Genomic DNA, 72089 nt, shown 5'->3' on the forward strand with positions numbered 1-72089 from the left:
GATGTGATATCCAACTCCTTCGAATTCCAACCTGTGACCCTTCCTATAGCATGAGATGGGATATCCAACTCCTTCCGAATCCAATCCTGAGACCCTTCCGATAGCATGAGATGTGATATCTTAATGCTTCTACCAAACCTGAGACCTTCCTATGGCATGAGATGTGATATCCAACTCCTTCCCATTCCAATCCTGAGACCTGTCCTATACCATGAGATGTGATATCTCAATACTTCTAATACCAAACCTGAGACTGTCCTATAACATGAGATGTGATATCTCAATGCTTCTAATAACCAACCTGAGACCCTTCCTATAACGAGATGTGATATCCAAATCCTTCCCAATCTAATCCTGAGACCCTTCCGATAGCATGAGATATGATATCTCAATGCTTCTAATACCAAACCACAGACCCGTCCTACAACTTGAGATGTGATATCCAAATCCTTCCCCTTCCAAACCAGAAACCCTTCCTTTAGCATCAGATGTGATATCCAACTCCTTTCCATTCCAATCCTGAGACCCGTCCTATATCATGAGATGTTATATCTCAATGCTTCTAATACCAAACCTGAGACTGTCCTATAACATGAGATGTGATATCTCAATGCTTCTAATAACAAACCTGAGACCCTTCCTATAACTTGAGATGTGATGTCCAAATCCTTCCCATTCCAATCCTGAGACGCTTCCTATAACATGAGATGTGATATCCAACTCCTTCCCAATCCAATCCTGAGACCCTTCCGATAGCATGAGATATGATATCTCAATGCTTCTAATACCAAACCACAGACCCGTCCTATAACTTGAGTTGAGATATCCAAATCCTTCCCCTTCCAAACCTGAGATCTTTCCTTTAGCATGAGATGTGATATCCAACTCCTTCCCATTCCAATCATGAGACCCTTCCTATAGCATGAGATGTGATATCCCAATGCTTCTACCAAACCTGAGACCTTTCCGATAGCATGAAATGTGATATCTAACTCCTTCCCATTCCAATCATTAGGCCCTTCCTATAGCATGAGATGTGATATCTCAATGCTTCTACCAAATCTGAGACCCTTCCTATAGCATGAAATGTGATATCCAACTCCTTCCCATCCAATCCTGAGACCCTTCCTATAGCATGAGATGTGATATCTTAATGCTATTAATACCAAACCTGAGACCCTCCCTATAGCATGAGATGTGATATCCAACTCCTTCGCATTCCAATCCTGAGACCCTTCCTATAGGATGAGATGTGATATCCAACTCCTTGCCATTCCAATCCTGAGACCCTTCCTATAGCATGAGATGATATCCAACTCCTTCCCATTCCAATCCTGAGACCCTTCCTATAGCATGAGATGTGATATCTCAATGCTTCTTCCAAACCTGAGATCCTTCCTATAGCATGAGATGTGATATTCAACTCCTTCCCATTCCAATCCTGACACCCTTCCGATAGGATGAGATTTATTATCTCACTCCTTCAAATACCAAACTTGAGTCCCTTCCTAAAGGATGAGATCTGATATCTCAGTGCTTCTAATACCAAACCTGAGTCCCTTCCTATAACATGAGATGTGATATCCAACTCCTTCCCATTCCAATCATGAGGCCTTCCTTTAGCATGAGATGTGATATCTCAATGCTCTTAATACCAAACCTGCGATCATTCCTATAACATGAGATTTGATATCCAACTCCTTCCCATTCCAATCCTGAGCCCCTTGCATGAGATGTGCTATCTCAATGCTTCTAATACCAAAGTTGGACCGTTCCTATAGCATGAGATGTGATATCCAACTCCTTCCCATTCCAATCCTGGGTCCCTTTATTTAGCATGAAATTTGATATCTCAGTGCTTCTAATACCAAACCTGAGACCCTTCCTATAACATGAGATGTTATATCCAACTCCTTCCGATTCCAATCCTGAGACCCTTCCTATAACATGAGATGAGATATCTCAATGTTTCTAATACCAAACCTGAGTCCCATCCTATAGCATGAGATGTGATATCCAAATTCTTCCCATTCCAATCCTGCATCTCTTCATAGAGCATGAGATTTGATATCTCAGTGCTTCTAATACAAAACCTGACACCCTTCCTATAACATGAGATGTGATATCCAACTCCTTCCGATTCCAATCATGAGACCCTTCATATACCATGAGATGTGATATCTCAATGTTTCTAATACCAGACCTGAGACCCTTCCTATTGCAAGAGATGTGATATCCAAACCCTTCCCATTCCAAACCTGAGAACTTTCCTATTGCATGGGATGTGATATTCAACTCCTTCCCAATCCAATCCTGAGACCCTTCCGATAGCATTAGATGTGATAGCTCAATGCTTCTAATATCAAACCTGAGACCCTCCCTATAGCATGAGATGTGATATCCAACTCCTTCCCATTCCAATCCTGAGACCCTTCCGATAGCATGAGATGTGATATCCAACTCCTTCGAATTCCAACCTGTGACCCTTCCTATAGCATGAGATGGGATATCCAACTCCTTCCCAATCCAAACCTGAGACCTTCCTATGGCATGAGATGGGATATCAAACTCCTTCCCATTCCAATCCTGAGACCCGTCCTATACCATGAGAATTGATATCTCAATGCTTCCAATACCAAACCTGAGACTGTCCTATAACATGATATGTGATATCTCAATCCTTCTAATAACAAACCTGAGACCCTTCCTATAACATGAGATGTGATGTCCAAGTCCTTCCCATTCCAATCCTGAGACCCTCCCTATAGCATGAGATGTGATATCCAACTCCTTCCCATTCCAATCCTGAATCCCTTCCGATAGCCTGAGATGTTATATCCAACTCCTTCCCATTCCAATCATGAGGCCCTTCCTATAGCATGAGATGTGATATCTGGTTCATAGACATAATTTCGAATACAAAATATTCGAAAGTCAAAAAGTCGAAAAAAAAACGTCGAAAAAAAAACGTCGAATTTTTTTTTAATGACGTTTTTTTTTCGAAATGGTGGGTTCCCCCCCCAACCTCCTTTTTTTTATTTTTACCTTTTTTTTCACAGAAACTAGAGCCCAAAAAAAAATATTGAAAAAAAAAACAATTCGACATTTTTTTTTCGACATTTTTGATTCGACTTTTTTGACTTTCGAAATTATGTTTTCGAAATTATGACTGGACACCGTGATATCTCAATGCTTCTACCAAACCTGTGACCCTTCCTATAGCATGAAATGTGATATCTCAATGCTCTTAATACCAAACCTTGGATCATTCCTATTGCAAGAGATGTGATATCCAAATGCTTCCCATTCCAAACCTGAGACCCTTCATATAGCATGAGATGATATCCAACTCATTCCCATTCCAATCCTGAGACCCTTCCGATAGGATGAGATTTATTATCTCACTCCTTCAAATACCAAACTTGAGTCCCTTCCTAACGGATGAGATCTGATATCTCAGTGCTTCTAATACAAAACCTGAGTCCCTTCCTATAACATGAGATGTGATATCCAACTCCTTCCCATTCCAATCATGAGGCCCTTCCTGTAGCATGAGATGTGATATCTCAATGCTTCTACCAAACCTGAGACCCTTCCTATAGCATGAGATGTGATATCTCAATGCTCTTAATACCAAACCTGGGATCATTCCTATAACATGAGATGTGATATCCAACTCCTTCCCATTCCAAACCTGAGCCCCTTCCATGAGATGTGATATCTCAATGCTTCTAATACCAAAGTTGGACCGTTCCAATACCATGAGATGTAATATCCAACTCCTTCCCACTCCAATCCTGTGTCCCTTCATTTAGCATGAGATTTCATATCTCAGTGTTTCTAATACCAAACCTGAGACCCTTCCTATAACATGAGTTGTTATATCCAACTCCTTCCGATTCCAATCCTGAGACCCTTCCTATACCATGAGATGAGATATCCAACTTCTTCCCATTCCAATCCTGCGTCTCTTCATATAGCATGAAATTTGATATCTCAGTGCTTCTAATACAAAACCTGAGACCCTTCCTATAACATGAGTTGTGATATCCAACTCCTTCCGATTCCAATCCTGAGACCCTTCCTATAGCATGAGATGTGATATCCAACTCCTTCCCGTTCCAATCCTGAGACCCTTCCTATAGCATGAGATGTGATATCTCAATGCTCTTAATACCAAACCTTGGATCATTCCTATTGCAAGAGATGTGATATCCAAATGCTTCCCATTCCAAACCTGAGACCCTTCCTATAGGATGAGATGTGATATCCAACACCTTCCCATTCCAATCCTGAGACCCTTCCTATAGCATGAGAGGTGATATCTCAATGCTTCTACCAAACCTGAGATCCTTCCTATAGCTTGAGATGTGATATTCAACTCATTCCCATTCCAATCCTGAGACCCTTCCGATAGGATGAGATTTGATATCTCAATGCTTCTACCAAACCTGAGACCCTTCCTATAGCATGAGATGTGATATCTCAATGCTCTTAATACCAAACCTGGGATCATTCCTATAACATGAGATGTGATATCCAACTCCTTCCCATCCCAATCCTGAGCACCTTCCATGAGATGTGATATCTCAATGCTACTAATACCAAAGTTGGACCGTTCCTATACCATGAGATGTGATAACCAACTCCTTCCCACTCCAGTCCTGTGTCCCTTCATTTAGCATGAGATTTGAAATCTCAATGCTTCTAATACCAAACCTGAGACCCTTCCTATAACATGAGTTGTTATATCCAACTCCTTCCGATTCAAATCCTGAGACCCTCCCTATAGGATGAGATGTGATATCCAACTCCTTGCCATTCCAATCCTGAGACCCTTCCTATAGCATGAGATGATATCCAACTCCTTCCCATTCCAATCCTGAGCCCCTTCCTGTAGCATGAGATGTGATATTTCAATGTTTCTACCAAACCTGAGACCCTTCCTATAGCATGAGATGTGATATCCAACTCCTTCCCGAACCAATCCTGAGACCCTTCCTATAGCATGAGATGTGATATCTCAATGCTTCTAATACCAAAGTTGGACCGTTCCTATAGCATGAGATGTGATATCCAACTCCTTCCCATTCCAATCCTGCATCCCTTCATTTAGCATGAGATTTGATATCTCAGTGCTTCTAATACCAAACCTGAGACCCTTCCTATATCATGAGATGTTATATCCAACTCCTTCCGATTCCAATCCTGAGACCCTTCCTATACCATGAGATGAGATATCTCAATGTTTCTAATACCAAACTTGAGACCCTTCCTATTGCAAGAGATGTGATATCCAAATCCTTCCCATTCCAAACCCGAGACCCTTCCTATAGCATGAGATGTGATATCCAACTTCTTCCCATTCCAATCCTGCGTCTCTTCATATAGCATGAGATTTGATATCTCAGTGCTTCTAATACAAAACCTGAGACCCTTCCTATAACATGAGATGTGATATACAACTCCTTCCGATTCCAATCCTGAGACCCTTCCTATACCATGAGATGTGATATCTCAATGTTTCTAATTCCAGACCTGAGACCCTTCCTATTGCAAGAGATGTGATATCCAAACCCTTCCCATTCCAAACCTGAGACCTTTCCCATTGCATGAGATGTGATATCCAACTCCTTCCCAATCCAATCCTGGGACCCTTCTGATAGCATTAGATGTGATATCTCAATGCTTCTAATATAAAACCTGAGACCCTCCCTATAGCATGAGAAGTGATATCCAACTCCTTCCCATTCCAATCCTGAGACCCTTCCGATAGCATGAGATGTGATATCCAACTCGTTCGAATTCCAACCTGTGACCCTTCCGATAGCATGAGATGGGATATCCAACTCCTTACCAATCCAATCCTGAGACCCTTCCGATAGCATGAGATATGATATCTCAATGCTTCTAATACCAAACCACAGACCCGTCCTATAACTTGAGATGTGATATCCAAATCCTTCCCCTTCCAAACCTGAGACCCTTCCTTTAGCATCAGATGTGATATCCAACTCCTTTCCATTCCAATCCTGAGACCCGTCCTATATCATGAGATGTTATATCTCGCGCCTTGAAACACTTGTGTATAGGCGCGTTACAAATACCATATCATATCATATCATAATGCTTCTAATACCAAACCTGACACTGTCCTATAACATGAGATGTGATATCTCAATGCTTCTAATAACAAACCTGAGACCCTTCCTATAACTTGAGATGTGATGTCCAAATCCTTCCCATTCCAATCCTGAGACGCTTCCTATAACATGAGATGTGATATCCAACTCCTTCCCAATCCAATCCTGAGACCCTTCCGATAGCATGAGATATGATATCTCAATGCTTCTAATACCAAACCACAGACCCGTCCTATAATTTGAGTTGAGATATCCAAATCCTTCCCCTTCCAAACCTGAGATCTTTCCTTTAGCATGAGATGTGATATCCAACTCCTTCCCATTCCAATCATGAGACCCTTCCTATAGCATGAGATGTGATATCCCAATGCTTCTACCAAACCTGAGACCTTTCCGATAGCATGAGATATGATATCTAACTCCTTCCCATTCCAATCATTAGGCCCTTCCTATAGCATGAGATGTGATATCTCAATGCTTCTACCAAATCTGAGACCCTTCCTATAGCATGAAATGTGATATCCAACTCCTTCCCATCCAATCCTGAGACCGTTCCTATAGCATGAGATGCGATATCTTAATGCTATTAATACCAAACCTGAGACCCTCCCTATAGCATGAGATGTGATATCCAACTCCTTCCCATTCCAATCCTGAGAACCTTCCTATAGGATGAGATGTGATATCCAACTCTTTGCCATTCAAATCCTGAGACCCTTCCTATAGCATGAGATGATATCCAACTCCTTCCCATTCCAATCCTGAGACCCTTCCTATAGCATGAGATGTGATATCTCAATGCTTCTTCCACACCTGAGATCCTTCCTATAGCATGAGATGTGATATTCAACTCCTTCCCATTCCAATCCTGACACCCTTCCGACAGGATGAGATTTATTATCTCACTCCTTCAAATACCAAACTTGAGTCCCTTCCTAAAGGATGAGATCTGATATCTCAGTGCTTCTAATACCAAACCTGAGTCCCTTCCTATAACATGAGATGTGATATCCAACTCCTTCCCATTCCAATCATGAGGCCTTCCTTTAGCATGAGATGTGATATCTCAATGCTCTTAATACCAAACCTACGATCATTCCTATAACATGACATGTGATATCCAACTCCTTCCCATTCCAATCCTGAGCCCCTTCCATGAGATGTGCTATCTCAATGCTTCTAATACCAAAGTTGGACCGTTCCTATAGCATGAGATGTGATATCCAACTCCTTCCCATTCCAATCCTGGGTCCCTTCATTTAGCATGAAATTTGATATCTCAGTGCTTCTAATACCAAACCTGAGACCCTTCCTATAACATGAGATGTTATATCCAACTCCTTCCGATTCCAATCCTGAGACCCTTCCGACAGGATGAGATTTATTATCTCACTCCTTCAAATACCAAACTTGAGTCCCTTCCTAAAGGATGAGATCTGATATCTCAGTGCTTCTAATACCAAACCTGAGTCCCTTCCTATAACATGAGATGTGATATCCAACTCCTTCCCATTCCAATCATGAGGCCTTCCTTTAGCATGAGATGTGATATCTCAATGCTCTTAATACCAAACCTGCGATCATTCCTATAACATGAGATTTGATATCCAACTCCTTCCCATTCCAATCCTGAGCCCCTTGCATGAGATGTGCTATCTCAATGCTTCTAATACCAAAGTTGGACCGTTCCTATAGCATGAGATGTGATATCCAACTCCTTCCCATTCCAATCCTGGGTCCCTTTATTTAGCATGAAATTTGATATCTCAGTGCTTCTAATACCAAACCTGAGACCCTTCCTATAACATGAGATGTTATATCCAACTCCTTCCGATTCCAATCCTGAGACCCTTCCTATAACATGAGATGAGATATCTCAATGTTTCTAATACCAAACCTGAGTCCCATCCTATAGCATGAGATGTGATATCCAAATTCTTCCCATTCCAATCCTGCATCTCTTCATAGAGCATGAGATTTGATATCTCAGTGCTTCTAATACAAAACCTGACACCCTTCCTATAACATGAGATGTGATATCCAACTCCTTCCGATTCCAATCATGAGACCCTTCATATACCATGAGATGTGATATCTCAATGTTTCTAATACCAGACCTGAGACCCTTCCTATTGCAAGAGATGTGATATCCAAACCCTTCCCATTCCAAACCTGAGAACTTTCCTATTGCATGGGATGTGATATTCAACTCCTTCCCAATCCAATCCTGAGACCCTTCCGATAGCATTAGATGTGATAGCTCAATGCTTCTAATATCAAACCTGAGACCCTCCCTATAGCATGAGATGTGATATCCAACTCCTTCCCATTCCAATCCTGAGACCCTTCCGATAGCATGAGATGTGATATCCAACTCCTTCGAATTCCAACCTGTGACCCTTCCTATAGCATGAGATGGGATATCCAACTCCTTCCCAATCCAAACCTGAGACCTTCCTATGGCATGAGATGGGATATCAAACTCCTTCCCATTCCAATCCTGAGACCCGTCCTATACCATGAGAATTGATATCTCAATGCTTCCAATACCAAACCTGAGACTGTCCTATAACATGATATGTGATATCTCAATCCTTCTAATAACAAACCTGAGACCCTTCCTATAACATGAGATGTGATGTCCAAGTCCTTCCCATTCCAATCCTGAGACCCTCCCTATAGCATGAGATGTGATATCCAACTCCTTCCCATTCCAATCCTGAATCCCTTCCGATAGCCTGAGATGTTATATCCAACTCCTTCCCATTCCAATCATGAGGCCCTTCCTATAGCATGAGATGTGATATCTGGTTCATAGACATAATTTCGAATACAAAATATTCGAAAGTCAAAAAGTCGAAAAAAAAACGTCGAAAAAAAAACGTCGAATTTTTTTTTAATGACGTTTTTTTTTCGAAATGGTGGGTTCCCCCCCCAACCTCCTTTTTTTTATTTTTACCTTTTTTTTCACAGAAACTAGAGCCCAAAAAAAAATATTGAAAAAAAAAACAATTCGACATTTTTTTTTCGACATTTTTGATTCGACTTTTTTGACTTTCGAAATTATGTTTTCGAAATTATGACTGGACACCGTGATATCTCAATGCTTCTACCAAACCTGTGACCCTTCCTATAGCATGAAATGTGATATCTCAATGCTCTTAATACCAAACCTTGGATCATTCCTATTGCAAGAGATGTGATATCCAAATGCTTCCCATTCCAAACCTGAGACCCTTCATATAGCATGAGATGATATCCAACTCATTCCCATTCCAATCCTGAGACCCTTCCGATAGGATGAGATTTATTATCTCACTCCTTCAAATACCAAACTTGAGTCCCTTCCTAACGGATGAGATCTGATATCTCAGTGCTTCTAATACAAAACCTGAGTCCCTTCCTATAACATGAGATGTGATATCCAACTCCTTCCCATTCCAATCATGAGGCCCTTCCTGTAGCATGAGATGTGATATCTCAATGCTTCTACCAAACCTGAGACCCTTCCTATAGCATGAGATGTGATATCTCAATGCTCTTAATACCAAACCTGGGATCATTCCTATAACATGAGATGTGATATCCAACTCCTTCCCATTCCAAACCTGAGCCCCTTCCATGAGATGTGATATCTCAATGCTTCTAATACCAAAGTTGGACCGTTCCAATACCATGAGATGTAATATCCAACTCCTTCCCACTCCAATCCTGTGTCCCTTCATTTAGCATGAGATTTCATATCTCAGTGTTTCTAATACCAAACCTGAGACCCTTCCTATAACATGAGTTGTTATATCCAACTCCTTCCGATTCCAATCCTGAGACCCTTCCTATACCATGAGATGAGATATCCAACTTCTTCCCATTCCAATCCTGCGTCTCTTCATATAGCATGAAATTTGATATCTCAGTGCTTCTAATACAAAACCTGAGACCCTTCCTATAACATGAGTTGTGATATCCAACTCCTTCCGATTCCAATCCTGAGACCCTTCCTATAGCATGAGATGTGATATCCAACTCCTTCCCGTTCCAATCCTGAGACCCTTCCTATAGCATGAGATGTGATATCTCAATGCTCTTAATACCAAACCTTGGATCATTCCTATTGCAAGAGATGTGATATCCAAATGCTTCCCATTCCAAACCTGAGACCCTTCCTATAGGATGAGATGTGATATCCAACACCTTCCCATTCCAATCCTGAGACCCTTCCTATAGCATGAGAGGTGATATCTCAATGCTTCTACCAAACCTGAGATCCTTCCTATAGCTTGAGATGTGATATTCAACTCATTCCCATTCCAATCCTGAGACCCTTCCGATAGGATGAGATTTGATATCTCAATGCTTCTACCAAACCTGAGACCCTTCCTATAGCATGAGATGTGATATCTCAATGCTCTTAATACCAAACCTGGGATCATTCCTATAACATGAGATGTGATATCCAACTCCTTCCCATCCCAATCCTGAGCACCTTCCATGAGATGTGATATCTCAATGCTACTAATACCAAAGTTGGACCGTTCCTATACCATGAGATGTGATAACCAACTCCTTCCCACTCCAGTCCTGTGTCCCTTCATTTAGCATGAGATTTGAAATCTCAATGCTTCTAATACCAAACCTGAGACCCTTCCTATAACATGAGTTGTTATATCCAACTCCTTCCGATTCAAATCCTGAGACCCTCCCTATAGGATGAGATGTGATATCCAACTCCTTGCCATTCCAATCCTGAGACCCTTCCTATAGCATGAGATGATATCCAACTCCTTCCCATTCCAATCCTGAGCCCCTTCCTGTAGCATGAGATGTGATATTTCAATGTTTCTACCAAACCTGAGACCCTTCCTATAGCATGAGATGTGATATCCAACTCCTTCCCGAACCAATCCTGAGACCCTTCCTATAGCATGAGATGTGATATCTCAATGCTTCTAATACCAAAGTTGGACCGTTCCTATAGCATGAGATGTGATATCCAACTCCTTCCCATTCCAATCCTGCATCCCTTCATTTAGCATGAGATTTGATATCTCAGTGCTTCTAATACCAAACCTGAGACCCTTCCTATATCATGAGATGTTATATCCAACTCCTTCCGATTCCAATCCTGAGACCCTTCCTATACCATGAGATGAGATATCTCAATGTTTCTAATACCAAACTTGAGACCCTTCCTATTGCAAGAGATGTGATATCCAAATCCTTCCCATTCCAAACCCGAGACCCTTCCTATAGCATGAGATGTGATATCCAACTTCTTCCCATTCCAATCCTGCGTCTCTTCATATAGCATGAGATTTGATATCTCAGTGCTTCTAATACAAAACCTGAGACCCTTCCTATAACATGAGATGTGATATACAACTCCTTCCGATTCCAATCCTGAGACCCTTCCTATACCATGAGATGTGATATCTCAATGTTTCTAATTCCAGACCTGAGACCCTTCCTATTGCAAGAGATGTGATATCCAAACCCTTCCCATTCCAAACCTGAGACCTTTCCCATTGCATGAGATGTGATATCCAACTCCTTCCCAATCCAATCCTGGGACCCTTCCGATAGCATTAGATGTGATATCTCAATGCTTCTAATATAAAACCTGAGACCCTCCCTATAGCATGAGAAGTGATATCCAACTCCTTCCCATTCCAATCCTGAGACCCTTCCGATAGCATGAGATGTGATATCCAACTCGTTCGAATTCCAACCTGTGACCCTTCCGATAGCATGAGATGGGATATCCAACTCCTTACCAATCCAATCCTGAGACCCTTCCGATAGCATGAGATATGATATCTCAATGCTTCTAATACCAAACCACAGACCCGTCCTATAACTTGAGATGTGATATCCAAATCCTTCCCCTTCCAAACCTGAGACCCTTCCTTTAGCATCAGATGTGATATCCAACTCCTTTCCATTCCAATCCTGAGACCCGTCCTATATCATGAGATGTTATATCTCGCGCCTTGAAACACTTGTGTATAGGCGCGTTACAAATACCATATCATATCATATCATAATGCTTCTAATACCAAACCTGACACTGTCCTATAACATGAGATGTGATATCTCAATGCTTCTAATAACAAACCTGAGACCCTTCCTATAACTTGAGATGTGATGTCCAAATCCTTCCCATTCCAATCCTGAGACGCTTCCTATAACATGAGATGTGATATCCAACTCCTTCCCAATCCAATCCTGAGACCCTTCCGATAGCATGAGATATGATATCTCAATGCTTCTAATACCAAACCACAGACCCGTCCTATAATTTGAGTTGAGATATCCAAATCCTTCCCCTTCCAAACCTGAGATCTTTCCTTTAGCATGAGATGTGATATCCAACTCCTTCCCATTCCAATCATGAGACCCTTCCTATAGCATGAGATGTGATATCCCAATGCTTCTACCAAACCTGAGACCTTTCCGATAGCATGAGATATGATATCTAACTCCTTCCCATTCCAATCATTAGGCCCTTCCTATAGCATGAGATGTGATATCTCAATGCTTCTACCAAATCTGAGACCCTTCCTATAGCATGAAATGTGATATCCAACTCCTTCCCATCCAATCCTGAGACCGTTCCTATAGCATGAGATGCGATATCTTAATGCTATTAATACCAAACCTGAGACCCTCCCTATAGCATGAGATGTGATATCCAACTCCTTCCCATTCCAATCCTGAGAACCTTCCTATAGGATGAGATGTGATATCCAACTCTTTGCCATTCAAATCCTGAGACCCTTCCTATAGCATGAGATGATATCCAACTCCTTCCCATTCCAATCCTGAGACCCTTCCTATAGCATGAGATGTGATATCTCAATGCTTCTTCCACACCTGAGATCCTTCCTATAGCATGAGATGTGATATTCAACTCCTTCCCATTCCAATCCTGACACCCTTCCGACAGGATGAGATTTATTATCTCACTCCTTCAAATACCAAACTTGAGTCCCTTCCTAAAGGATGAGATCTGATATCTCAGTGCTTCTAATACCAAACCTGAGTCCCTTCCTATAACATGAGATGTGATATCCAACTCCTTCCCATTCCAATCATGAGGCCTTCCTTTAGCATGAGATGTGATATCTCAATGCTCTTAATACCAAACCTACGATCATTCCTATAACATGACATGTGATATCCAACTCCTTCCCATTCCAATCCTGAGCCCCTTCCATGAGATGTGCTATCTCAATGCTTCTAATACCAAAGTTGGACCGTTCCTATAGCATGAGATGTGATATCCAACTCCTTCCCATTCCAATCCTGGGTCCCTTCATTTAGCATGAAATTTGATATCTCAGTGCTTCTAATACCAAACCTGAGACCCTTCCTATAACATGAGATGTTATATCCAACTCCTTCCGATTCCAATCCTGAGACCCTTCCTATAACATGAGATGAGATATCTCAATGTTTCCAATACCAAACCTGAGTCCTTCCTATAGCATGAGATGTGATATCCAAATTCTTCCCATTCCAATCCTGCATCTCTTCATAGAGCATGAGATTTGATATCTCAGTGCTTCTAATACAAAACCTGAGACCCTTCCTATAACATGAGATGTGATATCCAACTCCTTCCGATTCCAATCATGAGACCCATCCTATACCATGAGATGTGATATCTCAATGTTTCTAATACCAGACCTGAGACCCTTCCTATTGCAAGAGATGTGATATCCAAACCCTTCCCATTCCAAACCTGAGACCTTTCCTATTGCATGAGATGTGATATCCAACTCCTTCCCAATCCAATCCTGAGACCCTTCCGATAGCATTAAATGTGATATCTCAATGCTTCTAATATCAAACCTGAGACCCTCCCTATAGCATGAGATGTGATATCCAACTCCTTCCCATTCCAATCCTGAGACCCTTCTAATAGCATGAGATGTGATATCCAACTCCTTCGAATTCCAACCTGTGACCCTTCCTATAGCATGAGATGGGATATCCAACTCCTTCCCAATCCAATCCTGAGACTCTTCCGATAGCATGAGATGTGATATCTCAATGCTTCCAATACCAAACCTGAGACTGTCCTATAACATGATATGTGATATCTCAATCCTTCTAATAACAAACCTGAGACCCTTCCTATAACATGAGATGTGATGTCCAAGTCCTTCCCATTCCAATCCTGAGCCCCATCCAATCCTGAGACCCTTCCTATAACATGAAATGTGATATCCAACTCCTTCCCATTCCAACCTGAGACCCTTCCTATAGCATGAGATGGGATATCCAATTCCTTCCAAATCCAATACTGATACCCTTCCGATAGCATGAGATGTGATATCCCAATGCTTCTACCAAACCTGAGACCCATACTATGGCATGAGATGTGATTTCAAACTCCTTCCCATTCCAATCCTGAGACCCTACCTATAGCTTGAGATGTGATATCCAACTCCTTCCCATTCCAATTCTGAGACCCTTCCTATACCATGAGACTTGATATCTCAATGCTTCTAATACAAAACCTGAGACCCGTCCTATAACATGAGATGTGATATCCAAATCCTTCCCCTTCCAAACCTTAGACCCTTCCTTTATCATGAGATGTGATATCCAATTCCTTCCCATTCCAATCCTGAGACCCTTCCGATATCATGAGATTTGTTATCTCAATGCTTCTAATATCAAACTTGAGACCCTCCCTATAGCATGAGATGTGACATCCAAGTCCTCCCCATTCCAATCCTGAGACTCTTCCTATAGCATGAGATGTGATATCTCAATGCTTCTAATACCAAACCTGAGACCCTTCCTATAACATGAGATGGGATATCCAACTCCTTCCCATTCCAATCCTGAGACCCTTCCGATAGCAGAGATGTGATATCTCAATGCTTATACCAAACCTGAGACCCTTCCTATGGCCTGATTTGTCATATACAACTCCTTCCCATTCCAATCCTGAGACCCTTCCTATAGCATGAGATGTGATATCTCAATGCTTATACCAAATCCGAGACCCTTCCTATAGCATGAGATGTGATATCCAACTCCTTCCCATTCCAATCCTGAGACCCTTCCTGTAGCATGAGATGTGATGTCTCAATGCTTCTAATACCAAACTTGAGATCCTTCTGATAGCATGAGATGTGATATCTCAATGCTTCTAGTACCAAACCTGAGATCCTTCCTATAACATGAGATGTGATTTCCAAATCCTTCCACTTCCAAACCTGAGACACTCCCTTTAGCATGAGATGTGATATCCAACTCCTTCCCATTCCAATCCTGAGACCCTTCTGATAGCATGAGATGTGATATTTCAATGCCTCTAATACCAAACCTGAGATCCTACCTCTAACATGAAATGTGATATCCATCTCCTTCCCTTTCCAAACCTGAGACCCTGCCTATAGCATGAGATGTGATATCAAAAGTCCTTCCCATTCCAATCCTGAGACCCTTCCTATAGCATGTGATGTGATATCTCAATGCTTATACCAAACCTGAGACCCTTCCTATGGCATGAGATGTCATATACAACTCGTTCCCATTCCAATCCTGAGACCCTTCCTATAGCATGAGATGTGATATCTCAATGCTTATACCAAACCTGAGACCCTTCCTATAGCATGAGATGTGATATCCAACTTCTTCCCATTCCAATCCTGAGACCCTTCCTATAACATGAGATGTGATGTCTCAATGCTTCTAATACCAAACCTGAGACCCTTCCTATAACATGAGATGGGATATCCAACTCCTTCCCATTCCAATCCTGAGACCCTTCCGATAGCAGAGATGTGATATCTCAATGCTTATACCAAACCTGAGACCCTTCCTATGGCCTGAGATGTCATATACAACTCCTTCCCATTCCAATCCTGAGACCGTTCCTATAGCATGAGATGTGATATCTCAATGCTTATACCAAATCTGAGACCCTTCCTATAGCATGAGATGTGATATCCAACTCCTTCCCATTCCAATCCTGAGACCCTTCCTATAGCATGAGATGTGATGTCTCAATGCTTCTAATACCAAACCTGAGATCCTTCCTATAACATGAGATGTGATATCCAACTCCTTCCCATTCCAATCCTGAGACCCTTAAGATAGCATGAGATGTGATATCTCAATGCCTCTAATACCAAACCTGAGATACTTCCGATAGCATGAGATGTGATATCTCAATGCTTCTAATACCAAACCTGAGATCCTTCCTATAACATGAGATGTGATTTCCAAATCCTTCCCCTTCCAAACCTGAGACCCTCCCTTTAGCATGAGATGTGATATCCAACTCCTTCCCATTCCAATCCTGAGACCCTTCTGATAGCATGAGATGTGATATTTCAATGCCTCTAATACCAAACCTGAGATCCTACCTCTAACATGAAATGTGATATCCATCTCCTTCCCTTTCCAAACCTGAGACCCTGCCTATAGCATGAGATGTGATATCCAAGTCCTTCCCATTACAATCCTGAGACCCTTCCTATAGCATGTGATGTGATATCTCAATGCTTATACCAAACCTGAGACCCTTCCTATGGCATGAGATGTCATATACAACTCCTTCCCATTCCAATCCTGAGACCCTTCCTATAGCATGAGATGTGATATCTCAATGCTTATACCAAACCTGAGCCCCTTCCTATAGCATGAGATGTGATATCCAACTTCTTCCCATTCCAATCCTGAGACCCTTCCTATAACATGAGATGTGATGTCTCAATGCTTCTAATACCAAACCTGAGATCTTTCCTATAACATGAGATGTGATATCCAACTCCTTCCCATTCCAATCCTGAGACCCTTCCTATAGCATGAGATGTGATATCTCAAGGCCTCTAATACCAAACCTGAGATCGTTCCTCTAACATGAAATGTGATATCCAACTCCTTCCCCTTCGAAACCTGAGAGCCTTCCTATAGCATGAGATATGATAGCCAAGTCCTTCCAATTCCAATCCTGAGACCCTTCCTATAACATGAAATGTGATATCCAACTCCTTCCCATTCCAACCTGAGACCCTTCCTATAGCATGAGATGGGATATCTCAATGCTTCTAATACCAAACCTGAGACTCTTCCTATAACATGAGATGAGATATCCAACTCCTTCCCATTCCAATCCTGAGACCCTTCCGATAGCAGAGATGTGATATCTCAATGCTTATACCAAACCTGAGACCCTTCCTATGGCCTGAGATGTGATATCCAACTGCTTCCCATTCCAATCCTGAGACCCTTCCTATAGCATGAGATGTGATATCTCAATGCTTATACCAAATCTGAGACCCTTCCTATAGCATGAGATGTGATATCCAACTCCTTCCCATTCCAATCCTGAGACCCTTCCTATAGCATGAGATGTGATGTCTCAATGCTTCTAATACCAAACCTGAGATCCTTCCTATAACATGAGATGTGATATCCAACTCCTTCCGATTCCAATCCTGAGACCCTTATGATAGCATGAGATGTGATATCTCAATGCTTCTAATACCAAACCTGAGATCCTTCCTATAACATGAGATGTGATTTCCAAATCCTTCCCCTTCCAAACCTGAGACCCTCCCTTTAGCATTGAGATGTGATATCCAACTCCTTCCCATTCCAATCCTGAGACCCTTCTGATAGCATGAGATGTGATATCTCAATGCCTCTAATTCCAAACCTGAGATCCTACCTCTAACATGAAATGTGATATCCATCTCCTTCCCTTTCCAAACCTGAGACCCTGTCTATAGCATGAGATGTCATATACAACTCCTTCCCATTCCAATCCTGAGACCCTTCCTATAGCACGAGATGTGACATCTCAATGCTTATACCAAACCTGAGACCCTTCCTATAGCATGAGATGTGATATCCAACTCCTTCCCATTCCAATCCTGAGACCCTTCCTTTAGCATGAGATGTGATATCCAACTCCTTCCCATTCCAATCCTGAGACCCTTCCTATAGCCTGAGATGTGATATCTCAATGCCTCTAATACCAAACCTGAGATCCTTCCTCTAACATGAAATGTGATATCCAACTCCTTCCCTTTCCAAACCTGAGAGCCTATCTATAGCATGAGATGTGATATCCAAGTCCTTCCCATTACAATCCTGAGACACTTCCGATAGCAGAGATGTGATATCTCAATGCTTATACCAAACCTGAGACCCTTCCTATAACATGAGATGTGATATCCAACTCCTTCCCGTTCCAAACCTGAGACCCTTCCTTTAGCATGAGATGTGATATCCAGCTCCTTCCCATTCCAATCCTGAGACACTTCCGATAGCATGAGATGTGATATCTCAATGCTTCTAATATCAAAACTGAGACCCTCCCTATAGCATGATATGTGATATCTAAGTCCTTCCCATTCCAATCCTGAGACCCTTCCTATAGCATGAGATGTGATATCTCAATGCTTCTACCAAACCTGAGACCCTTCCTTTAGCATGAGATGTGATAACCAACTCCTTCCCATTCCAATCCTGAGACCCTTCCTATAGCATGAGATGTGATATCTCAATACTTCTAATACCAAACCTGAGATCCTTCCGATAACATGAGATGTGATATCCAAATCCTTCCCCTTCCAAACCTGAGACCCTCCCTATAGCATGAGATGTGATATCCAACTCCTTCCCATTCCAATCCTGAGACCCTTCTGATAGCATGAGATGTGATATCTCAATGCTTCTATACCAAACCTGAGATCCTTCCGATAGCATGAGATGTGATATCTCAATGCTTCTAATACCAAACCTGAGATCCTTCCTATAACATGAGATGTGATATCCAAATCCTTCCCCTTCCAAACCTGAGACCCTCCCTTTAGCATGAGATGTGATATCCAACTCCTTCCCATTCCAATCCTGAGACCCTTCCGATATCATGAGATTTGTTATCTCAATGCTTCTAATATCAAACTTGAGACCCTCCCTATAGCATGAGATGTGACATCCAAGTCCTCCCCATTCCAATCCTGAGACTCTTCCTATAGCATGAGATGTGATATCTCAATGCTTCTAATACCAAACCTGAGACCCTTCCTATAACATATCCAACTCCTTCCCATTCCAATTCTGAGACCCTTCCTATACCATGAGACTTGATATCTCAATGCTTCTAATACCAAACCTGAGACCCGTCCTATAACATGAGACGTGATATCCAAATCCTTCCCCTTCCAAACCTTAGACCCTTCCTTTATCATGAGGTGTGATATCCAACTCCTTCCCATTCCAATCTTGAGACCCTTCCGATATCATGAAATGTGATACCTCAATGCTTCTAATATCAAACTTGAGATCCTCCCTATAGCAAGAGATGTGATATCCAAGTCCTTCCCATTCCAATCCTGAGACCCTTCCTATAGCATGAGATGTGATATCTCAATGCTTCTAATACCAAACCTGAGACCCTTCCTATAACATGAGATGGGAATATCCAACTCCTTCCCATTCCAATCCTGAGACCCTTCCGATAGCAGAGATGTGATATCTCAATGCTTATACCAAACCTGAGATCCTTCCTATGACATGAGATGTGATATCCAATTCCTCCCCATTCCAAACCTGAGAACCTTCCTACAGCATGCGATGTGATATCTCAATGCTTCTAATACCAAACCTGAGATCTTTCCTATAACATGAGATGTGATATCCAACTCCTTCCCATTCCAATCCTGAGACCCTTCCTATAACATGAAATGTGATATCCAACTCCTTCCCATTCCAACCTGAGACCCTTCCCATAGCATGAGATGGGATATCCAACTCCTTCCAAATCCAATACTGATACCCTTCCAATAGCATGAGATGTGATATCCCAATGCTTCTACCAAACCTGAGAACCATACTATGGCATGAGATGTGATATCAAACTCCTTCCCATTCCAATCCTGAGACTCTTCCTATAGCTTGAGATGTGATATCCGAAATCCTTCCCATTCCAATTCTGAGACCCTTCCTATACCATGAGACTTGATATCTCAATGCTTCTAATACCAAACCTGAGACCCGTCCTATAACATGAGATGTGATATCAAACTCCTTCCCATTCCAATCCTGAGACTCTTCCTATAGCTTGAGATGTGATATCCGAAATCCTTCCCATTCCAATTCTGAGACCCTTCCTATACCATGAGACTTGATATCTCAATGCTTCTAATACCAAACCTGAGACCCTTCCTTTATCATGAGATGTGATATCCAACTCCTTCCCATTCCAATCCTGAGACCCTTCCGATATCATGAGATTTGTTATCTCAATGCTTCTAATATCAAAATTGAGACCCGCCTATAACATGAGATGTGATATCCAAATCTTTCCCCTTCCAAACCTTAGACCCTTCCTTTATCATGAGATGGGATATCCAACTCCTTCCCATTCCAATCCTGAGACCCTTCCGATAGCAGAGATGTGATATCTCAATGCTTATACCAATCCTGAGACCCTTCCTATGGCCTGAGATGTCATATACAACTCCTTCCCAATCCAATCCTGAGACCCTTCCTATAGCATGAGATGTGATATCTCAATGCTTATACCAAATCTGAGACCCTTCCTATAGCATGAGATGTGATATCCAACTCCTTCCCATTCCAATCCTGAGACCCTTCCTATAGCATGAGATGTGATGTCTCAATGCTTCTAATACCAAACCTGAGATCCTTCCTATAACATGAGATGTGATATCCAACTCCTTCCCATTCCAATCCTGAGACCCTTCCTATAGCATGAGATGTGATGTCTCAATGCTTCTAATACCAAACCTGAGAACCTTCCTACAGCATGCGATGTGATATCTCAATGCTTCTAATACCAAACCTGAGACCAGTCCTATAACATGAGATTGGATATCCAACTCCTTCCCCTTCCAAACCTGAGACCCTTCCTATAGCATGAGATGTGATATCCAACTTCTTCCCATTCCAATCCTGAGACCCTTCCTATAACATGAGATGTGATGTCTCAATGCTTCTAATACCAAACCTGAGATCTTTCCTATAACATGAGATGTAATATCCAACTCCTTCCCATTCCATCCTGAGACCCTTCCTATAGCATGAGATGTGCTATCTCAATGCTTATACCAAACCTGAGACCCTTCCTAAAGCTTGAGATGTGATATCCAACTCCTTCCCATTCCAATCCTGAGACCCTTCCTATAGCATGAGATGTGATATCTCAATGCTTCTAATATCAAACTTGAGACCCTTCCTATAGCATGAGATGTGATATCCAACTCCTTCCCATTCCAATCCTGAGACCCTTCCTATAGCATGAGATGTGATGTCTCAATGCTTCTAATACCAAACCTGAGATCCTTCCTATAACATGAGATGTGATATCCAACTCCTTCCCATTCTAATCCTGAGACCCTTCCTATAGCATGAGATGTGATATCTCGATGCTTATACCAAACCTGAGACCCTTCCTATAGCATGAGATGTGATATCCAACTCCTTCCCATTCCAATCCTGAGACCCTTCCTATAGCATGAGATGTGATATCTCAATGCCTCTAATACCAAACCTGAGATCCTTCCTCTAACATGAAATGTGATATCCAACTCCTTCCCTTTCCAAACCTGAGAGCCTACCTATAGCATGAGATGTGATATCCAAGTCCTTCCCATTCCAATCCTTAGACCCTTCCTACAGCATGCAATATGATATCTCAATGATTCTAATAACAAACCTGAGACCCATCCTATAACATGAGATGGGATATCCAACTCCTTCCTATTCCAATCCTGAGACACTTCCGATAGCAGAGATGTGATATCTCAATGCTTATACCAAACCTGAGACCCTTCCTATAACATGAGATGTGATATCCAACTCCTTCCCGGTCCAAACCTGAGACCCTTCCTATAGCATATGTGATATCCAACTCCTTCCCATTCCAAACATGAGACCCTTCCTATAGCAAGAATGTAATATGCAACTCCTTCCCATTCCAATCCTGAGACCATTCCTATAGCATGCGATGTGATATCTCAATGCTTCTAATACCAAACCCGAGACCAGTCCTATAACATGAGATTGGATATCCAACTCCTTCCCCTTCCAAACCTGAGACCCTTCCTATAGCATGAGATGTGATATCCAACTTCTTCCCATTCCACTCCTGAGACCCTTCCTATAACATGAGATGTGATGTCTCAATGCTTCTAATACCAAACCTGAGATCTTTCCTATAACATGAGATGTGATATCCAACTCCTTCCCATTCCAATCCTGAGACCCTTCCTATAGCATGAGATGTGATATCTCAATGCTTATACCAAACCTGAGACCCTTCCTATAGCTTGAGATGTGATATCCAACTCCTTCCCATTCCAATCCTGAGACCCTTCCTATAGCATGAGATGTGATATCTCAAGGCCTCTAATACCAAACCTGAGATTCTTCCTCTAACATGAAATGTGATATCCAACTCCTTCCCCTTCCAAACCTGAGAGCCTTCCTATAGCATGAGATATGATATCCAAGTCCTTCCCATCCAATCCTGAGACCCTTCCTATAACATGAAATGTGATATCCAACTCCTTCCCATTCCAACCTGAGACCCTTCCTATAGCATGAGATGGGATATCCAATTCCTTCCAAATCCAATACTGATACCCTTCCGATAGCATGAGATGTGATATCCCAATGCTTCTACCAAACCTGAGACCCATACTATGGCATGAGATGTGATATCAAACTCCTTCCCATTCCAATCCTGAGACCCTACCTATAGCTTGAGATGTGATATCCAACTCCTTCCCATTCCAATTCTGAGACCCTTCCTATACCATGAGACTTGATATCTCAATGCTTCTAATACAAAACCTGAGACCCGTCCTATAACATGAGATGTGATATCCAAATCCTTCCCCTTCCAAACCTTAGACCCTTCCTTTATCATGAGATGTGATATCCAATTCTTTCCCATTCCAATCCTGAGACCCTTCCGATATCATGAGATTTGTTATCTCAATGCTTCTAATATCAAACTTGAGACCCTCCCTATAGCATGAGATGTGACATCCAAGTCCTCCCCATTCCAATCCTGAGACTCTTCCTATAGCATGAGATGTGATATCTCAATGCTTCTAATACCAAACCTGAGACCCTTCCTATAACATGAGATGGGATATCCAACTCCTTCCCATTCCAATCCTGAGACCCTTCCGATAGCAGAGATGTGATATCTCAATGCTTATACCAAACCTGAGACCCTTCCTATGGCCTGATTTGTCATATACAACTCCTTCCCATTCCAATCCTGAGACCCTTCCTATAGCATGAGATGTGATATCTCAATGCTTATACCAAATCCGAGACCCTTCCTATAGCATGAGATGTGATATCCAACTCCTTCCCATTCCAATCCTGAGACCCTTCCTATAGCATGAGATGTGATGTCTCAATGCTTCTAATACCAAACTTGAGATCCTTCTGATAGCATGAGATGTGATATCTCAATGCTTCTAGTACCAAACCTGAGATCCTTCCTATAACATGAGATGTGATTTCCAAATCCTTCCACTTCCAAACCTGAGACACTCCCTTTAGCATGAGATGTGATATCCAACTCCTTCCCATTCCAATCCTGAGACCCTTCTGATAGCATGAGATGTGATATTTCAATGCCTCTAATACCAAACCTGAGATCCTACCTCTAACATGAAATGTGATATCCATCTCCTTCCCTTTCCAAACCTGAGACCCTGCCTATAGCATGAGATGTGATATCAAAAGTCCTTCCCATTCCAATCCTGAGACCCTTCCTATAGCATGTGATGTGATATCTCAATGCTTATACCAAACCTGAGACCCTTCCTATGGCATGAGATGTCATATACAACTCCTTCCCATTCCAATCCTGAGACCCTTCCTATAGCATGAGATGTGATATCTCAATGCTTATACCAAACCTGAGACCCTTCCTATAGCATGAGATGTGATATCCAACTTCTTCCCATTCCAATCCTGAGACCCTTCCTATAACATGAGATGTGATGTCTCAATGCTTCTAATACCAAACCTGAGACCCTTCCTATAACATGAGATGGGATATCCAACTCCTTCCCATTCCAATCCTGACACCCTTCCGATAGCAGAGATGTGATATCTCAATGCTTATACCAAACCTGAGACCCTTCCTATGGCCTGAGATGTCATATACAACTCCTTCCCATTCCAATCCTGAGACCGTTCCTATAGCATGAGATGTGATATCTCAATGCTTATACCAAATCTGAGACCCTTCCTATAGCATGAGATGTGATATCCAACTCCTTCCCATTCCAATCCTGAGACCCTTCCTATAGCATGAGATGTGATGTCTCAATGCTTCTAATACCAAACCTGAGATCCTTCCTATAACATGAGATGTGATATCCAACTCCTTCCCATTCCAATCCTGAGACCCTTAAGATAGCATGAGATGTGATATCTCAATGCCTCTAATACCAAACCTGAGATACTTCCGATAGCATGAGATGTGATATCTCAATGCTTCTAATACCAAACCTGAGATCCTTCCTATAACATGAGATGTGATTTCCAAATCCTTCCCCTTCCAAACCTGAGACCCTCCCTTTAGCATGAGATGTGATATCCAACTCCTTCCCATTCCAATCCTGAGACCCTTCTGATAGCATGAGATGTGATATTTCAATGCCTCTAATACCAAACCTGAGATCCTACCTCTAACATGAAATGTGATATCCATCTCCTTCCCTTTCCAAACCTGAGACCCTGCCTATAGCATGAGATGTGATATCCAAGTCCTTCCCATTACAATCCTGAGACCCTTCCTATAGCATGTGATGTGATATCTCAATGCTTATACCAAACCTGAGACCCTTCCTATGGCATGAGATGTCATATACAACTCCTTCCCATTCCAATCCTGAGACCCTTCCTATAGCATGAGATGTGATATCTCAATGCTTATACCAAACCTGAGCCCCTTCCTATAGCATGAGATGTGATATCCAACTTCTTCCCATTCCAATCCTGAGACCCTTCCTATAACATGAGATGTGATGTCTCAATGCTTCTAATACCAAACCTGAGATCTTTCCTATAACATGAGATGTGATATCCAACTCCTTCCCATTCCAATCCTGAGACCCTTCCTATAGCATGAGATGTGATATCTCAAGGCCTCTAATACCAAACCTGAGATCGTTCCTCTAACATGAAATGTGATATCCAACTCCTTCCCCTTCCAAACCTGAGAGCCTTCCTATAGCATGAGATATGATAGCCAAGTCCTTCCAATTCCAATCCTGAGACCCTTCCTATAACATGAAATGTGATATCCAACTCCTTCCCATTCCAACCTGAGACCCTTCCTATAGCATGAGATGGGATATCTCAATGCTTCTAATACCAAACCTGAGACTCTTCCTATAACATGAGATGGGATATCCAACTCCTTCCCATTCCAATCCTGAGACCCTTCCGATAGCAGAGATGTGATATCTCAATGCTTATACCAAACCTGAGACCCTTCCTATGGCCTGAGATGTGATATCCAACTGCTTCCCATTCCAATCCTGAGACCCTTCCTATAGCATGAGATGTGATATCTCAATGCTTATACCAAATCTGAGACCCTTCCTATAGCATGAGATGTGATATCCAACTCCTTCCCATTCCAATCCTGAGACCCTTCCTATAGCATGAGATGTGATGTCTCAATGCTTCTAATACCAAACCTGAGATCCTTCCTATAACATGAGATGTGATATCCAACTCCTTCCGATTCCAATCCTGAGACCCTTATGATAGCATGAGATGTGATATCTCAATGCTTCTAATACCAAACCTGAGATCCTTCCTATAACATGAGATGTGATTTCCAAATCCTTCCCCTTCCAAACCTGAGACCCTCCCTTTAGCATTGAGATGTGATATCCAACTCCTTCCCATTCCAATCCTGAGACCCTTCTGATAGCATGAGATGTGATATCTCAATGCCTCTAATTCCAAACCTGAGATCCTACCTCTAACATGAAATGTGATATCCATCTCCTTCCCTTTCCAAACCTGAGACCCTGTCTATAGCATGAGATGTCATATACAACTCCTTCCCATTCCAATCCTGAGACCCTTCCTATAGCACGAGATGTGATATCTCAATGCTTATACCAAACCTGAGACCCTTCCTATAGCATGAGATGTGATATCCAACTCCTTCCCATTCCAATCCTGAGACCCTTCCTTTAGCATGAGATGTGATATCCAACTCCTTCCCATTCCAATCCTGAGACCCTTCCTATAGCCTGAGATGTGATATCTCAATGCCTCTAATACCAAACCTGAGATCCTTCCTCTAACATGAAATGTGATATCCAACTCCTTCCCTTTCCAAACCTGAGAGCCTATCTATAGCATGAGATGTGATATCCAAGTCCTTTCCATTCCAATCCTGAGACACTTCCGATAGCAGAGATGTGATATCTCAATGCTTATACCAAACCTGAGACCCTTCCTATAACATGAGATGTGATATCCAACTCCTTCCCGTTCCAAACCTGAGACCCTTCCTTTAGCATGAGATGTGATATCCAGCTCCTTCCCATTCCAATCCTGAGACACTTCCGATAGCATGAGATGTGATATCTCAATGCTTCTAATATCAAAACTGAGACCCTCCCTATAGCATGATATGTGATATCTAAGTCCTTCCCATTCCAATCCTGAGACCCTTCCTATAGCATGAGATGTGATATCTCAATGCTTCTACCAAACCTGAGACCCTTCCTTTAGCATGAGATGTGATAACCAACTCCTTCCCATTCCAATCCTGAGACCCTTCCTATAGCATGAGATGTGATATCTCAATACTTCTAATACCAAACCTGAGATCCTTCCGATAACATGAGATGTGATATCCAAATCCTTCCCCTTCCAAACCTGAGACCCTCCCTATAGCATGAGATGTGATATCCAACTCCTTCCCATTCCAATCCTGAGACCCTTCTGATAGCATGAGATGTGATATCTCAATGCTTCTATACCAAACCTGAGATCCTTCCGATAGCATGAGATGTGATATCTCAATGCTTCTAATACCAAACCTGAGATCCTTCCTATAACATGAGATGTGATATCCAAATCCTTCCCCTTCCAAACCTGAGACCCTCCCTTTAGCATGAGATGTGATATCCAACTCCTTCCCATTCCAATCCTGAGACCCTTCCGATATCATGAGATTTGTTATCTCAATGCTTCTAATATCAAACTTGAGACCCTCCCTATAGCATGAGATGTGACATCCAAGTCCTCCCCATTCCAATCCTGAGACTCTTCCTATAGCATGAGATGTGATATCTCAATGCTTCTAATACCAAACCTGAGACCCTTCCTATAACATATCCAACTCCTTCCCATTCCAATTCTGAGACCCTTCCTATACCATGAGACTTGATATCTCAATGCTTCTAATACCAAACCTGAGACCCGTCCTATAACATGAGATGTGATATCCAAATCCTTCCCCTTCCAAACCTTAGACCCTTCCTTTATCATGAGATGTGATATCCAACTCCTTCCCATTCCAATCTTGAGACCCTTCCGATATCATGAAATGTGATACCTCAATGCTTCTAATATCAAACTTGAGACCCTCCCTATAGCAAGAGATGTGATATCCAAGTCCTTCCCATTCCAATCCTGAGACCCTTCCTATAGCATGAGATGTGATATCTCAATGCTTCTAATACCAAACCTGAGACCCTTCCTATAACATGAGATGGGAATATCCAACTCCTTCCCATTCCAATCCTGAGACCCTTCCGATAGCAGAGATGTGATATCTCAATGCTTATACCAAACCTGAGATCCTTCCTATGACATGAGATGTGATATCCAATTCCTCCCCATTCCAAACCTGAGAACCTTCCTACAGCATGCGATGTGATATCTCAATGCTTCTAATACCAAACCTGAGATCTTTCCTATAACATGAGATGTGATATCCAACTCCTTCCCATTCCAATCCTGAGACCCTTCCTATAACATGAAATGTGATATCCAACTCCTTCCCATTCCAACCTGAGACCCTTCCCATAGCATGAGATGGGATATCCAACTCCTTCCAAATCCAATACTGATACCCTTCCAATAGCATGAGATGTGATATCCCAATGCTTCTACCAAACCTGAGAACCATACTATGGCATGAGATGTGATATCAAACTTCTTCCCATTCCAATCCTGAGACTCTTCCTATAGCTTGAGATGTGATATCCGAAATCCTTCCCATTCCAATTCTGAGACCCTTCCTATACCATGAGACTTGATATCTCAATGCTTCTAATACCAAACCTGAGACCCGTCCTATAACATGAGATGTGATATCAAACTCCTTCCCATTCCAATCCTGAGACTCTTCCTATAGCTTGAGATGTGATATCCGAAATCCTTCCCATTCCAATTCTGAGACCCTTCCTATACCATGAGACTTGATATCTCAATGCTTCTAATACCAAACCTGAGACCCTTCCTTTATCATGAGATGTGATATCCAACTCCTTCCCATTCCAGTCCTGAGACCCTTCCGATATCATGAGATTTGTTATCTCAATGCTTCTAATATCAAAATTGAGACCCGCCTATAACATGAGATGTGATATCCAAATCTTTCCCCTTCCAAACCTTAGACCCTTCCTTTATCATGAGATGGGATATCCAACTCCTTCCCATTCCAATCCTGAGACCCTTCCGATAGCAGAGATGTGATATCTCAATGCTTATACCAATCCTGAGACCCTTCCTATGGCCTGAGATGTCGTATACAACTCCTTCCCAATCCAATCCTGAGACCCTTCCTATAGCATGAGCTGTGATATCTCAATGCTTATACTAAATCTGAGACCCTTCCTATAGCATGAGATGTGATATCCAACTCCTTCCCATTCCAATCCTGAGACCCTTCCTATAGCATGAGATGTGATGTCTCAATGCTTCTAATACCAAACCTGAGATCCTTCCTATAACATGAGATGTGATATCCAACTCCTTCCCATTCCAATCCTGAGACCCTTCCTATAGCATAAGATGTGATGTCTCAATGCTTCTAATACCAAACCTGAGAACCTTCCTACAGCATGCGATGTGATATCTCAATGCTTCTAATACCAAACCTGAGACCAGTCCTATAACATGAGATTGGATATCCAACTCCTTCCCCTTCCAAACCTGAGACCCTTCCTATAGCATGAGATGTGATATCCAACTTCTTCCCATTCCAATCCTGAGACCCTTCCTATAACATGAGATGTGATGTCTCAATGCTTCTAATACCAAACCTGAGATCTTTCCTATAACATGAGATGTAATATCCAACTCCTTCCCATTCCAATCCTGAGACCCTTCCTATAGCATGAGATGTGCTATCTCAATGCTTATACCAAACCTGAGACCCTTCCTAAAGCTTGAGATGTGATATCCAACTCCTTCCCATTCCAATCCTGAGACCCTTCCTATAGCATGAGATGTGATATCTCAATGCTTCTAATATCAAACTTGAGACCCTTCCTATAGCATGAGATGTGATATCCAACTCCTTCCCATTCCAATCCTGAGACCCTTCCTATAGCATGAGATGTGATGTCTCAATGCTTCTAATACCAAACCTGAGATCCTTCCTATAACATGAGATGTGATATCCAACTCCTTCCCATTCTAATCCCGAGACCCTTCCTATAGCATGAGATGTGATATCTCGATGCTTATACCAAACCTGAGACCCTTCCTATAGCATGAGATGTGATATCCAACTCCTTCCCATTCCAATCCTGAGACCCTTCCTATAGCATGAGATGTGATATCTCAATGCCTCTAATACCAAACCTGAGATCCTTCCTCTAACATGAAATGTGATATCCAACTCCTTCCCTTTCCAAACCTGAGAGCCTACCTATAGCATGAGATGTGATATCCAAGTCCTTCCCATTCCAATCCTTAGACCCTTCCTACAGCATGCAATATGATATCTCAATGATTCTAATAACAAACCTGAGACCCATCCTATAACATGAGATGGGATATCCAACTCCTTCCTATTCCAATCCTGAGACACTTCCGATAGCAGAGATGTGATATCTCAATGCTTATACCAAACCTGAGACCCTTCCTATAACATGAGATGTGATATCCAACTCCTTCCCGGTCCAAACCTGAGACCCTTCCTATAGCATATGTGATATCCAACTCCTTCCCATTCCAATCCTGAGACCATTCCTATAGCATGCGATGTGATATCTCAATGCTTCTAATACCAAACCCGAGACCAGTCCTATAACATGAGATTGGATATCCAACTCCTTCCCCTTCCAAACCTGAGACCCTTCCTATAGCATGAGATGTGATATCCAACTTCTTCCCATTCCACTCCTGAGACCCTTCCTATAACATGAGATGTGATGTCTCAATGCTTCTAATACCAAACCTGAGATCTTTCCTATAACATGAGATGTGATATCCAACTCCTTCCCATTCCAATCCTGAGACCCTTCCTATAGCATGAGATGTGATATCTCAATGCTTATACCAAACCTGAGACCCTTCCTATAGCTTGAGATGTGATATCCAACTCCTTCCCATTCCAATCCTGAGACCCTTCCTATAGCATGAGATGTGATATCTCAAGGCCTCTAATACCAAACCTGAGATTCTTCCTCTAACATGAAATGTGATATCCAACTCCTTCCCCTTCCAAACCTGAGAGCCTTCCTATAGCATGAGATATGATATCCAAGTCCTTCCCATCCAATCCTGAGACCCTTCCTATAACATGAAATGTGATATCCAACTCCTTCCCATTCCAACCTGAGACCCTTCCTATAGCATGAGATGGGATATCCAATTCCTTCCAAATCCAATACTGATACCCTTCCGATAGCATGAGATGTGATATCCCAATGCGTCTACCAAACCTGAGACCCATACTATGGCATGAGATGTGATATCAAACTCCTTCCCATTCCAATCCTGAGACCCTACCTATAGCTTGAGATGTGATATCCAACTCCTTCCCATTCCAATTCTGAGACCCTTCCTATACCATGAGACTTGATATCTCAATGCTTCTAATACAAAACCTGAGTCCCGTCCTATAACATGAGATGTGATATCCAAATCCTTCCCCTTCCAAACCTTAGACCCTTCCTTTATCATGAGATGTGATATCCAATTCCTTCCCATTCCAATCCTGAGACCCTTCCGATATCATGAGATTTGTTATCTCAATGCTTCTAATATCAAACTTGAGACCCTCCCTATAGCATGAGATGTGACATCCAAGTCCTCCCCATTCCAATCCTGAGACTCTTCCTATAGCATGAGATGTGATATCTCAATGCTTCTAATACCAAACCTGAGACCCTTCCTATAACATGAGATGGGATATCCAACTCCTTCCCATTCCAATCCTGAGACCCTTCCGATAGCAGAGATGTGATATCTCAATGCTTATACCAAACCTGAGACCCTTCCTATGGCCTGATTTGTCATCTACAACTCCTTCCCATTCCAATCCTGAGACCCTTCCTATAGCATGAGATGTGATATCTCAATTCTTATACCAAATCCGAGACCCTTCCTATAGCATGAGATGTGATATCCAACTCCTTCCCATTCCAATCCTGAGACCCTTCCTATAGCATGAGATGTGATGTCTCAATGCTTCTAATACCAAACTTGAGATCCTTCTGATAGCATGAGATGTGATATCGCAATGCTTCTAGTACCAAACCTGAGATCCTTCCTATAACATGAGATGTGATTTCCAAATCCTTCCACTTCCAAACCTGAGACACTCCCTTTAGCATGAGATGTGATATCCAACTCCTTCCCATTCCAATCCTGAGACCCTTCTGATAGCATGAGATGTGATATTTCAATGCCTCTAATACCAAACCTGAGATCCTACCTCTAACATGAAATGTGATATCCATCTCCTTCCCTTTCCAAACCTGAGACCCTGCCTATAGCATGAGATGTGATATCAAAAGTCCTTCCCATTCCAATCCTGAGACCCTTCCTATAGCATGTGATGTGATATCTCAATGCTTATACCAAACCTGAGACCCTTCCTATGGCATGAGATGTCATATACAACTCCTTCCCATTCCAATCCTGAGACCCTTCCTATAGCATGAGATGTGATATCTCAATGCTTATACCAAACCTGAGACCCTTCCTATAGCATGAGATGTGATATCCAACTTCTTCCCATTCCAATCCTGAGACCCTTCCGATAGCAGAGATGTGATATCTCAATGCTTATACCAAACCTGAGACCCTTCCTATGGCCTGAGATGTCATATACAACTCCTTCCCATTCCAATCCTGAGACCGTTCCTATAGCATGAGATGTGATATCTCAATGCTTATACCAAATCTGAGACCATTCCTATAGCATGAGATGTGATATCCAACTCCTTCCCATTCCAATCCTGAGACTCTTCCTATAGCATGAGATGTGATGTCTCAATGCTTCTAATACCAAACCTGAGATCCTTCCTATAACATGAGATGTGATATCCAACTCCTTCCCATTCCAATCCTGAGACCCTTAAGATAGCATGAGATGTGATATCTCAATGCTTCTAATACCAAACCTGAGATCCTTCCTATAACATGAGATGTGATTTCCAAATCCTTCCCCTTCCAAACCTGAGACCCTCCCTTTAGCATGAGATGTGATATCCAACTCCTTCCCATTCCAATCCTGAGACCCTTCTGATAGCATGAGATGTGATATTTCAATGCCTCTAATACCAAACCTGAGATCCTACCTCTAACATGAAATGTGATATCCATCTCCTTCCCTTTCCAAACCTGAGACCCTGCCTATAGCATGAGATGTGATATCCAAGTCCTTCCCATTACAATCCTGAGACCCTTCCTATAGCATGTGATGTGATATCTCAATGCTTATACCAAACCTGAGACCCTTCCTATGGCATGAGATGTCATATACAACTCCTTCCCATTCCAATCCTGAGACCCTCCCTATAGCATGAGATGTGATATCTCAATGCTTATACCAAACCTGAGACCCTTCCTATAGCATGAGATGTGATATCCAACTTCTTCCCATTCCAATCCTGAGACCCTTCCTATAACATGAGATGTGATGTCTCAATGCTTCTAATACCAAACCTGAGATCGTTCCTCTAACATGAAATGTGATATCCAACTCCTTCCCCTTCCAAACCTGAGAGCCTTCCTATAGCATGAGATATGATAGCCAAGTCCTTCCAATTCCAATCCTGAGACCCTTCCTATAACATGAAATGTGATATCCAACTCCTTCCCATTCCAACCTGAGACCCTTCCTATAGCATGAGATGGGATATCTCAATGCTTCTAATACCAAACCTGAGACTCTTCCTATAACATGAGATGGGATATCCAACTCCTTCCCATTCCAATCCTGAGACCCTTCCGATAGCAGAGATGTGATATCTCAATGCTTATACCAAACCTGAGACCCTTCCTATGGCCTGAGATGTGATATCCAACTGCTTCCCATTCCAATCCTGAGACCCTTCCTATAGCATGAGATGTGATATCTCAATGCTTATACCAAATCTGAGACCCTTCCTATAGCATGAGATGTGATATCCAACTCCTTCCCATTCCAATCCTGAGACCCTTCCTATAGCATGAGATGTGATGTCTCAATGCTTCTAATACCAAACCTGAGATCCTTCCTATAACATGAGATGTGATATCCAACTCCTTCCGATTCCAATCCTGAGACCCTTATGATAGCATGAGATGTGATATCTCAATGCTTCTAATACCAAACCTGAGATCCTTCCTATAACATGAGATGTGATTTCCAAATCCTTCCCCTTCCAAACCTGAGACCCTCCCTTTAGCATGAGATGTGATATCCAACTCCTTCCCATTCCAATCCTGAGAACCTTCTGATAGCATGAGATGTGATATCTCAATGCCTCTAATTCCAAACCTGAGATCCTACCTCTAACATGAAATGTGATATCCATCTCCTTCCCTTTCCAAACCTGAGACCCTGTCTATAGCATGAGATGTCATATACAACTCCTTCCCATTCCAATCCTGAGACCCTTCCTATAGCACGAGATGTGATATCTCAATGCTTATACCAAACCTGAGACCCTTCCTATAGCATGAGATGTGATATCCAACTCCTTCCCATTCCAATCCTGAGACCCTTCCTTTAGCATGAGATGTGATATCCAACTCCTTCCCATTCCAATCATGAGACCCTTCCTATAGCCTGAGATGTGATATCTCAATGCCTCTAATACCAAACCTGAGATCCTTCCTCTAACATGAAATGTGATATCCAACTCCTTCCCTTTCCAAACCTGAGAACCTATCTATAGCATGAGATGTGATATCCAAGTCTTTCCCATTCCAATCCTGAGACACTTCCGATAGCAGAGATGTGATATCTCAATGCTTATACCAAACCTGAGACCCTTCCTATAACATGAGATGTGATATCCAACTCCTTCCCGTTCCAAACCTGAGACCCTTCCTTTAGCATGAGATGTGATATCCAGCTCCTTCCCATTCCAATCCTGAGACACTTCCGATAGCATGAGATGTGATATCTCAATGCTTCTAATATCAAAACTGAGACCCTCCCTATAGCATGATATGTGATATCTAAGTCCTTCCCATTCCAATCCTGAGACCCTTCCTATAGCATGAGATGTGATATCTCAATGCTTCTACCAAACCTGAGACCCTTCCTTTAGCATGAGATGTGATAACCAACTCCTTCCCATTCCAATCCTGAGACCCTTCCTATAGCATGAGATGTGATATCTCAATACTTCTAATACCAAACCTGAGATCCTTCCGATAACATGAGATGTGATATCCAAATCCTTCCCCTTCCAAACCTGAGACCCTCCCTATAGCATGAGATGTGATATCCAACTCCTTCCCATTCCAATCCTGAGACCCTTCTGATAGCATGAGATGTGATATCTCAATGCTTCTATACCAAACCTGAGATCCTTCCGATAGCATGAGATGTGATATCTCAATGCTTCTAATACCAAACCTGAGATCCTTCCTATAACATGAGATGTGATATCCAAATCCTTCCCCTTCCAAACCTGAGACCCTCCCTTTAGCATGAGATGTGATATCCAACTCCTTCCCATTCCAATCCTGAGACCCTTCCGATATCATGAGATTTGTTATCTCAATGCTTCTAATATCAAACTTGAGACCCTCCCTATAGCATGAGATGTGACATCCAAGTCCTCCCCATTCCAATCCTGAGACTCTTCCTATAGCATGAGATGTGATATCTCAATGCTTCTAATACCAAACCTGAGACCCTTCCTATAACATATCCAACTCCTTCCCATTCCAATTCTGAGACCCTTCCTATACCATGAGACTTGATATCTCAATGCTTCTAATACCAAACCTGAGACCCGTCCTATAACATGAGATGTGATATCCAAATCCTTCCCCTTCCAAACCTTCCAAACCCTTCCTTTATCATGAGATGTGATATCCAACTCCTTCCCATTCCAATCTTGAGACCCTTCCGATATCATGAAATGTGATACCTCAATGCTTCTAATATCAAACTTGAGACCCTCCCTATAGCAAGAGATGTGATATCCAAGTCCTTCCCATTCCAATCCTGAGACCCTTCCTATAGCATGAGATGTGATATCTCAATGCTTCTAATACCAAACCTGAGACCCTTCCTATAACATGAGATGGGAATATCCAACTCCTTCCCATTCCAATCCTGAGACCCTTCCGATAGCAGAGATGTGATATCTCAATGCTTATACCAAACCTGAGATCCTTCCTATAACATGAGATATGATATCCAACTCCTTCCCATTCCAATCCTGAGACACTTCCTATAGCATGAGATGTGATATCTCAATGCTTCTAATACCAAACCCGAGACTCTTCCTATAACATGAGATGGGATATCCAACTCCTTCCCATTCCAATCCTGATTCCCTTTCGATAGCAGAGATGTGATATCTCAATGTTTATACCAAACCTGAGACCCTCCCTACGGCATGAGATGTCATATACAACTCCTTCCCATTCCAATCCTGAGACCCTTCCTATAGCATGAGATGTGATATCCAACACCTTCCCATTCCAATCCTGAGACCCTTCCTATAGCATGAGATGTGATGTCTCAATACTTCTAATACCAAACCTGAGATCCTTCCTATAACATGAGATGTGATATCCAAATCCTTATCTTCCAAACCTGAGACCCTCCCTTTAGCATGAGATGTGATATCCAACTCCTTCCCATTCCAATCCTGAGACTCTTCTGATACCATAAGATATGATATCTCAATGCTTCTATACCAAACCTGAGATCCTTCTGATAGCATGAAATGTGATATCCAACTCTTTCCCCTTGCAAACCTGAGAGCCTTCCTATAGCATGAGATGTGATATCCAAGTCCTTTCCATTCCAATCCTGAGACCCTTCCTATAACATGAGATGTGATATCCAACTCCTTCCCATTCCAAACCTGAGACCCTCCCTTTAGCATGAGATGTGATATCCAACTCCTTCCCATTCCAATCCTGAGACCCTTCTGATAGCATGAGATGTGATATCTCAATGCTTCTATACCAAACCTGAGATCCTTCCGATAGCATGAGATGTGATATCTCAATGCTTCTAATACCAAACCTGAGATCCTTCCTGTAACATGAGATGTGATATCCAAATCCTTCCCCTTCCAAACCTGAGACCCTCCCTATAGCATGAGATGTGACATCCAAGTCCTCCCCATTCAAATCCTGAGACTCTTCCTATAGCATGAGATGTGATATCTCAATGCTTCTAATACCAAACCTGAGACCCTTCCTATAACATATCCAACTCCTTCCCATTCCAATTCTGAGACCCTTCCTATACCATGAGACTTGATATCTCAATGCTTCTAATACCAAACCTGAGACCCGTCCTATAACATGAGATGTGATATCCAAATCCTTCCCCTTCCAAACCTTAGACCCTTCCTTTATCATGAGATGTGATATCCAACTCCTTCCCATTCCAATCTTGAGACCCTTCCGATATCATGAAATGTGATACCTCAATGCTTCTAATATCAAACTTGAGACCCTCCCTATAGCAAGAGATGTGATATCCAAGTCCTTCCCATTCCAATCCTGAGACCCTTCCTATAGCATGAGATGTGATATCTCAATGCTTCTAATACCAAACCTGAGACCCTTCCTATAACATGAGATGGGAATATCCAACTCCTTCCCATTCCAATCCTGAGACCCTTCCGATAGCAGAGATGTGATATCTCAATGCTTATACCAAACCTGAGATCCTTCCTATAACATGAGATGTGATATCCAACTCCTTCCCATTCCAATCCTGAGACACTTCCTATAGCATGAGATGTGATATCTCACTGCTTATACCAAACCTGAGACCCTTCCTATAGCATGAGATGTGATATCTCAATGCTTCTAATATCAAACTTGAGACCCTCCCTATAGCATGAGATGTGATACCCAAGTCCTTCCCATTCCAATCCTGAGACACTTCCTATAGCATGAGATGTGATATCTCAATGCTTCTAATACCAAACCTGAGACTCTTCCTATAACATGAGATGGGATATAAAAACTCCTTCCCATTCCAATCCTGATTCCCTTTCGATAGCAGAGATGTGATATCTCAATGTTTATACCAAACCTGAGACCCTCCCTACGGCATGAGATGTCATATACAACTCCTTCCCATTCCAATCCTGAGACCCTTCCTATAGCATGAGATGTGATATCCAACTCCTTCCCATTCCAATCCTGAGACCCTTCCTATAGCATGAGATGTGATGTCTCAATACTTCTAATACCAAACCTGAGATCCTTCCTATAACATGAGATGTGATATCCAAATCCTTATCTTCCAAACCTGAGACCCTCCCTTTAGCATGAGATGTGATATCCAACTCCTTCCCATTCCAATCCTGAGACTCTTCTGATACCATAAGATATGATATCTCAATGCTTCTATACCAAACCTGAGATCCTTCTGATAGCATGAAATGTGATATCCAACTCTTTCCCCTTGCAAACCTGAGAGCCTTCCTATAGCATGAGATGTGATATCCAAGTCCTTCCCATTCCAATCCTGAGACCCTTCCTATAACATGAGATGTGATATCCAACTCCTTCCCATTCCAACCTGAGACCCTTCCTATAGCATGAGATGGGATATCCAACTCCTTCCAAATCCAATCCCGATACCCTTCCGATAACATGAGATGTGATATCCCAATGCTTCTACCAAACCTAAGACCCATACTATGGCATGAGATGTGATATCAAACTCCTTCCCATTCTAATCCTGAGACCCTTCCTATAGCTTGAGATGTGATATCCAACTCCTTCCCATTCCAATTCTGAGACCCTTCCTATACCATGAGACTTGATATCTTAATGCTTCTAATACCAAACCTGAGACCCGTCCTATAACATATGTGATATCCAAATCCTTCCCCTTCCAAACCTTAGACCCTTCCTTTATCATGAGATGTGATATCCAACTCCTTCCCATTCCAATCTTGAGACCCTTCCGATATCATGAAATGTGATACCTCAATGCTTCTAATATCAAACTTGAGACCCTCCCTATAGCAAGAGATGTGATATCCAAGTCCTTCCCATTCCAATCCTGAGACCCTTCCTATAGCATGAGATGTGATATCTCAATGCTTCTAATACCAAACCTGAGACCCTTCCTATAACATGAGATGGGAATATCCAACTCCTTCCCATTCCAATCCTGAGACCCTTCCGATAGCAGAGATGTGATATCTCAATGCTTATACCAAACCTGAGATCCTTCCTATAACATGAGATGTGATATCCAACTCCTTCCCATTCCAATCCTGAGACCCTTCCTTTAGCATGAGATGTGATATCCAACTCCTTCCCATTCCAATCCTGAGACCCTTCCTATAGCCTGAGATGTGATATCTCAATGCCTCTAATACCAAACCTGAGATCCTTCCTCTAACATGAAATGTGATATCCAACTCCTTCCCTTTCCAAACCTGAGAACCTATCTATAGCATGAGATGTGATATCCAAGTCCTTCCCATTCCAATCCTGAGACACTTCCGATAGCAGAGATGTGATATCTCAATGCTTATACCAAACCTGAGACCCTTCCTATAACATGAGATGTGATATCCAACTCCTTCCCGTTCCAAACCTGAGACCCTTCCTTTAGCATGAGATGTGATATCCAGCTCCTTCCCATTCCAATCCTGAGACACTTCCGATAGCATGAGATGTGATATCTCAATGCTTCTAATATCAAAACTGAGACCCTCCCTATAGCATGATATGTGATATCTAAGTCCTTCCCATTCCAATCCTGAGACCCTTCCTATAGCATGAGATGTGATATCTCAATGCTTCTACCAAACCTGAGACCCTTCCTTTAGCATGAGATGTGATAACCAACTCCTTCCCATTCCAATCCTGAGACCCTTCCTATAGCATGAGATGTGATATCTCAATACTTCTAATACCAAACCTGAGATCCTTCCGATAACATGAGATGTGATATCCAACTCCTTCCCATTCCAATCCTGAGACCCTTCCTATAGCATGAGATGTGATGTCTCAATGCTTCTAATACCAAACTTGAGATCCTTCTGATAGCATGAGATGTGATATCTCAATGCTTCTAGTACCAAACCTGAGATCCTTCCTATAACATGAGATGTGATTTCCAAATCCTTCCACTTCCAAACCTGAGACACTCCCTTTAGCATGAGATGTGATATCCAACTCCTTCCCATTCCAATCCTGAGACCCTTCTGATAGCATGAGATGTGATATTTCAATGCCTCTAATACCAAACCTGAGATCCTACCTCTAACATGAAATGTGATATCCATCTCCTTCCCTTTCCAAACCTGAGACCCTGCCTATAGCATGAGATGTGATATCAAAAGTCCTTCCCATTCCAATCCTGAGACCCTTCCTATAGCATGTGATGTGATATCTCAATGCTTATACCAAACCTGAGACCCTTCCTATGGCATGAGATGTCATATACAACTCCTTCCCATTCCAATCCTGAGACCCTTCCTATAGCATGAGATGTGATATCTCAATGCTTATACCAAACCTGAGACCCTTCCTATAGCATGAGATGTGATATCCAACTTCTTCCCATTCCAATCCTGAGACCCTTCCGATAGCAGAGATGTGATATCTCAATGCTTATACCAAACCTGAGACCCTTCCTATGGCCTGAGATGTCATATACAACTCCTTCCCATTCCAATCCTGAGACCGTTCCTATAGCATGAGATGTGATATCTCAATGCTTATACCAAATCTGAGACCATTCCTATAGCATGAGATGTGATATCCAACTCCTTCCCATTCCAATCCTGAGACTCTTCCTATAGCATGAGATGTGATGTCTCAATGCTTCTAATACCAAACCTGAGATCCTTCCTATAACATGAGATGTGATATCCAACTCCTTCCCATTCCAATCCTGAGACCCTTAAGATAGCATGAGATGTGATATCTCAATGCTTCTAATACCAAACCTGAGATCCTTCCTATAACATGAGATGTGATTTCCAAATCCTTCCCCTTCCAAACCTGAGACCCTCCCTTTAGCATGAGATGTGATATCCAACTCCTTCCCATTCCAATCCTGAGACCCTTCTGATAGCATGAGATGTGATATTTCAATGCCTCTAATACCAAACCTAAGATCCTACCTCTAACATGAAATGTGATATCCATCTCCTTCCCTTTCCAAACCTGAGACCCTGCCTATAGCATGAGATGTGATATCCAAGTCCTTCCCATTACAATCCTGAGACCCTTCCTATAGCATGTGATGTGATATCTCAATGCTTATACCAAACCTGAGACCCTTCCTATGGCATGAGATGTCATATACAACTCCTTCCCATTCCAATCCTGAGACCCTTCCTATAGCATGAGATGTGATATCTCAATGCTTATACCAAACCTGAGACCCTTCCTATAGCATGAGATGTGATATCCAACTTCTTCCCATTCCAATCCTGAGACCCTTCCTATAACATGAGATGTGATGTCTCAATGCTTCTAATACCAAACCTGAGATCGTTCCTCTAACATGAAATGTGATATCCAACTCCTTCCCCTTCCAAACCTGAGAGCCTTCCTATAGCATGAGATATGATAGCCAAGTCCTTCCAATTCCAATCCTGAGACCCTTCCTATAACATGAAATGTGATATCCAACTCCTTCCCATTCCAACCTGAGACCCTTCCTATAGCATGAGATGGGATATCTCAATGCTTCTAATACCAAACCTGAGACTCTTCCTATAACATGAGATGGGATATCCAACTCCTTCCCATTCCAATCCTGAGACCCTTCCGATAGCAGAGATGTGATATCTCAATGCTTATACCAAACCTGAGACCCTTCCTATGGCCTGAGATGTGATATCCAACTGCTTCCCATTCCAATCCTGAGACCCTTCCTATAGCATGAGATGTGATATCTCAATGCTTATACCAAATCTGAGACCCTTCCTATAGCATGAGATGTGATATCCAACTCCTTCCCATTCCAATCCTGAGACCCTTCCTATAGCATGAGATGTGATGTCTCAATGCTTCTAATACCAAACCTGAGATCCTTCCTATAACATGAGATGTGATATCCAACTCCTTCCGATTCCAATCCTGAGACCCTTATGATAGCATGAGATGTGATATCTCAATGCTTCTAATACCAAACCTGAGATCCTTCCTATAACATGAGATGTGATTTCCAAATCCTTCCCCTTCCAAACCTGAGACCATCCCTTTAGCATGAGATGTGATATCCAACTCCTTCCCATTCCAATCCTGAGAACCTTCTGATAGCATGAGATGTGATATCTCAATGCCTCTAATTCCAAACCTGAGATCCTACCTCTAACATGAAATGTGATATCCATCTCCTTCCCTTTCCAAACCTGAGACCCTGTCTATAGCATGAGATGTCATATACAACTCCTTCCCATTCCAATCCTGAGACCCTTCCTATAGCACGAGATGTGATATCTCAATGCTTATACCAAACCTGAGACCCTTCCTATAGCATGAGATGTGATATCCAACTCCTTCCCATTCCAATCCTGAGACCCTTCCTTTAGCATGAGATGTGATATCCAACTCCTTCCCATTCCAATCATGAGACCCTTCCTATAGCCTGAGATGTGATATCTCAATGCCTCTAATACCAAACCTGAGATCCTTCCTCTAACATGAAATGTGATATCCAACTCCTTCCCTTTCCAAACCTGAGAACCTATCTATAGCATGAGATGTGATATCCAAGTCCTTCCCATTCCAATCCTGAGACACTTCCGATAGCAGAGATGTGATATCTCAATGCTTATACCAAACCTGAGACCCTTCCTATAACATGAGATGTGATATCCAACTCCTTCCCGTTCCAAACCTGAGACCCTTCCTTTAGCATGAGATGTGATATCCAGCTCCTTCCCATTCCAATCCTGAGACACTTCCGATAGCATGAGATGTGATATCTCAATGCTTCTAATATCAAAACTGAGACCCTCCCTATAGCATGATATGTGATATCTAAGTCCTTCCCATTCCAATCCTGAGACCCTTCCTATAGCATGAGATGTGATATCTCAATGCTTCTACCAAACCTGAGACCCTTCCTTTAGCATGAGATGTGATAACCAACTCCTTCCCATTCCAATCCTGAGACCCTTCCTATAGCATGAGATGTGATATCTCAATACTTCTAATACCAAACCTGAGATCCTTCCGATAACATGAGATGTGATATCCAAATCCTTCCCCTTCCAAACATGAGACCCTCCCTATAGCATGAGATGTGATATCCAACTCCTTCCCATTCCAATCCTGAGACCCTTCTGATAGCATGAGATGTGATATCTCAATGCTTCTATACCAAACCTGAGATCCTTCCGATAGCATGAGATGTGATATCTCAATGCTTCTAATACCAAACCTGAGATCCTTCCTATAACATGAGATGTGATATCCAAATCCTTCCCCTTCCAAACCTGAGACCCTCCCTTTAGCATGAGATGTGATATCCAACTCCTTCCCATTCCAATCCTGAGACCCTTCCGATATCATGAGATTTGTTATCTCAATGCTTCTAATATCAAACTTGAGACCCTCCCTATAGCATGAGATGTGACATCCAAGTCCTCCCCATTCCAATCCTGAGACTCTTCCTATAGCATGAGATGTGATATCTCAATGCTTCTAATACCAAACCTGAGACCCTTCCTATAACATATCCAACTCCTTCCCATTCCAATTCTGAGACCCTTCCTATACCATGAGACTTGATATCTCAATGCTTCTAATACCAAACCTGAGACCCGTCCTATAACATGAGATGTGATATCCAAATCCTTCCCCTTCCAAACCTTCCAAACCCTTCCTTTATCATGAGATGTGATATCCAACTCCTTCCCATTCCAATCTTGAGACCCTTCCGATATCATGAAATGTGATACCTCAATGCTTCTAATATCAAACTTGAGACCCTCCCTATAGCAAGAGATGTGATATCCAAGTCCTTCCCATTCCAATCCTGAGACCCTTCCTATAGCATGAGATGTGATATCTCAATGCTTCTAATACCAAACCTGAGACCCTTCCTATAACATGAGATGGGAATATCCAACTCCTTCCCATTCCAATCCTGAGACCCTTCCGATAGCAGAGATGTGATATCTCAATGCTTATACCAAACCTGAGATCCTTCCTATAACATGAGATATGATATCCAACTCCTTCCCATTCCAATCCTGAGACACTTCCTATAGCATGAGATGTGATATCTCAATGCTTCTAATACCAAACCTGAGACTCTTCCTATAACATGAGATGGGATATCCAACTCCTTCCCATTCCAATCCTGATTCCCTTTCGATAGCAGAGATGTGATATCTCAATGTTTATACCAAACCTGAGACCCTCCCTACGGCATGAGATGTCATATACAACTCCTTCCCATTCCAATCCTGAGACCCTTCCTATAGCATGAGATGTGATATCCATCACCTTCCCATTCCAATCCTGAGACCCTTCCTATAGCATGAGATGTGATGTCTCAATACTTCTAATACCAAACCTGAGATCCTTCCTATAACATGAGATGTGATATCCAAATCCTTATCTTCCAAACCTGAGACCCTCCCTTTAGCATGAGATGTGATATCCAACTCCTTCCCATTCCAATCCTGAGACTCTTCTGATACCATAAGATATGATATCTCAATGCTTCTATACCAAACCTGAGATCCTTCTGATAGCATGAAATGTGATATCCAACTCTTTCCCCTTGCAAACCTGAGAGCCTTCCTATAGCATGAGATGTGATATCCAAGTCCTTCCCATTCCAATCCTGAGACCCTTCCTATAACATGAGATGTGATATCCAACTCCTTCCCATTCCAAACCTGAGACCCTCCCTTTAGCATGAGATGTGATATCCAACTCCTTCCCATTCCAATCCTGAGACCCTTCTGATAGCATGAGATGTGATATCTCAATGCTTCTATACCAAACCTGAGATCCTTCCGATAGCATGAGATGTGATATCTCAATGCTTCTAATACCAAACCTGAGATCCTTCCTATAACATGAGATGTGATATCCAAATCCTTCCCCTTCCAAACCTGAGACCCTCCCTATAGCATGAGATGTGACATCCAAGTCCTCCCCATTCCAATCCTGAGACTCTTCCTATAGCATGAGATGTGATATCTCAATGCTTTTAATACCAAACCTGAGACCCTTCCTATAACATATCCAACTCCTTCCCATTCCAATTCTGAGACCCTTCCTATACCATGAGACTTGATATCTCAATGCTTCTAATACCAAACCTGAGACCCGTCCTATAACATGAGATGTGATATCCAAATCCTTCCCCTTCCAAACCTTAGACCCTTCCTTTATCATGAGATGTGATATCCAACTCCTTCCCATTCCAATCTTGAGACCCTTCCGATATCATGAAATGTGATACCTCAATGCTTCTAATATCAAACTTGAGACCCTCCCTATAGCAAGAGATGTGATATCCAAGTCCTTCCCATTCCAATCCTGAGACCCTTCCTATAGCATGAGATGTGATATCTCAATGCTTCTAATACCAAACCTGAGACCCTTCCTATAACATGAGATGGGAATATCCAACTCCTTCCCATTCCAATCCTGAGACCCTTCCGATAGCAGAGATGTGATATCTCAATGCTTATACCAAACCTGAGATCCTTCCTATAACATGAGATGTGATATCCAACTCCTTCCCATTCCAATCCTGAGACACTTCCTATAGCATGAGATGTGATATCTCACTGCTTATACCAAACCTGAGACCCTTCCTATAGCATGAGATGTGATATCTCAATGCTTCTAATATCAAACTTGAGACCCTCCCTATAGCATGAGATGTGATACCCAAGTCCTTCCCATTCCAATCCTGAGACACTTCCTATAGCATGAGATGTGATATCTCAATGCTTCTAATACCAAACCTGAGACTCTTCCTATAACATGAGATGGGATATAAAAACTCCTTCCCATTCCAATCCTGATTCCCTATCGATAGCAGAGATGTGATATCTCAATGTTTATACCAAACCTGAGACCCTCCCTACGGCATGAGATGTCATATACAACTCCTTCCCATTCCAATCCTGAGACCCTTCCTATAGCATGAGATGTGATATCCAACTCCTTCCCATTCCAATCCTGAGACCCTTCCTATAGCATGAGATGTGATGTCTCAATACTTCTAATACCAAACCTGAGATCCTTCCTATAACATGAGATGTGATATCCAAATCCTTATCTTCCAAACCTGAGACCCTCCCTTTAGCATGAGATGTGATATCCAACTCCTTCCCATTCCAATCCTGAGACTCTTCTGATACCATAAGATATGATATCTCAATGCTTCTATACCAAACCTGAGATCCTTCTGATAGCATGAAATGTGATATCCAACTCTTTCCCCTTGCAAACCTGAGAGCCTTCCTATAGCATGAGATGTGATATCCAAGTCCTTCCCATTCCAATCCTGAGACCCTTCCTATAACATGAGATGTGATATCCAACTCCTTCCCATTCCAACCTGAGACCCTTCCTATAGCATGAGATGGGATATCCAACTCCTTCCAAATCCAATCCCGATACCCTTCCGATAACATGAGATGTGATATCCCAATGCTTCTACCAAACCTAAGACCCATACTATGGCATGAGATGTGATATCAAACTCCTTCCCATTCTAATCCTGAGACCCTTCCTATAGCTTGAGATGTGATATCCAACTCCTTCCCATTCCAATTCTGAGACCCTTCCTATACCATGAGACTTGATATCTTAATGCTTCTAATACCAAACCTGAGACCCGTCCTATAACATATGTGATATCCAAATCCTTCCCCTTCCAAACCTTAGACCCTTCCTTTATCATGAGATGTGATATCCAACTCCTTCCCATTCCAATCTTGAGACCCTTCCGATATCATGAAATGTGATACCTCAATGCTTCTAATATCAAACTTGAGACCCTCCCTATAGCAAGAGATGTGATATCCAAGTCCTTCCCATTCCAATCCTGAGACCCTTCCTATAGCATGAGATGTGATATCTCAATGCTTCTAATACCAAACCTGAGACCCTTCCTATAACATGAGATGGGAATATCCAACTCCTTCCCATTCCAATCCTGAGACCCTTCCGATAGCAGAGATGTGATATCTCAATGCTTATACCAAACCTGAGATCCTTCCTATAACATGAGATGTGATATCCAACTCCTTCCCATTCCAATCCTGAGACACTTCCTATAGCATGAGATGTGATATCTCATGTGATAGCACCCAAGTCCTTCCCATTCCAATCCTGATTCCCTTTCGATAGCAGAGATGTGATATCTCAATGTTTATACCAAACCTGAGACCCTCCCTACGGCATGAGATGTCATATACAACTCCTTCCCATTCCAATCCTGAGACCCTTCCTATAGCATGAGATGTGATGTCTCAAAGCTTCTAATACCAAACCTGAGATCCTTCCTATAACATGAGATGTGATATCCAACTCCTTCCATTCCAATCCTGAGACCCTTCCTATAGCCTGAGATGTGATATCTCAATGCCTCTAATACCAAACCTGAGATCCTTCCTCTAACATGAAATGTGATATCCAACTCCTTCACTTTCCAAACCTGAGAGCCTATCTATAGCATGAGATGTGATATCTCAATGCCTCTAATACCAAACCTGAGATCCTTCCTCTAACATGAAATGTGATATCCAACTCCTTCACTTTCCAAACCTGAGAGCCTATCTATAGCATGAGATGTGATATCCAAGACCTTCCCATTCCAATCCTTAGACCCTTCCTACAGCATGCAATATGATATCTCAATGATTTTAATAAAAAACCTGAGACCCGTCCTATAACATGAGATGGGATATCCAACTCCTTCCCATTCCAATCCTGAGACACTTCCGATAGCAGAGATGTGATATCTCAATGTTTATACCAAACCTGAGACCCTTCCTATAACGAGATGTGATATCCAACTCCTTCCCGTTCCAAACCTGAGACCCTTCCTTTAGCATGAGATGTGATATCCAGCTCCTTCCCATTCCAATCCTGAGACACTTCCGATAGCATGAGATGTGATATCTCAATGCTTCTAATATCAAAACGCGAGGGAAGTACATTTTCTAGCTGTTTTTGCTAGTTTTTAGCACGTTTCAATACGTCTAGCGGGTTACAGCTATATGTTGAATAATGGGGTTATAAAGCATTCTGAACACTGTATCTTGTGGAGCAAATTGGAAGGCTGTAGCAAGAGGCGAGAAGGCAGGGAACACGCATCTCAACCAGAGAACTGGGAAGCGAGTACATGCAACGCGAAACGGTGCAGGGAGCAGGGACAGAAAGGATGGACGCCTATGAGGAGGAGCAGCTGGTAGTCAGCCTGCTCTGGAGAGGAGAATGTGATCACCAGGGGAGTGCAGCCTGTAAAGTAGAAGGGACGATGAACACAGGGCGACTGCATTAACAGATGACAAATACACGTTCCAAAACAGTCAGGAAAGCTGATAATGCCTTGAAGATTTCAGCCGTATACATTCAGCCTGTGAACAGCAGTAGATGTTGACCCCCCCCCCTCCCTAGTATGGGAGAACAGTGGTTAAAAACTTCAGGATTCGACAACAAACGCACGGACAGTACATACATGGGAACCCATCAGAATTCGCATTTACAAAAACACGAGGAAAGTAAATTTTCTAGCTGTTTTTGCTAGTTTACAGCACGTTTCAATACGTCTAGCGGGTTACGGCTATATGTTGAATAATGGGTGTTATAGAGCATTCTGAGCACTGTGTATCTTTTGGAGCTCATTTTTTGATTTGAAGGCAGCGGGAAGAGGAGAGAAGGCAGGGAACACGCGTCTAAACCAGAGAGCTGGGAAGCGAGTACTTGCAACGCGAAAAGGGCAGAAAGGAAGAAGGCCTCTGAGAAGGAAAGGCGTCTGAACCAGAGAGCAGGGAAGCGAGTGTTTGCAACGCGAAACGGTGCAGGGAGCAGGGACAGAAAGGGAGAACTCCTCTGAGGAGGAACAGCTGGCAGTTAGCCTTCTTTGGAGATGAGAACTTGATCACCACGGGAGAGGATTGTTGAGAGGGTTACAGAGGGGGAGGTCTGAGATCAGAAAATCCTGAGTATTCCCTGCAGTGTGTAGGGCCAGCGACATGAAGAGTTGCAGATCTCGTAAAAGTCCAGGTCAGGAAGCATACAGGTTCATGTTGAATTCTCCAAGTAGGCGGAGTTGAGTGGTAGGAGGCTAGGATGGAGAAGTCCATCCACTGAGAGAGGAAGGGGGTAGGCAAATAGCCACGGTGAGAGAATGGCCAGGAGAGAATGCATGCAGACAAGGCATTCGTGACAGGAGTCGGCCTGCAAAGGAAATCAATTTACTACAGGAATCAAGGATACTCCCCCTCAAGAATGGTTGGATCTGGGCATGGAGAGGAACTTGTCATCAGGGAGTAAAGTGTCAGAGCTCGAGACAGCGCTGGCCGTCATCCATGTCTCGGTTAGACCAAGGACATCAAGGTCGGGTTCTTCCAGGAAATGGCAGATGTCAGATGAGTGTTAACTGAGTGAGAGTTGAGAGTGGGGAGGGGTACAAATCAGTAATCCTTGCGGAGGTGTAGAAGGAGCCTGACCTAGGGCACATGAGGAAGGAGAGAGGAAAGGAAGCAGAAGAAGGGAGAGAAGACACAGCAGGAGTGCATTATCAATCCGGGAGCTAGGAGTGGTGAGGTTAGACGGGGAGGTCTGTGAGTCTCAGGATTTGAATGGGAAGTTCGATATCACATATGCTATAGGAAGAGTCTCAGGATTGGAATGGGAAGGAGTTGGATATGATATCTCTTGTTATAGGGAGGGTCTCAGGTTTGGTATTAGAAGCACTGTGATATCAAATCACATCCTATCGGAAGGGTCTCGGGTTTGGTATTGGAAGAAATGAGATTTCAAATCTCAGGCTGTGGGAATGGTCTCGGGTATGGTATTGGAAGGGGTGAAAAATCACATTTCATGCTACAGGAAGGGTCACAATTTTGGAATGGGAAGGAGTTGGATTTCACATATACTACGGGAAGGGCCTCAGGTTTGGTATTAGAAGCATAGAGATATCACATCTCATGTTATAGGAAGGGTCTCGATTGGAATGGGAAGGAGTTGGATATCACATCTCATGTTATAGGGAGGGTCTCAGTTTTGATATTAGAAGCATTGAGATATCACATATGCTATTGGAAGGGTCTCAGTATTGGAATGGGAAGGAGTTGGATATCACATCTCATGTTATAGGGAGGGTCTCAGTTTTGATATCAGAAGCATTGAGATATCACATATGCTATTGGGAGGGTCTCAGTATTGGAATTGGAAGGAGTTGGATATCACATCTCATGCTATCGGACGGGTCTCAGGATTGGAATGGGAAGTAGTTGGATATCAAATATGCTAAAGGAAAGGTCTCAGGTTTGGAATGGGAAGGAGTTGGATATCACGTCTCATGTTATAGGAAGGGTCTCAGGATTGGAATGGGAAAGAGTTGAATATCACATCTCATGCTAAAGGAAGGGTAATCAGGTTCGGTATAAGCATTGAGAAATCACATCTCTGCTATCGGAAGGGTCTCAGGATAGGAATGGGAAGGACTTAGATTTCGCATCTCGTACTATAGGGAGGGTCTCAGTTTTGATATTAGAAGCATTGAGCTATCACATCTCATGCTATCGGAAGGGTCTCAGGATTGGAATGGGATGGAGTTGGATATCACATCTCAAGCTATCTCAGGATTGTAATGGGAAGGAGTTTGATATCACATATCAAGCTATAGGAAGGGTCTCAGGTTTGGAAGGGGAAGGATTTGGATCTCACATCTCAAGCTATCTCAGGATTGGAATGGGAAGGAGTTTGATATTTCATCTCAAGCTATAGGAAGGGTCTAAGGTTTGGAAAGGGAAGGATTTGGATTTCACATCTCATGTTATAGGATGGTTCTCATGTTTGGTTTTAGAAGCATTGAGATATCACATCTCATGCTATGGGAAGGGTCTCAGGTTTGGAATGGGAAGGAGTTGGATATCACATCTCATGCTAAAGGAAAGGTCTCAGGTCTGGAAGGGGAAGGATTTGGATCTCACATCTCATGTTTTAGGACGGGTCTCAGGTTTGGTATTAGATGCATTGAAATATCACATGTCATGGTATAGGAAGGGTCCCAGGATTGGAATGGGAAGGAGTTGGATATCACATTGAATGGGAAGTAGTTTGATATCACATCTCAAGCTATAGGAAGGGCCTCAGGTTTGGAAAGGGAATGATTTGGATTTCACATCTCATGTTATAGGATGGTTCTCATGTTTGGTTTTAGAAGCATTGAAATATCACATCTCATGCTATCGGAAGGGTCTCAGGTTTGGAATGGGAAGGAGTTTGATATCACATCTCATGTTAGAGGTAGGATCTCAGGTTTGGTATTAGAGGCATTGAGATATGACATCTCATGCCATCAGAAGGGTCTCAGGATTGGAATGGGAAGGAGTTGGATATCACATCTCATGCTAAAGGGAGGATCTAAGGTTTGGAAGGGGAAGGATTTGGACATCACATCTCATGTTATTGGAAGGATCTGAGGTTTGGTATTAGAAGCATTGAGATATCACATCTCATGCTATCGTAAGGGTCTCAGGTTTGGTATAAGCATTGAGATATCACATCTCTGCTATCGGAAGGGTCTCAGGATTGGAATGGGAAGGATTTGGATATCACATCTCATGTTATAGGAAGAGTCTCAGGTTTGGTATTAGAAGCATTGAGATATCACATCTCATGCTATAGGAAGGGTCTCAGGAATGGAATGGGAAGGACTTGGATATCACATCTCATCATAAAGGAAGGGTCTAAGGTTTGGAAGGGGAAGGATTTGGATATCACATCTCATGTTATTGGACCGGCGGTCTCAGGTTTGGTATTAGAAGCATTGAGATATCAAGTCTCATGGTATAGGACGGGAGTTTGATATCACATCTCATGCCATGGTATGGGTCTCAGGTTTTGTAGAAGCATTGGGATATCACATCTCATGCTATCGGAAGGGTATCAGGATTGGATTTGGAAGGAGTTGGATATCCCATCTCATGCTATAGGAAGGGTCTCAGGTTGGAATAGAAGGAGTTGGATATCACATCTCATGTTATAGGAAGGGTCTCAGGATTGGAATGGGAAGGACTTGGATATCACATCTCATGTTATAGGAAGGATCTCAGGTTTTGTATTAGAAGCATTGAGATATCACATCTCTGCTATCGGAAGGGTCTAAGTATTGGATTGGGAAGGAATTGGATATCCCTTCTCATGCTATAGGAAGGGTCTCAGGTTGGAATGGGTAGGAGTTGGATATCACATCTCATGTTATAGGAAGGGTCTCAAGATTGAAATGGGAAGGATTTGGATATCACATCTCTTGCTATAGGAAGGGTCTCAGGTTTTCTATTAGAAACATAGTGATATGACATCTCATGCTATAGAAAGGGTTTCAGTATTGGAATGGGAAGGATTTGGATATCACATCTCATGCTAAAGGAAGGGTCTCAGGTTTGGAAGGGGAAGGATTTGGATATCATATCTCATGTTATAGGACGTATCTCATGTTATAGGACGGGTCCCAGGTTTGGTATTAGAAGCATTGAGATATCACATCTCATGGTATAGGAAGGGTCTCAGGATTGGAATGGGAAGGATTTGGATCTCCCTTCTCATGCTACAGGAAGGGTCTCAGGTTGGAATGGGAAGGAGTTGGATATCACATCTCGTTATAGAAAGGGTCTCAGGATTGGAATGGTAAGGAATTGGATATCACATCTCTTGCTATAGGAGGTGTCTCAGGATTGGAAGGGGAAGGATTTGGATATCATATCTCATGTTATAGGACGTATCTCCTGTTATTGAGATATCACATCTCATGCTATAGGAAGGGTCTCAGGATTGGAATGTGAAGGATTTGGATATCACATCTCATGCTAAAGGAAGGGTCTCAGGTTTGGTAGAAGCATTGAGATATCACGTCTCTGCTATCGGAAGGGTCTCAGGATTGGATTGGGAAGGAGTTGGATATCCCTTCTCATGCTATAGGAAGGGTCTCAGGATTTGAATGGCAAGGAGTTGGATATCACATCTCATGCCTGTTAAGACGGATTTCTGAACTCTGTCCTGGTGGCGCAGAAGTTCAGAAGGCCAACCTAATTACTTGGAACAGGGTAACCTCTGGACAAGCCAGACCAATCAAGGTAGCGATCGCGGCGTTCAAGACTAGGTCTCAAGAGGGGTGAGGGTGACTGAAAGCCCGCAGTGAGCACACAAAGCAAGAGCGCTGACAAACTACTCCAAACAGTTGTTATATCAAAAATAGATACACATTTATTTTAAGGCCTTTAAAATAATGACCGTAGCGAGAAAATCACAATATCACAATATTAAACCAACACATACCATATCAACACAATATATATACAAATACACAGTCGCAAGCGTTTAAAGCACGAAATATGTAGTCCACCTGCCAGGGAAGGAAAACAGGCAGTGCGATAATGCTTTCGACTCAGTTCGCCTTCATAGGCACCTAACTAGATGGAAGTCCGAGCCCTGCGAAGAGTGGAGCCTTGTGCTCAAAGTACCTGCCACGCCGGTGCCGACGGACACAAGGGGAAGCTCTTCGGAGGAAGTCAGGCGGTTCACGTTAGTGCACAGCAGAAGAAGAACAGGTTCCGCAACTCAAGCGCAGCCTCCACAGCGGGCAGAAGCAGAGCGTGAGCGCGGCAAAAGGGTGCTGTTTTTACACAGCAGGGAAAAGCAATGGGATACTGCAGGAGGGCGACCAAATCCTAGATAAACTACTCACCGGTCCCCGAAGCAAGCAGACCCAGGCTTCTCCACGATAGTTTCAGCAGCTGGCAGGTTCAGAAGAGCAGGGAACGCTTTGTAGTCGTGTAGAGCAAAAAGACGTCCCAATCGACGAAACCGGCACAGTTTTGTTGCCGCACAGGACAACGGAGCGGCCGTGTGTATTCGAGCCAAATGAACCCTTCAGACCTGGGGACGCCAAGCGTACGAAGCGTGGGAGAGGGACAAGGACTCGCAATACAACACAACCTGGCGGCGGTTGCAGAGCCAAACTCCTTTGTAAGCTGGTCAGTCAACTGGATGGCCCAGAGACGCTTCCGAAGGCTTACTTGGCAGGAGATGGTTGAAGATGCCGGGAATAGCTGTTCCTGCTATTCCAAAGGTCATAGCCTTCTGGTTCGATCAAAGGAGGACAGGGGCTCTCCGGACGACAGCAGTGCAAAGGAGGATTCCTTCAGCGGGTCACCAGCGATTCCTCGGTCCAGCCTCTTGGTAGCAGGATACTTGGCTCCTGTATTCCTTCGTTCGGGAGAACTCAGGAGATCGACATGGTAGTGGTGTTTCCAGCTCCCTCTTATCCACGGTTCCCTTCGCGCCAAAACGGAGGGGAGCCAATGGGAGATCCGCTCATCAACACACATACCATATGTGGACCAATCACGGACCACGGTGGTCCCAGGCATTCACACCACCCTAGACTCTCTGGCACCCAGGATGTGTATTGGGACCAGACATCCCAGCCCACACCCTGGAGGCACACAAACGACATGTAGAAGCCCGCGAAAGCAACCACGTTTCGCGGGAAAGTACATGCCCAAATAAGGAAGGCCCCGGGTCGCCCGACCTGGGGAAGGTGAAGGGAGCAAGACGGTCAGTGCACAGGACAAAGGAGCCTCGTGGTCTGGCCATCTGAACCTGCCAGCTACTGAAACTAACGTGGAGAAGCCTGGGTCTGCTTGCTTCGGGGACCGGTGAGTAGTTTAGCTAGGATCTGGTCTCCCTCCTGCAGTATCCCATTGCTTTTCCCTGCTGTGTAAAAACAGCACCCTTTTGGCCGTACTCGCGCTCTGCTTCTGCCCGCTGTGGAGGCTGCGCTTGAGTTGCGGAACCTGTTCTCCTTCTGCTGTGCACTAACCCGAACTGCCTGACTTCCTCCGAAGAGCTTCCCCTTTTGCCCGTTGGCACCGGCGTGGCAGGTACTTTGAGCACAAGGCTCCACTCTTCGCAGGGCTCGGACTTCCATCTAGTTAGGTGCCTCTGAAGGCGAACTGTGTCTAAAGCGTTATCGCACTGCCTGTTTTCCTTTCCTTTCAGGTGGACTACATATTTCGTGCTTTAAACGCTTGCGACTGTTTATTTGTATATATATTGTGTTGATATGGTATGTGTTGGTTTAATATTGTGATATTGTGATTTTCTCGCTACGGTCATTATTTTAAAGGCCTTAAAATAAATGTGTATCTATTTTTGATATAACTGTTTGGAGTAGTTTGTAAGCGCTCTTGCTTTGTGTGCTCATTGCGGGCTTTCAGTCACCCTCACCCCTCTTGAGATCTAGTCTTGACCGCCGCGATTGCTACCTTGATTGGTCTGGCTCGTCCAGAGGTTACCCTGTTCCAAGTAATTAGGTTGGCCTTCTGAACTTCTGCGCCACCACGTCAGAGTTCAGAAATCCGTCTTAACACCAACTCCTTCCCATTCCAATCCTGAGACCCTTCCGATAGCAGAGATGTGATATCTCAATGCTTATACCAAACCTGAGACCCTTCCTATGGCATGAGATGTGATATCCAACTCCTTGCCATTCAAATCCTGAGACCCTTCCTATAGCATGAGAAGGGATATCCAACTCCTTCCCAATCCAATCCTGAGACCCTTCCGATAGCAGAGACGTGATATCTCAATGCTTCTACCAAACCTGAGACCCTTCCTTTAGCATGAGATGTGATATCCAAATCCTTCATATTCCAATCCTGAGACCCTTCCTATAGCATGAGATGTGATATCTCAATGCTTCTAATACCAAACCTGAGATCCTTCCTATAACATGAGATGTGATATCCAACTCCTTCCCATTCCAATCCTGAGACCCTTCCTATAGCATGAGATATGATATCTCAATACTTCTAATACCAAACGTGAGATCCTTCCGATAACATGAGATGTGATATCCAAATCCTTCCCCTTCCAAACCTGAGACCCTCCCTTTAGCATGAGATGTGAGATCCAACTCCTTCCCATTCCAATCCTGAGACCCTTCTGATAGCATGAGATGTGATATCTCAATGCTTCTAATACCAAACCTGAGATCCTTCCGAAAGCATGAGATGTGATATCTCAATGCTTCTAATACCAAACCTGAGATCCTTCCTATAACATGAGATGTGATATCCAACTCCTTCCCATTCCATTCCTGAGACCCTTCTGATAGCATGAGATGTGATATCTCAATGCCTCTAATACCAAACCTGAGATCCTACCTCTAACATGAAATGTGATATCCAACTCTTTCCCCTTCCAAACCTGAGCGCCTTCCTATAGCATGAGATGTGATATCCAAGTCCTTTCCATTCCAATCCTGAGACCCTTCCTATAGCTTGAGATGTGATATCCAACTCCTTCCCATTCCAATTCTGAGACCCTTCCTATACTCTGAGACTTGATATCTCAATGCTTCTAATACCAAACCTGAGACCCGTAATATAACATGAGATGTGATATCCAAATCCTTCCCCTTCCAAACCTTAGACCCTTCCTTTATCATGAGATGTGATATCCAACTCCTTCCCATTCCAATCCTGAGACCCTTCCGATATCATGAGATGTGATATCTCAAAGCTTCTAATATCAAACTTGAGACCCTCCCTATAGCATGAGATGTGATATCCAAGTCCTTCCCATTCCAATCCTGAGACCCTTCCTATAGCATGAGATGTGATATCTCAATGCTTCTAATACCAAACCTGAGACCCTTCCTATAACATGAGATGGGAATATCCAACACCTTCCCATTCCAATCCTGAGACCCTTCCGATAGCAGAGATGTGATATCTCAATGCTTATACCAAACCTGAGACCCTTCCTATGGCATGAGATGTGATATCCAACTCCTTGCCATTCAAATCCTGAGACCCTTCCTATAGCATGAGAAGGGATATCCAACTCCTTCCCAATCCAATCCTGAGACCCTTCCGATAGCATGAGATGTGATATCTCAATAACAGGAGATACGTCCTATAACATGAGATATGATATCCAAATCCTTCCCCTTCCAAACCTGAGACCCTTCCTTTAGCATGAGATGTGATATCCAAATCCTTCCCATTTCAATCTTGAGACCCTTCCTATAACATGAGATGTGATATCCAACTCCTACCCATTCCAACCTGAGACCCTTCCTATAGCATGAGAAGGGATATCCAATTCCTTCCCAATCCAATCCTTAGACCCTTCCGATAGCAGAGGTGTGATATCTCAATGCTTATACCAAACCTGAGACCCTTCCTTTAGCATGAGATGTGATATCCAAATCCTTCACATTCCAGTCCTGAGACCCTTCCTATAGCATGAGATGTGATATCTCAATGCTTCTAATACAAAACCTGAGATCCTTCCTATAACATGAGATGTGATATCCAAGTCCTTCCCATTCCAATCCTGAGACCCTTCCTATAACATGAGATGTGATATCCAACTCCTTCTATTCCAACCTGAGACCCTTCCTATAACATGAGACGTGATATCCAACTCCTTCCCAATCCAATCCTTAGACCCTTCCGATAGCAGAGATGTGATATCTCAATGCTTATACCAAACCTGATGACCCTTCCTATGGCATTAGATGTGATATCCAACTCCTTCCCATTCCAATCCTGAGTTCCTTCCTATAGCATGAGATGTGATATCTCAATGCTTCTATCAAACCTGATACCCTTCCTTTAGCATGAGATGTGATATTCAACTCCTTCCCATTCCAATCCTGAGACCCTTCCTATAACATGAGACGTGATATCCAACTCCTTCCCATTCCAATCCTGAGACACCTCCTATAGCAAGAGATGTGATATCCAATTCCTTCCCATTCCAATCCTGAGACCCTTTCTATAACGAGATGTGATATCCAACTCCTTCCCATTCCAACCTGAGACCCTTCCTGTAGCATGAGAAGGGAGATCCAAATCCTTCCCATTCCAATCCTGAGACCCTTCCTATACCATGAGATGTGATATCTCAATGCTTCTAATACCAAACCTGGGACCCGTCCTATAACATGAGATACGTCCTATAACATGAGATATGATATCCAAATCCTTCCCCTTCCAAACCTGAGACCCTTCCTTTAGCATGAGATGTGATATCCAAATCCTTCCCATTCCAATACTGAAACCCTTCCTATAGCATGAGATGTCATATCACAATGTTTCTAATAGAAAACCTGAGACCCTTCCTATAGCAAGAGATGTGATATCCAAATCCTTCCCATTTCAATCTTGAGACCCTTCCTATAACATGAGATGTGATATCCAACTCCTACCCATTCCAACCTGAGACCCTTCCTATAGCATGAGAAGGGATATCCAATTCCTTCCCAATCCAATACTTAGACCCTTCCGATAGCAGAGATGTGATATCTCAATGCTTCTAATACAAAACCTGAGATCCTTCCTATAACATGAGATGTGATATCCAAGTCCTTCCCATTCCAATCCTGAGACCCTTCCTATAACATGACATGTGATATCCAACTCCTTCTATTCCAACCTGAGACCCTTCCTATAGCATGAGATGGGATATCCAACTCCTTCCAAATCCAATCCTGATACCCTTCTGATAGCATGAGATGTGATATCCCAATGCTTCTACAAAACCTGAGACCCATACCATGGCATGAGATGTGATATCAAACTCCCGTCCTATACCATGAGACTTGATATCTCAATGCTTCTAATACCAAACCTGAGACCGGTCCACTAACATGAGATGTGATATCCAAATCCTTCCCCTTCCAAACCTTAGACCCTTCCTTTATCATGAGATGTGATATCCAAGTCCTTCCCATTCCATTCCTGAGACCCTTCCTATAGCATGAGATGTGATATCTCAATGCTTCTAATACCAAAACTGAGACCCCTCCTATAACATGAGATGTGATATCCAAATCCTTCCCATTCCAATCCTGAGACCCTTCCGATAGCAGAGATGTGATATCTCAATGCTTATACCAAACCTGAGACCCTTCCGATAGCATGAGATGTGATATCTCAATGCTTCTAATACCAAACCTCAGATCCTTCCAATCACATGAGATGTGATGTCCAAATCCTTCCCCTTCCAAACCTTAGACCCTTCCTTTATCATGAGATGTGATATCCAACTCCTTCCCATTCCAATCCTGAGACCCTTCCGATATCATGAGATGTGATATCTCAAAGCTTCTAATATCAAACTTGAGACCCTCCCTATAGCATGAGATGTGATATTCAAGTCCTTCCCATTCCAATCCTGAGTTCCTTCCTATAGCATGAGATGTGATATCTCAATGCTTCTATCAAACCTGATACCCTTCCTTTAGCATGAGATGTGATATTCAACTCCTTCCCATTCCAATCCTGAGACCCTTCCTATAACATGAGACGTGATATCCAACTCCTTCCCATTCCAATCCTGAGACACCTCCTATAGCAAGAGATGTGATATCCAATTCCTTCCCATTCCAATCCTGAGACCCTTTCTATAACGAGATGTGATATCCAACTCCTTCCCATTCCAACCTGAGACCCTTCCTGTAGCATGAGAAGGGAGATCCAAATCCTTCCCATTCCAATCCTGAGACCCTTCCTATACCATGAGATGTGATATCTCAATGCTTCTAATACCAAACCTGGGACCCGTCCTATAACATGAGATACGTCCTATAACATGAGATATGATATCCAAATCCTTCCCCTTCCAAACCTGAGACCCTTCCTTTAGCATGAGATGTGATATCCAAATCCTTCCCATTCCAATACTGAAACCCTTCCTATAGCATGAGATGTCATATCACAATGTTTCTAATAGAAAACCTGAGACCCTTCCTATAGCAAGAGATGTGATATCCAAATCCTTCCCATTTCAATCTTGAGACCCTTCCTATAACATGAGATGTGATATCCAACTCCTACCCATTCCAACCTGAGACCCTTCCTATAGCATGAGAAGGGATATCCAATTCCTTCCCAATCCAATACTTAGACCCTTCCGATAGCAGAGATGTGATATCTCAATGCTTCTAATACAAAACCTGAGATCCTTCCTATAACATGAGATGTGATATCCAAGTCCTTCCCATTCCAATCCTGAGACCCTTCCTATAACATGACATGTGATATCCAACTCCTTCTATTCCAACCTGAGACCCTTCCTATAGCATGAGATGGGATATCCAACTCCTTCCAAATCCAATCCTTATACCCTTCTGATAGCATGAGATGTGATATCCCAATGCTTCTACAAAACCTGAGACCCATACCATGGCATGAGATGTGATATCAAACTCCCGTCCTATACCATGAGACTTGATATCTCAATGCTTCTAATACCAAACCTGAGACCGGTCCACTAACATGAGATGTGATATCCAAATCCTTCCCCTTCCAAACCTTAGACCCTTCCTTTATCATGAGATGTGATATCCAAGTCCTTCCCATTCCATTCCTGAGACCCTTCCTATAGCATGAGATGTGATATCTCAATGCTTCTAATACCAAACCTGAGACCCTTCCTATAACATGAGATGTGATATCCAAATCCTTCCCATTCCAATCCTGAGACCCTTCCAATAGCAGAGATGTGATATCTCAATGCTTATACCAAACCTGAGACCCTTCCGATAGCATGAGATGTGATATCTCAATGCTTCTAATACCAAACCTCAGATCCTTCCAATCACATGAGATGTGATGTCCAAATCCTTCCCCTTCCAAACCTTAGACCCTTCCTTTATCATGAGATGTGATATCCAACTCCTTCCCATTCCAATCCTGAGACCCTTCCGATATCATGAGATGTGATATCTCAAAGCTTCTAATATCAAACTTGAGACCCTCCCTATAGCATGAGATGTGATATCCAAGTCCTTCCCATTCCAATCCTGAGACCCTTCCTATAGCATGAGATGTGATATCTCAATGCTTCTAATACCAAACCTGAGACCCTTCCTATAACATGAGATGGGAATATCCAACTCCTTCCCATTCCAATCCTGAGACCCTTCCGATAGCAGAGATGTGATATCTCAATGCTTATACCAAACCTGAGACCCTTCCTATGGCATGAGATGTGATATCCAACTCCTTGCCATTCAAATCCTGAGACCCTTCCTATAGCATGAGAAGGGATATCCAACTCCTTCCCAATCCAATCCTGAGACCCTTCCGATAGCATGAGATGTGATATCTCAATAACAGGAGATACGTCCTATAACATGAGATATGATATCCAAATCCTTCCCCTTCCAAACCTGAGACCCTTCCTTTAGCATGAGATGTGATATCCAAATCCTTCCCATTTCAATCTTGAGACCCTTCCTATAACATGAGATGTGATATCCAACTCCTACCCATTCCAACCTGAGACCCTTCCTATAGCATGAGAAGGGATATCCAATTCCTTCCCAATCCAATCCTTAGACCCTTCCGATAGCAGAGATGTGATATCTCAATGCTTATACCAAACCTGAGACCCTTCCTTTAGCATGAGATGTGATATCCAAATCCTTCACATTCCAATCCTGAGACCCTTCCTATAGCATGAGATGTGATATCTCAATGCTTCTAATACAAAACCTGAGATCCTTCCTATAACATGAGATGTGATATCCAAGTCCTTCCCATTCCAATCCTGAGACCCTTCCTATAACATGAGATGTGATATCCAACTCCTTCTATTCCAACCTGAGACCCTTCCTATAACATGAGACGTGATATCCAACTCCTTCCCAATCCAATCCTTAGACCCTTCCGATAGCAGAGATGTGATATCTCAATGCTTATACCAAACCTGATGACCCTTCCTATGGCATTAGATGTGATATCCAACTCCTTCCCATTCCAATCCTGAGTTCCTTCCTATAGCATGAGATGTGATATCTCAATGCTTCTATCAAACCTGATACCCTTCCTTTAGCATGAGATGTGATATTCAACTCCTTCCCATTCCAATCCTGAGACCCTTCCTATAACATGAGACGTGATATCCAACTCCTTCCCATTCCAATCCTGAGACACCTCCTATAGCAAGAGATGTGATATCCAATTCCTTCCCATTCCAATCCTGAGACCCTTTCTATAACGAGATGTGATATCCAACTCCTTCCCATTCCAACCTGAGACCCTTCCTGTAGCATGAGAAGGGAGATCCAAATCCTTCCCATTCCAATCCTGAGACCCTTCCTATACCATGAGATGTGATATCTCAATGCTTCTAATACCAAACCTGGGACCCGTCCTATAACATGAGATACGTCCTATGACATGAGATATGATATCCAAATCCTTCCCCTTCCAAACCTGAGACCCTTCCTTTAGCATGAGATGTGATATCCAAATCCTTCCCATTCCAATACTGAAACCCTTCCTATAGCATGAGATGTCATATCACAATGTTTCTAATAGAAAACCTGAGACCCTTCCTATAGCAAGAGATGTGATATCCAAATCCTTCCCATTTCAATCTTGAGACCCTTCCTATAACATGAGATGTGATATCCAACTCCTACCCATTCCAACCTGAGACCCTTCCTATAGCATGAGAAGGGATATCCAATTCCTTCCCAATCCAATACTTAGACCCTTCCGATAGCAGAGATGTGATATCTCAATGCTTCTAATACAAAACCTGAGATCCTTCCTATAACATGAGATGTGATATCCAAGTCCTTCCCATTCCAATCCTGAGACCCTTCCTATAACATGACATGTGATATCCAACTCCTTCTATTCCAACCTGAGACCCTTCCTATAGCATGAGATGGGATATCCAACTCCTTCCAAATCCAATCCTGATACCCTTCTGATAGCATGAGATGTGATATCCCAATGCTTCTACAAAACCTGAGACCCATACCATGGCATGAGATGTGATATCAAACTCCCGTCCTATACCATGAGACTTGATATCTCAATGCTTCTAATACCAAACCTGAGACCGGTCCACTAACATGAGATGTGATATCCAAATCCTTCCCCTTCCAAACCTTAGACCCTTCCTTTATCATGAGATGTGATATCCAAGTCCTTCCCATTCCATTCCTGAGACCCTTCCTGTAGCATGAGATGTGATATCTCAATGCTTCTAATACCAAACCTGAGACCCTTCCTATAACATGAGATGTGATATCCAAATCCTTCCCATTCCAATCCTGAGACCCTTCCGATAGCAGAGATGTGATATCTCAATGCTTATACCAAACCTGAGACCCTTCCGATAGCATGAGATGTGATATCTCAATGCTTCTAATACCAAACCTCAGATCCTTCCAATCACATGAGATGTGATGTCCAAATCCTTCCCCTTCCAAACCTTAGACCCTTCCTTTATCATGAGATGTGATATCCAACTCCTTCCCATTCCAATCCTGAGACCCTTCCGATATCATGAGATGTGATATCTCAAAGCTTCTAATATCAAACTTGAGACCCTCCCTATAGCATGAGATGTGATATCCAAGTCCTTCCCATTCCAATCCTGAGACCCTTCCTATAGCATGAGATGTGATATCTCAATGCTTCTAATACCAAACCTGAGACCCTTCCTATAACATGAGATGGGAATATCCAACTCCTTCCCATTCCAATCCTGAGACCCTTCCGATAGCAGAGATGTGATATCTCAATGCTTATACCAAACCTGAGACCCTTCCTATGGCATGAGATGTGATATCCAACTCCTTGCCATTCAAATCCTGAGACCCTTCCTATAGCATGAGAAGGGATATCCAACTCCTTCCCAATCCAATCCTGAGACCCTTCCGATAGCATGAGATGTGATATCTCAATAACAGGAGATACGTCCTATAACATGAGATATGATATCCAAATCCTTCCCCTTCCAAACCTGAGACCCTTCCTTTAGCATGAGATGTGATATCCAAATCCTTCCCATTTCAATCTTGAGACCCTTCCTATAACATGAGATGTGATATCCAACTCCTACCCATTCCAACCTGAGACCCTTCCTATAGCATGAGAAGGGATATCCAATTCCTTCCCAATCCAATCCTTAGACCCTTCCGATAGCAGAGATGTGATATCTCAATGCTTATACCAAACCTGAGACCCTTCCTTTAGCATGAGATGTGATATCCAAATCCTTCACATTCCAATCCTGAGACCCTTCCTATAGCATGAGATGTGATATCTCAATGCTTCTAATACAAAACCTGAGATCCTTCCTATAACATGAGATGTGATATCCAAGTCCTTCCCATTCCAATCCTGAGACCCTTCCTATAACATGAGATGTGATATCCAACTCCTTCTATTCCAACCTGAGACCCTTCCTATAACATGAGACGTGATATCCAACTCCTTCCCAATCCAATCCTTAGACCCTTCCGATAGCAGAGATGTGATATCTCAATGCTTATACCAAACCTGATGACCCTTCCTATGGCATTAGATGTGATATCCAACTCCTTCCCATTCCAATCCTGAGTTCCTTCCTATAGCATGAGATGTGATATCTCAATGCTTCTATCAAACCTGATACCCTTCCTTTAGCATGAGATGTGATATTCAACTCCTTCCCATTCCAATCCTGAGACCCTTCCTATAACATGAGACGTGATATCCAACTCCTTCCCATTCCAATCTGAGACACCTCCTATAGCAAGAGATGTGATATCCAATTCCTTCCCATTCCAATCCTGAGACCCTTTATATAACGAGATGTGATATCCAACTCCTTCCCATTCCAACCTGAGACCCTTCCTGTAGCATGAGAAGGGAGATCCAAATCCTTCCCATTCCAATCCTGAGACCCTTCCTATACCATGAGATGTGATATCTCAATGCTTCTAATACCAAACCTGGGACCCGTCCTATAACATGAGATACGTCCTATAACATGAGATATGATATCCAAATCCTTCCCCTTCCAAACCTGAGACCCTTCCTTTAGCATGAGATGTGATATCCAAATCCTTCCCATTCCAATACTGAAACCCTTCCTATAGCATGAGATGTCATATCACAATGTTTCTAATAGAAAACCTGAGACCCTTCCTATAGCAAGAGATGTGATATCCAAATCCTTCCCATTTCAATCTTGAGACCCTTCCTATAACATGAGATGTGATATCCAACTCCTACCCATTCCAACCTGAGACCCTTCCTATAGCATGAGAAGGGATATCCAATTCCTTCCCAATCCAATACTTAGACCCTTCCGATAGCAGAGATGTGATATCTCAATGCTTCTAATACAAAACCTGAGATCCTTCCTATAACATGAGATGTGATATCCAAGTCCTTCCCATTCCAATCCTGAGACCCTTCCTATAGCATGAGATATGATATCTCAATACTTCTAATACCAAACGTGAGATCCTTCCGATAACATGAGATGTGATATCCAAATCCTTCCCCTTCCAAACCTGAGACCCTCCCTTTAGCATGAGATGTGAGATCCAACTCCTTCCCATTCCAATCCTGAGACCCTTCTGATAGCATGAGATGTGATATCTCAATGCTTCTAATACCAAACCTGAGATCCTTCCGAAAGCATGAGATGTGATATCTCAATGCTTCTAATACCAAACCTGAGATCCTTCCTATAACATGAGATGTGATATCCAACTCCTTCCCATTCCATTCCTGAGACCCTTCTGATAGCATGAGATGTGATATCTCAATGCCTCTAATACCAAACCTGAGATCCTACCTCTAACATGAAATGTGATATCCAACTCTTTTCCCTTCCAAACCTGAGCGCCTTCCTATAGCATGAGATGTGATATCCAAGTCCTTCCCATTCCAATCCTGAGACCCTTCCTATAGCTTGAGATGTGATATCCAACTCCTTCCCATTCCAATTCTGAGACCCTTCCTATACTCTGAGACTTGATATCTCAATGCTTCTAATACCAAACCTGAGACCCGTAATATAACATGAGATGTGATATCCAAATCCTTCCCCTTCCAAACCTTAGACCCTTCCTTTATCATGAGATGTGATATCCAACTCCTTCCCATTCCAATCCTGAGACCCTTCCGATATCATGAGATGTGATATCTCAAAGCTTCTAATATCAAACTTGAGACCCTCCCTATAGCATGAGATGTGATATCCAAGTCCTTCCCATTCCAATCCTGAGACCCTTCCTATAGCATGAGATGTGATATCTCAATGCTTCTAATACCAAACCTGAGACCCTTCCTATAACATGAGATGGGAATATCCAACTCCTTCCCATTCCAATCCTGAGACCCTTCCGATAGCAGAGATGTGATATCTCAATGCTTATACCAAACCTGAGACCCTTCCTATGGCATGAGATGTGATATCCAACTCCTTGCCATTCAAATCCTGAGACCCTTCCTATAGCATGAGAAGGGATATCCAACTCCTTCCCAATCCAATCCTGAGACCCTTCCGATAGCATGAGATGTGATATCTCAATAACAGGAGATACGTCCTATAACATGAGATATGATATCCAAATCCTTCCCCTTCCAAACCTGAGACCCTTCCTTTAGCATGAGATGTGATATCCAAATCCTTCCCATTTCAATCTTGAGACCCTTCCTATAACATGAGATGTGATATCCAACTCCTACCCATTCCAACCTGAGACCCTTCCTATAGCATGAGAAGGGATATCCAATTCCTTCCCAATCCAATCCTTAGACCCTTCCGATAGCAGAGGTGTGATATCTCAATGCTTATACCAAACCTGAGACCCTTCCTTTAGCATGAGATGTGATATCCAAATCCTTCACATTCCAATCCTGAGACCCTTCCTATAGCATGAGATGTGATATCTCAATGCTTCTAATACAAAACCTGAGATCCTTCCTATAACATGAGATGTGATATCCAAGTCCTTCCCATTCCAATCCTGAGACCCTTCCTATAACATGAGATGTGATATCCAACTCCTTCTATTCCAACCTGAGACCCTTCCTATAACATGAGACGTGATATCCAACTCCTTCCCAATCCAATCCTTAGACCCTTCCGATAGCAGAGATGTGATATCTCAATGCTTATACCAAACCTGATGACCCTTCCTATGGCATTAGATGTGATATCCAACTCCTTCCCATTCCAATCCTGAGTTCCTTCCTATAGCATGAGATGTGATATCTCAATGCTTCTATCAAACCTGATACCCTTCCTTTAGCATGAGATGTGATATTCAACTCCTTCCCATTCCAATCCTGAGACCCTTCCTATAACATGAGACGTGATATCCAACTCCTTCCCATTCCAATCCTGAGACACCTCCTATAGCAAGAGATGTGATATCCAATTCCTTCCCATTCCAATCCTGAGACCCTTTCTATAACGAGATGTGATATCCAACTCCTTCCCATTCCAACCTGAGACCCTTCCTGTAGCATGAGAAGGGAGATCCAAATCCTTCCCATTCCAATCCTGAGACCCTTCCTATACCATGAGATGTGATATCTCAATGCTTCTAATACCAAACCTGGGACCCGTCCTATAACATGAGATACGTCCTATAACATGAGATATGATATCCAAATCCTTCCCCTTCCAAACCTGAGACCCTTCCTTTAGCATGAGATGTGATATCCAAATCCTTCCCATTCCAATACTGAAACCCTTCCTATAGCATGAGATGTCATATCACAATGTTTCTAATAGAAAACCTGAGACCCTTCCTATAGCAAGAGATGTGATATCCAAATCCTTCCCATTTCAATCTTGAGACCCTTCCTATAACATGAGATGTGATATCCAACTCCTACCCGTTCCAACCTGAGACCCTTCCTATAGCATGAGAAGGGATATCCAATTCCTTCCCAATCCAATACTTAGACCCTTCCGATAGCAGAGATGTGATATCTCAATGCTTCTAATACAAAACCTGAGATCCTTCCTATAACATGAGATGTGATATCCAAGTCCTTCCCATTCCAATCCTGAGACCCTTCCTATAACATGACATGTGATATCCAACTCCTTCTATTCCAACCTGAGACCCTTCCTATAGCATGAGATGGGATATCCAACTCCTTCCAAATCCAATCCTGATACCCTTCTGATAGCATGAGATGTGATATCCCAATGCTTCTACAAAACCTGAGACCCATACCATGGCATGAGATGTGATATCAAACTCCCGTCCTATACCATGAGACTTGATATCTCAATGCTTCTAATACCAAACCTGAGACCGGTCCACTAACATGAGATGTGATATCCAAATCCTTCCCCTTCCAAACCTTAGACCCTTCCTTTATCATGAGATGTGATATCCAAGTCCTTCCCATTCCATTCCTGAGACCCTTCCTATAGCATGAGATGTGATATCTCAATGCTTCTAATACCAAACCTGAGACCCCTCCTATAACATGAGATGTGATATCCAAATCCTTCCCATTCCAATCCTGAGACCCTTCCGATAGCAGAGATGTGATATCTCAATGCTTATACCAAACCTGAGACCCTTCCGATAGCATGAGATGTGATATCTCAATGCTTCTAATACCAAACCTCAGATCCTTCCAATCACATGAGATGTGATGTCCAAATCCTTCCCCTTCCAAACCTTAGACCCTTCCTTTATCATGAGATGTGATATCCAACTCCTTCCCATTCCAATCCTGAGACCCTTCCGATATCATGAGATGTGATATCTCAAAGCTTCTAATATCAAACTTGAGACCCTCCCTATAGCATGAGATGTGATATCCAAGTCCTTCCCATTCCAATCCTGAGTTCCTTCCTATAGCATGAGATGTGATATCTCAATGCTTCTATCAAACCTGATACCCTTCCTTTAGCATGAGATGTGATATTCAACTCCTTCCCATTCCAATCCTGAGACCCTTCCTATAACATGAGACGTGATATCCAACTCCTTCCCATTCCAATCCTGAGACACCTCCTATAGCAAGAGATGTGATATCCAATTCCTTCCCATTCCAATCCTGAGACCCTTTCTATAACGAGATGTGATATCCAACTCCTTCCCATTCCAACCTGAGACCCTTCCTGTAGCATGAGAAGGGAGATCCAAATCCTTCCCATTCCAATCCTGAGACCCTTCCTATACCATGAGATGTGATATCTCAATGCTTCTAATACCAAACCTGGGACCCGTCCTATAACATGAGATACGTCCTATAACATGAGATATGATATCCAAATCCTTCCCCTTCCAAACCTGAGACCCTTCCTTTAGCATGAGATGTGATATCCAAATCCTTCCCATTCCAATACTGAAACCCTTCCTATAGCATGAGATGTCATATCACAATGTTTCTAATAGAAAACCTGAGACCCTTCCTATAGCAAGAGATGTGATATCCAAATCCTTCCCATTTCAATCTTGAGACCCTTCCTATAACATGAGATGTGATATCCAACTCCTACCCATTACAACCTGAGACCCTTCCTATAGCATGAGAAGGGATATCCAATTCCTTCCCAATCCAATACTTAGACCCTTCCGATAGCAGAGATGTGATATCTCAATGCTTCTAATACAAAACCTGAGATCCTTCCTATAACATGAGATGTGATATCCAAGTCCTTCCCATTCCAATCCTGAGACCCTTCCTATAACATGACATGTGATATCCAACTCCTTCTATTCCAACCTGAGACCCTTCCTATAGCATGAGATGGGATATCCAACTCCTTCCAAATCCAATCCTTATACCCTTCTGATAGCATGAGATGTGATATCCCAATGCTTCTACAAAACCTGAGACCCATACCATGGCATGAGATGTGATATCAAACTCCCGTCCTATACCATGAGACTTGATATCTCAATGCTTCTAATACCAAACCTGAGACCGGTCCACTAACATGAGATGTGATATCCAAATCCTTCCCCTTCCAAACCTTAGACCCTTCCTTTATCATGAGATGTGATATCCAAGTCCTTCCCATTCCATTCCTGAGACCCTTCCTATAGCATGAGATGTGATATCTCAATGCTTCTAATACCAAACCTGAGACCCTTCCTATAACATGAGATGTGATATCCAAATCCTTCCCATTCCAATCCTGAGACCCTTCCGATAGCAGAGATGTGATATCTCAATGCTTATACCAAACCTGAGACCCTTCCGATAGCATGAGATGTGATATCTCAATGCTTCTAATACCAAACCTCAGATCCTTCCAATCACATGAGATGTGATGTCCAAATCCTTCCCCTTCCAAACCTTAGACCCTTCCTTTATCATGAGATGTGATATCCAACTCCTTCCCATTCCAATCCTGAGACCCTTCCGATATCATGAGATGTGATATCTCAAAGCTTCTAATATCAAACTTGAGACCCTCCCTATAGCATGAGATGTGATATCCAAGTCCTTCCCATTCCAATCCTGAGACCCTTCCTATAGCATGAGATGTGATATCTCAATGCTTCTAATACCAAACCTGAGACCCTTCCTATAACATGAGATGGGAATATCCAACCCCTTCCCATTCCAATCCTGAGACCCTTCCGATAGCAGAGATGTGATATCTCAATGCTTATACCAAACCTGAGACCCTTCCTGTGGCATGAGATGTGATATCCAACTCCTTGCCATTCAAATCCTGAGACCCTTCCTATAGCATGAGAAGGGATATCCAACTCCTTCCCAATCCAATCCTGAGACCCTTCCGATAGCATGAGATGTGATATCTCAATAACAGGAGATACGTCCTATAACATGAGATATGATATCCAAATCCTTCCCCTTCCAAACCTGAGACCCTTCCTTTAGCATGAGATGTGATATCCAAATCCTTCCCATTTCAATCTTGAGACCCTTCCTATAACATGAGATGTGATATCCAACTCCTACCCATTCCAACCTGAGACCCTTCCTATAGCATGAGAAGGGATATCCAATTCCTTCCCAATCCAATCCTTAGACCCTTCCGATAGCAGAGATGTGATATCTCAATGCTTATACCAAACCTGAGACCCTTCCTTTAGCATGAGATGTGATATCCAAATCCTTCACATTCCAATCCTGAGACCCTTCCTATAGCATGAGATGTGATATCTCAATGCTTCTAATACAAAACCTGAGATCCTTCCTATAACATGAGATGTGATATCCAAGTCCTTCCCATTCCAATCCTGAGACCCTTCCTATAACATGAGATGTGATATCCAACTCCTTCTATTCCAACCTGTGACCCTTCCTATAACATGAGACGTGATATCCAACTCCTTCCCAATCCAATCCTTAGACCCTTCCGATAGCAGAGATGTGATATCTCAATGCTTATACCAAACCTGATGACCCTTCCTATGGCATTAGATGTGATATCCAACTCCTTCCCATTCCAATCCTGAGTTCCTTCCTATAGCATGAGATGTGATATCTCAATGCTTCTATCAAACCTGATACCCTTCCTTTAGCATGAGATGTGATATTCAACTCCTTCCCATTCCAATCCTGAGACCCTTCCTATAACATGAGACGTGATATCCAACTCCTTCCCATTCCAATCTGAGACACCTCCTATAGCAAGAGATGTGATATCCAATTCCTTCCCATTCCAATCCTGAGACCCTTTATATAACGAGATGTGATATCCAACTCCTTCCCATTCCAACCTGAGACCCTTCCTGTAGCATGAGAAGGGAGATCCAAATCCTTCCCATTCCAATCCTGAGACCCTTCCTATACCATGAGATGTGATATCTCAATGCTTCTAATACCAAACCTGGGACCCGTCCTATAACATGAGATACGTCCTATAACATGAGATATGATATCCAAATCCTTCCCCTTCCAAACCTGAGACCCTTCCTTTAGCATGAGATGTGATATCCAAATCCTTCACATTCCAATACTGAAACCCTTCCTATAGCATGAGATGTCATATCACAATGTTTCTAATAGAAAACCTGAGACCCTTCCTATAGCAAGAGATGTGATATCCAAATCCTTCCCATTTCAATCTTGAGACCCTTCCTATAACATGAGATGTGATATCCAACTCCTACCCATTCCAACCTGAGACCCTTCCTATAGCATGAGAAGGGATATCCAATTCCTTCCCAATCCAATACTTAGACCCTTCCGATAGCAGAGATGTGATATCTCAATGCTTCTAATACAAAACCTGAGATCCTTCCTATAACATGAGATG

Source organism: Ambystoma mexicanum, chromosome 13, assembly GCF_040938575.1.
Source record: "Ambystoma mexicanum isolate Mex_15411 chromosome 13, UKY_AmexF1_1, whole genome shotgun sequence".
Classification (NCBI taxonomy): Eukaryota; Metazoa; Chordata; class Amphibia; order Caudata; family Ambystomatidae; genus Ambystoma; species Ambystoma mexicanum.